Source organism: Schistocerca gregaria, chromosome 10 (assembly GCF_023897955.1).
Source record: "Schistocerca gregaria isolate iqSchGreg1 chromosome 10, iqSchGreg1.2, whole genome shotgun sequence".
Classification (NCBI taxonomy): Eukaryota; Metazoa; Arthropoda; class Insecta; order Orthoptera; family Acrididae; genus Schistocerca; species Schistocerca gregaria.
In genome coordinates, this window is record NC_064929.1 from 61,017,180 (window position 1) to 61,089,268 (window position 72,089).

The following is a 72,089-nucleotide window of genomic DNA, read 5'->3' on the forward strand; positions in this document are numbered from 1 at the left end:
TCAAAGTGTTGATGAAACACAGAAATTGCCTCGGGATTGAATACAACAGTCAGCATGCGCACTTTCCTCTATGGGAGTAATGTCTCAAACAGTCTACGCTTTGATCGTTCCCTGGAAGACCAGTAGTTGTTTCCGATGCACATCTGGTATCATTCTGTAATCTGTAGACTATCTGAGTGTTGATGAAACACAGAATTTGCATTGGGATTGAATACAACAGTCACCATGCGCACTTTCCTCCACGGGAGGTATGTCTCGAACAGTCTACGATTTGATCGTTCCCTGGAAGACCAGTAGTAGTTTGCGATGCACATCTGGTGGCATTCTGTAATCTGTGGACTATCAGAGTGTTGATGAAACACAGAAATTGCATCGGGATTGAATTCAACAGTCGCCATGCTCACTTTCCTCCAGGGAAGTAATGTCTCAAACAGTCTACGCTTTGATATTTCCCTGGAAGACCAGTAGTAGTTTCCGATGCACATCTGGAGGCATTCTGTAATCTGTGGACCTTCAAAGTGTTGATGAAACACAGAAATAGCATCGGGATAGAATACAACAGTTACCATGCGTACTTTCCTCAATGGGAGTAATTCTCACACACTCTACGCTTTGATCGTTCCCAGGAAGACCAGTAGTAGTTTCCAATGCACATCTGGAGGCAATCTGTAATCTGTGGACCTTCAAAGTGTTGATGAAACACAGAAATTGCATCGGGATTGAATACAACAGTCACCATCCGCACTTTCCTCCATGGGAGTAATGTCTGAAACAGTCCACGCTTTGATCGTTCCCTTGAAGACCAGTAGTAATTTCCGATGCACATCAGGTGGCATTCTGTAATCTGTGGACTATCAGAGAGTTGATGAAACGCAGAAATTGCATCGGGATTGAATACAACAGTCACCATGCGCACTTTCCTCCACGGGAGTAATGTCTCAAACAGTCTACGCTTTGATCATTACCTGGAAGACCAGTAGTAGTTTACGAAGCACATCTGGTGGCATTCTGTAATCTGTGGACTTAGCGAGTGTTGATGAAACACAGAAATTGCATCGGGATTGAATACAACAGTCACCATGTGCACTTTCCTCCACGGGAGTAATGTCTCAAACAGTCTACGCTTTGATCATTACCTGGAAGACCAGTAGTAGCTTCCAATGCACGTCTGGTGGCATTCTGTAATCTGTGGACTATCAGAGTGTTGATGAAACACAGAAATTGCATCGGAATTGAATACAACAATCACCATGTGCACTTTCCTCCATGGGAGTAATGTCTCAAACGGTCTACGCTTTGATCGTTCCCTGGAAGACCAGTAGTAGTTTCCGATGCACATCTGGTATCATTCTGTAATCTGTAGACTATCTGAGTGTTGATGAAACACAGAAATTGCATTGGGATTGAATACAACAGTCACCATGCGCACTTTCCTCCACGGGAGGTATGTCTCGAACAGTCTACGCTTTGATCGTGCCCTGGAAGACCAGTAGTAGTTTGCGATTCACATCTGGTGGCATTCTGTAATCTGTGGACTATCAGAGTGTTGATGAAACACAGAAATTGCATCGGGATTGTATTCAACAGTCGCCATGCGCACTTTCCTCCACGGGGGTAATGTCCCAAACAGTCTACGCTTTGATATTTCCCTGGAAGAGCAGTAGTAGTTTAAGATGCACATCTGGTGGCATTCTGTAATCTGTGGACCTTCAAAGTGTTGATGAAACACAGAAATTGCATCGGGATTGAATACAACAGTTACCATGCGTACTTTCCTCAATGGGAGTAATTCTCAAACACTCTACGTTTTGATCGTTCCCAGGAAGACCAGTAGTAGTTTCCAATGCACATCTGGAGACAATCTGTAATCTGTGGACCTTCAAAGTGTTGATGAAACACAGAAATTGCATCGGGATTGAATACAACAGTTACCATGCGGACTTTCCTCTATGGGTGTAATGTCTCAAACAGTCTACGCTTTGATCGTTCCCTGGAAGACCAGTAGTAGTTTCCGATGCACATCTGGTGGCATTCTGTAATCTGTGGACTTAGGGAGTGTTGATGAAACACAGAAATTGCATCGGAATTGAATACAACAGTCACCATCCGCACTTTCCTCCATGGGAGTAATGTCTGAAACAGTCTACGCTTTGATCGTTCCCTTGAAGACCAGTAGTAATTTCCGATGCACATCTGGTTGCATTCTGTAATCTGTGGACTATCAGAGTGTTTATGAAACACAGAAATTGCATCGGGATTGAATACAACAGTCACCATGCGCACTTTCCTCCATGGGAGTAATGTCTCAAACAGTCTACGCTTTGATATTTCCCTGGAAGACCAGTAGTAGTTTCCGATGCACATCTGGAGGCATTCTGTAATCTGTGGACCTTCAAAGTGTTGATGAAACACAGAAATAGCATCGGGATAGAATACAACAGTTACCATGCGTACTTTCCTCAATGGGAGTAATTCTCACACACTCTACGCTTTGATCGTTCCCAGGAAGACCAGTAGTAGTTTCCAATGCACATCTGGAGGCAATCTGTAATCTGTGGACCTTCAAAGTGTTGATGAAACACAGAAATTGCATCGGGATTGAATACAACAGTCACCATCCGCACTTTCCTCCATGGGAGTAATGTCTGAAACAGTCCACGCTTTGATCGTTCCCTTGAAGACCAGTAGTAATTTCCGATGCACATCAGGTGGCATTCTGTAATCTGTGGACTATCAGAGAGTTGATGAAACGCAGAAATTGCATCGGGATTGAATACAACAGTCACCATGCGCACTTTCCTCCACGGGAGTAATGTCTCAAACAGTCTACGCTTTGATCATTACCTGGAAGACCAGTAGTAGTTTACGAAGCACATCTGGTGGCATTCTGTAATCTGTGGACTTAGCGAGTGTTGATGAAACACAGAAATTGCATCGGGATTGAATACAACAGTCACCATGTGCACTTTCCTCCACGGGAGTAATGTCTCAAACAGTCTACGCTTTGATCATTACCTGGAAGACCAGTAGTAGCTTCCAATGCACGTCTGGTGGCATTCTGTAATCTGTGGACTATCAGAGTGTTGATGAAACACAGAAATTGCATCGGAATTGAATACAACAATCACCATGTGCACTTTCCTCCATGGGAGTAATGTCTCAAACGGTCTACGCTTTGATCGTTCCCTGGAAGACCAGTAGTAGTTTCCGATGCACATCTGGTATCATTCTGTAATCTGTAGACTATCTGAGTGTTGATGAAACACAGAAATTGCATTGGGATTGAATACAACAGTCACCATGCGCACTTTCCTCCACGGGAGGTATGTCTCGAACAGTCTACGCTTTGATCGTGCCCTGGAAGACCAGTAGTAGTTTGCGATTCACATCTGGTGGCATTCTGTAATCTGTGGACTATCAGAGTGTTGATGAAACACAGAAATTGCATCGGGATTGTATTCAACAGTCGCCATGCGCACTTTCCTCCACGGGGGTAATGTCCCAAACAGTCTACGCTTTGATATTTCCCTGGAAGAGCAGTAGTAGTTTAAGATGCACATCTGGTGGCATTCTGTAATCTGTGGACCTTCAAAGTGTTGATGAAACACAGAAATTGCATCGGGATTGAATACAACAGTTACCATGCGTACTTTCCTCAATGGGAGTAATTCTCAAACACTCTACGTTTTGATCGTTCCCAGGAAGACCAGTAGTAGTTTCCAATGCACATCTGGAGACAATCTGTAATCTGTGGACCTTCAAAGTGTTGATGAAACACAGAAATTGCATCGGGATTGAATACAACAGTCACCATGCGCACTTTCCTCCATGGGAGTAATGTCTCAAACAGTCTACGCTTTGATCGTTTCCTGGGAGACCAGTAGTATTTTCCGATTCACATCTGGTGGCATTCAGTAATCTGTGGACTATCAGAGTGTTGATGAAACACAGAAATTGCATCAGGATTGAATACAACAGTCACCATGCCCACTTTCCACTATGGGAGTAATTCTCAAACAGTCTACGCTTTGAATGTTCCCTTGAAGACCAATAGTAATTTCCGATGCACATCTGGTGGCATTCTGTAATCTGTGGACTATCAGAGTGTTTATGAAACACAGATATTGCATCGGGATTGAATACTACAGTCGCCATGCGCAATTTCCTCCACGGGAGTAATGTCTCAAACAGTCTACGCTTTGATCGCTAACTGGAAGACCAGAAGTAGTTTCTGATGCACATCAGGTGGCATTCTGTAATCTGTGTACCTTCAAAGTGTTGATGAAACACAGAAATTGCATCGGGATTGAATACAACAGTTACCATGCGTACTTTAGTCCATGGGAGTAATTCTCAAACAGACTACGTTTTGAACGTTCCCAGGAAGTCCAGTAGTAGTTTCCAATGCACATCTGGAGACAATCTGTAATCCGTGGACCTTCAAAGTGTTGATGAAACACAGAAATTGCATCGGGATTGAATACAACAGTTACCATGCGCACTTTCCTCTATGGGAGTAATGTCTCAAACAGTCTACGCTTTGATCGTTCCCTGGAAGACCAGTAGTAATTTCCGATGCCCATCTGATGGCAATCTGTAACCTGTGGACTATCGGAGTGTTGATGAAACACAGAAATTGCATCGGGATTGAATACAACAGTCACCATGAGTACTTTCCTCCACAGGATTAGTGTCTCAAACAGTCTACGCTTTGATCGTTACCTGGAAGACCAGTAGTAGTTTCCGATGCACATCTAAAGGCATTCTGTAATCTGTGGACTATCAGAGTCTTGATGAAACACAGAAAATGCATCGGGATTGAATACAACAGTCATCATCCGCACTTTCCTCCATGGGAGTAATGTCTGAAACAGTCTACGTTTATTCGTTCCCTTGAAGGCCAGTAGTAATTTCCGATGCACATCTGGTGGCATTCTGTAATCTGTGGACTATTAGAGTGTTGATGAAACACAGAAATTGCATCGAGATTGAATACAACAGTAGCCATGCGCACTTTCCTCCACGGGAGTAATGTCTCAAACAGTCTACGCTTTGATCGTTCCCTGGAAAACGAGTAGTAGTTTCCGATGCACATCTGGTGGCATTCTGTAACCTGTGGACTATCGGAGTGTTGATGAAACACAGAAATTGCATCGGGATTGAATACAACAGTCACCATGAGTACTTTCCTCAATGGGAGTAATTCTTAAACTCTCTACGTTTTGATCGTTCCCAGGAAGACCAGTGGTAGTTTCCGATGCACATCTGGAGACAATCTGTAATCTGTGGACCTTCAAAGTGTTGATGAAACACAGAAATAGCATCGGGGTTGAATACAACAGTTACCATGCGCACTTTCCTCTATGGGAGTAATGTCTCAAACAGTCTACGCTTTGATCGTTCCCTGGAAGACCAGTAGTAGTTTGCGATGCACATCTGGTGGCATTCTGTAATCTGTGGACTATCAGAGTGTTCATGAAACACAGACATTGCATCGGAATTGAATACAACAGTCACCATGTGCACTTTCCTCCATGGGAGTAATGTCTCAAACGGTCTACGCTTTGATCGTACCCTGGAAGACCAGTAGTAGTTTCCGATGCACATCTAAAGGCATTCTGTAATCTGTGGACTATCAGAGTCTTGATGAAACACAGAAAATGCATCGGGATTGAATACAACAGTCACCATGCGAACTGTCCTCCATGGGAGTAATGTCTCAAACAGTCTACGCTTTGATCGTTCCCTGGGAGACCAGTAGTAGTTTCCGATGCCCATCTGGAGGCATTCTGTAATCTGTGGACTATCAGAGTGTTGATGAAACACAGAAATTGCATCGGGATTGGATACAACAGTCACCATGCGCACTTTCCTAGACGGGAGGTATGTCTCAAACAGTCTACGCTTTGATCGTTCCCTGGAAGACCAGTAGTAGTTTCCGATGTACATCTGGTGGCATTCTGTAACCTGTGGACTATCGGAGTGTTGATGAAACACAGAAATTGCATCGGGATTGAATACAACAGTCACCATGAGTACTTTCCTCAATGGGAGTAATTCTTAAACTCTCTACGTTTTGATCGTTCCCAGGAAGACCAGTGGTAGTTTCCGATGCACATCTGGAGACAATCTGTAATCTGTGGACCTTCAAAGTGTTGATGAAACACAGAAATAGCATCGGGGTTGAATACAACAGTTACCATGCGCACTTTCCTCTATGGGAGTAATGTCTCAAACAGTCTACGCTTTGATCGTTCCCTGGAAGACCAGTAGTAGTTTGCGATGCACATCTGGTGGCATTCTGTAATCTGTGGACTATCAGAGTGTTCATGAAACACAGAAAATGCATCGGGATTGAATACAACAGTCACCATGCGAACTGTCCTCCATGGGAGTAATGTCTCAAACAGTCTACGCTTTGATCGTTCCCTGGGAGACCAGTAGTAGTTTCCGATGCCCATCTGGAGGCATTCTGTAATCTGTGGACTATCAGAGTGTTGATGAAACACAGAAATTGCATCGGGATTGGATACAACAGTCACCATGCGCACTTTCCTAGACGGGAGGTATGTCTCAAACAGTCTACGCTTTGATCGTTCCCTGGAAGACCAGAAGTAGTTTCCGATGCACATCTGGTGGCATTCTGTAATCTGTGGACCTTCAAAGTGTTGATGAAACGCAGAAATTGCCTCGGGATTGAATACAACAGACAGCATGCGCCCTTTCCTCTATGGGAATTATGTCTCAAACAGTCTACGCTTTGATCGTTCCCTGGAAGGCCAGTAGTAATTTCCGATGCACATCTGGTGGCATTCTGTAATCTGTGGACTATCAGAGTGTTGATGAAACACAGAAATTGCATCGGGATTGAATACAACAGTCATCATCCGCACTTTCCTCCATGGGAGTAATGTCTGAAACAGTCTACGTTTATTCGTTCCCTTGAAGGCCAGTAGTAATTTCCGATGCACATCTGGTGGCATTCTGTAATCTGTGGACTATTAGAGTGTTGATGAAACACAGAAATTGCATCGAGATTGAATACAACAGTAGCCATGCGCACTTTCCTCCACGGGAGTAATGTCTCAAACAGTCTACGCTTTGATCGTTCCCTGGAAAACGAGTAGTAGTTTCCGATGCACATCTGGTGGCATTCTGTAACCTGTGGACTATCGGAGTGTTGATGAAACACAGAAATTGCATCGGAATTGAATACAACAGTCACCATGTGCACTTTGATCCATGGGAGTAATGTCTCAAACAGTCTATGCTTTGATCGTTCCCTGGAAGACCAGTAGTAGTTTCCGATGCACATCTGGAAGCATTCTGTAATATGTGGACTATCAGAGTGATGATGAAACACAGATATTGCATCGGGATTGAGTACAACTGTCGCAATGCGCACTTTCCTCCACGGTAGTAATGTCTCAAACAGTCTACGCTTTGATCGTTCCCTGGAAGACCAGTAGTAGTTTGCGATGCACATCTGGTGGCATTCTGTAATCTGTGGACTATTAGAGTGTTGATGAAACACAGAAATTGCATCGGGATTGAATACAACAGTCACCATGAGTACTTTCCTCCACAGGATTAGTGTCTCAAACAGTCTACGCTTTGATCGTTACCTGGAAGACCAGTACTAGCTTCCGATGCACGTCTGGTGGCATTCGGTAACCTATGGACTATCAGAGTGTTGATGAAACACAGAAATTGCATCGGAATTGAATACAACAGTCACCATGTGCACTTTGCTCCATGGGAGTAATGTCTCAAACAGTCTATGCTTTGATCGTTCCCTGGAAGACCAGTAGTAGTTTCCGATGCACATCTGGAAGCATTCTGTAATATGTGGACTATCAGAGTGATGATGAAACACAGATATTGCATCGGGATTGAGTACAACTGTCGCAATGCGCACTTTCCTCCACGGTAGTAATGTCTCAAACAGTCTACGCTTTGATCGTTCCCTGGAAGACCAGTAATAGTTTCCGATGCACATCTGGTATCATTCTGTAACCTGTGGACTATCAGAGTGTTGATGAAACCCAGAAATTGGCTCGGGATTGAATACAACAGTCACCATGCGAACTTTCCACCACGGGAGTAATGTCTCAAACAGTCTACGCTTTGATCGTTACCTGGGAGACCAATAGTAGCTTCCGATGCACGTCTGGTGGCATTCTGTAATCTGTGGACTATCAGAGTGTTGATGAAACACAGAAAATGCATCGGGATTGAATACAACAGTCACCATGCGAACTCTCCTCCATGGGAGGTATGTCTCAAGCAGTCTTCGCTTTGATCGTTCCCTGGAAGACCAGTAGTAGTTTCCGGTGCACATCGGGAGGCATTCTGTAATCTGTGGACTATCAGAGTGTTGATGAAACACAGAAATTGCATCGGGATTGAGTACAACTTTCACCATGCGCACTTTCCTCCACTGGAGTAATTCCCAATGAGTCTACGCTTTGATCGTTCCCATGAAGACCAGTAGTAGTTTCCGATGCACATCTGGTGGCATTCTGTAATCTGTGGTCTACCAGAGTGTTGATGAAACACAGAAATTGCATCGGGATTGAATACAACAGTCACCATGCGCACTTTCCTCCACGGGAGGTATGTCTCAAACAGTCTACGCTTTGATCGTTCCCTGGAAGACCAGAAGTAGTTTCCGATGCACATCTGGTGGCATTCTGTAATCTGTGGACCTTCAAAGTGTTGATGAAACACAGAAATTGCATCGGGATTGAATACAACAATTAGCATGCGTACTTTCCTCCATTGGAGTAATTCTCAAACAGTTTACGTTTTGATCGTTCCCATTGAGACCAGTAGTAGTTACCGATGCACATCTGGAGCCAATCAGTAATCTGTGGACCTTCAAAGTGTTGATGAATCACAGAAATTGCCTCGGGATTGAATACAACAGTCAGAATGCGCACTTTCCTCAATGGGAGTAATGTCTCTAACTGTCCACGCTTTGTACGTTCCCTGGAAGACCACTAGTGGTTTCCGATGCACATCTGGTGGCGTTCTGTAATCTGTGGACTATCAGAGTGTTGATGAAACACAGAAATTGCAAAGGGATTGAATACAACAGACACCATGCGAACTTTCCTCCACGGGAGGTATGTCTCGAACAGTCTACGCTTTGATCGTTCCCTGGAAGACCATTAGTAGTTTGCGATGCACATCTGGTGGCATTCTGTAATCTGTGGACTATCAGAGTGTTGATGGAACACAGAAATGGCATCGGGATTGAATACAACAGTCACCATGTGCACTTTCCTCCATGGGAGTAATGTCTGAAACAGTCTACGCTTTGATCGTTCCCTTGAAGACCAGTAGTAATTTCCGATGCACATCTGGTGGCATTCTGTAATCTTTGGACTATCAGAGTGATGATGAAACACAGATATTGCATCGGGATTGAGTACAACTGTCGCAATGCGCACTTTCCTCCACGGTAGTAATGTCTCAAACAGTCTACGCTTTGATCATTACCTGCAAGACCAGTAGTAGCTTCCGATGCACGTCTGGTGGCATTCTGTAATCTGTGGACTATCAGAGTGTTGATGAAACACAGAAATTGCATCGGAATTGAATACAACAGTCATCATGTGCACTTTCCTCCATGGGAGTAATGTCTCAAAGAGTCTACGCTTTGATCGTTCCCTGGAAGACCAGTAGTAGTTTCCGTTGCACATCTGGTGGCGTTCTGTAATCTGTGGACTATCAGAGTGTTGATGAAACACAGAAATTGCATCGGGATTGAATACAACAGTCACCATGCGAACTTTCCTCCACGGGAGGTATGTCTCGAACAGTCTACGCTTTGATCGTTCCCTGGAAAACCAGTAGTAGTTTGCGATGCACATCTGGTGGCATTCTGTAACCTGTGGACTATCAGAGTGTTGATGAAACACAGAAATTGCATCGGGATTGAATACAACAGTCACCATGAGCAGTTTCCTCCACGGGAGTAATGTCTCAAACAGTCTACGATTTGATCGTTACCTGGGAGACCAATAGTAGCTTCCGATGCACGTCTGGTGGCATTCTGTAATCTGTGGACTATCAGAGTGTTGATGAAACACAGAAATTGCATCGGGATTGAATACAACAGTCGCCATGCGCACTTTCCTCCACGGGAGTAATGTCTCAAACAGTCTACGTTTTGATCGTTCCCTGGAAGACCAGTAGTAGTTTCTGATGCACATCTGGTGGCATTCAGTAACCTGTGGACTATCAGAGTGTTGATGAAACACAGAAATTGCATCGGGATTGAATACAACAGTCACCATGAGCACTTTCCTAAACGGGAGTAATGTCTCAAACAGTCTACGCTTTGATCATTACCAGGAAGACCAGTAGTCGCTTCCGATGCACGTCTGGAGGCATCCTGTAATCTGTGGACTATCACAGTGTTGATGAAACACAGAAAATGCATCGGGATTGAATACAACAGTCACCATGCGAACTTTCCTCCATGGGAGGTATGTCTCAAGCAGTCTTCGCTTTGATCGTTCCCTGGAAGACCAGTAGTAGTTTCCGGTGCACATCGGGAGGCATTCTGTAATCTGTGGACTATCAGAGTGTTGATGAAACACAGAAATTGCATCGGGATTGAGTACAACTATCACCATGCGCACTTTCCTCCACGGGAGTAATTCCCAATGAGTCTACGCTTTGATCGTTCCCATGAAGACCAGTAGTAGTTTCCGATGCACATCTGGTGGCATTCTGTAATCTGTGGACTACCAGAGTGTTGATGAAACACAGAAATTGCATCGGGATTGAATACAACAGTCACCATGCGCACTTTCCTCCACGGGAGGTATGTCTCAAACAGTCTACGCTTTGATCGTTCCCTGGAAGACCAGAAGTAGTTTCCGATGCACATCTGGTGGCATTCTGTAATCTGTGGACCTTCAAAGTGTTGATGAAACACAGAAATTGCATCGGGATTGAATACAACAATTAGCATGCGTACTTTCCTCCATTGGAGTAATTCTCAAACAGTTTACGTTTTGATCGTTACCATTGAGACCAGTAGTAGTTACCGATGCACATCTGGAGCCAATCAGTAATCTGTGGACCTTCAAAGTGTTGATGAATCACAGAAATTGCCTCGGGATTGAATACAACAGTCAGAATGCGCACTTTCCTCAATGGGAGTAATGTCTCTAACTGTCCACGCTTTGTACGTTCCCTGGAAGACCACTAGTGGTTTCCGATGCACATCTGGTGGCGTTCTGTAATCTGTGGACTATCAGAGTGTTGATGAAACACAGAAATTGCAAAGGGATTGAATACAACAGACACCATGCGAACTTTCCTCCACGGGAGGTATGTCTCGAACAGTCTACGCTTTGATCGTTCCCTGGAAGACCATTAGTAGTTTGCGATGCACATCTGGTGGCATTCTGTAATCTGTGGACTATCAGAGTGTTGATGGAACACAGAAATGGCATCGGGATTGAATACAACAGTCACCATGTGCACTTTCCTCCATGGGAGTAATGTCTGAAACAGTCTACGCTTTGATCGTTCCCTTGAAGACCAGTAGTAATTTCCGATGCACATCTGGTGGCATTCTGTAATCTTTGGACTATCAGAGTGATGATGAAACACAGATATTGCATCGGGATTGAGTACAACTGTCGCAATGCGCACTTTCCTCCACGGTAGTAATGTCTCAAACAGTCTACGCTTTGATCATTACCTGCAAGACCAGTAGTAGCTTCCGATGCACGTCTGGTGGCATTCTGTAATCTGTGGACTATCAGAGTGTTGATGAAACACAGAAATTGCATCGGAATTGAATACAACAGTCATCATGTGCACTTTCCTCCATGGGAGTAATGTCTCAAAGAGTCTACGCTTTGATCGTTCCCTGGAAGACCAGTAGTAGTTTCCGTTGCACATCTGGTGGCGTTCTGTAATCTGTGGACTATCAGAGTGTTGATGAAACACAGAAATTGCATCGGGATTGAATACAACAGTCACCATGCGAACTTTCCTCCACGGGAGGTATGTCTCGAACAGTCTACGCTTTGATCGTTCCCTGGAAAACCAGTAGTAGTTTGCGATGCACATCTGGTGGCATTCTGTAACCTGTGGACTATCAGAGTGTTGATGAAACACAGAAATTGCATCGGGATTGAATACAACAGTCACCATGAGCAGTTTCCTCCACGGGAGTAATGTCTCAAACAGTCTACGATTTGATCGTTACCTGGGAGACCAATAGTAGCTTCCGATGCACGTCTGGTGGCATTCTGTAATCTGTGGACTATCAGAGTGTTGATGAAACACAGAAATTGCATCGGGATTGAATACAACAGTCGCCATGCGCACTTTCCTCCACGGGAGTAATGTCTCAAACAGTCTACGCTTTGATCGTTCCCTGGAAGACCAGTAGTAGTTTCTGATGCACATCTGGTGGCATTCAGTAATCTGTGGACCTTCAAAGTGTTGATGAAACACAGAAATTGCATCGGAATTGAATACAACAGTCACCATGTGCACTTTGCTCCATGGGAGTAATGTCTCAAACAGTCTATGCTTTGATCGTTCCCTGGAAGACCAGTAGTAGTTTCCGATGCACATCTGGAAGCATTCTGTAATATGTGGACTATCAGAGTGATGATGAAACACAGATATTGCATCGGGATTGAGTACAACTGTCGCAATGCGCACTTTCCTCCACGGTAGTAATGTCTCAAACAGTCTACGCTTTGATCGTTCCCTGGAAGACCAGTAATAGTTTCCGATGCACATCTGGTATCATTCTGTAACCTGTGGACTATCAGAGTGTTGATGAAACCCAGAAATTGGCTCGGGATTGAATACAACAGTCACCATGCGAACTTTCCACCACGGGAGTAATGTCTCAAACAGTCTACGCTTTGATCGTTACCTGGGAGACCAATAGTAGCTTCCGATGCACGTCTGGTGGCATTCTGTAATCTGTGGACTATCAGAGTGTTGATGAAACACAGAAAATGCATCGGGATTGAATACAACAGTCACCATGCGAACTCTCCTCCATGGGAGGTATGTCTCAAGCAGTCTTCGCTTTGATCGTTCCCTGGAAGACCAGTAGTAGTTTCCGGTGCACATCGGGAGGCATTCTGTAATCTGTGGACTATCAGAGTGTTGATGAAACACAGAAATTGCATCGGGATTGAGTACAACTTTCACCATGCGCACTTTCCTCCACTGGAGTAATTCCCAATGAGTCTACGCTTTGATCGTTCCCATGAAGACCAGTAGTAGTTTCCGATGCACATCTGGTGGCATTCTGTAATCTGTGGTCTACCAGAGTGTTGATGAAACACAGAAATTGCATCGGGATTGAATACAACAGTCACCATGCGCACTTTCCTCCACGGGAGGTATGTCTCAAACAGTCTACGCTTTGATCGTTCCCTGGAAGACCAGAAGTAGTTTCCGATGCACATCTGGTGGCATTCTGTAATCTGTGGACCTTCAAAGTGTTGATGAAACACAGAAATTGCATCGGGATTGAATACAACAATTAGCATGCGTACTTTCCTCCATTGGAGTAATTCTCAAACAGTTTACGTTTTGATCGTTCCCATTGAGACCAGTAGTAGTTACCGATGCACATCTGGAGCCAATCAGTAATCTGTGGACCTTCAAAGTGTTGATGAATCACAGAAATTGCCTCGGGATTGAATACAACAGTCAGAATGCGCACTTTCCTCAATGGGAGTAATGTCTCTAACTGTCCACGCTTTGTACGTTCCCTGGAAGACCACTAGTGGTTTCCGATGCACATCTGGTGGCGTTCTGTAATCTGTGGACTATCAGAGTGTTGATGAAACACAGAAATTGCAAAGGGATTGAATACAACAGACACCATGCGAACTTTCCTCCACGGGAGGTATGTCTCGAACAGTCTACGCTTTGATCGTTCCCTGGAAGACCATTAGTAGTTTGCGATGCACATCTGGTGGCATTCTGTAATCTGTGGACTATCAGAGTGTTGATGGAACACAGAAATGGCATCGGGATTGAATACAACAGTCACCATGTGCACTTTCCTCCATGGGAGTAATGTCTGAAACAGTCTACGCTTTGATCGTTCCCTTGAAGACCAGTAGTAATTTCCGATGCACATCTGGTGGCATTCTGTAATCTTTGGACTATCAGAGTGATGATGAAACACAGATATTGCATCGGGATTGAGTACAACTGTCGCAATGCGCACTTTCCTCCACGGTAGTAATGTCTCAAACAGTCTACGCTTTGATCATTACCTGCAAGACCAGTAGTAGCTTCCGATGCACGTCTGGTGGCATTCTGTAATCTGTGGACTATCAGAGTGTTGATGAAACACAGAAATTGCATCGGAATTGAATACAACAGTCATCATGTGCACTTTCCTCCATGGGAGTAATGTCTCAAAGAGTCTACGCTTTGATCGTTCCCTGGAAGACCAGTAGTAGTTTCCGTTGCACATCTGGTGGCGTTCTGTAATCTGTGGACTATCAGAGTGTTGATGAAACACAGAAATTGCATCGGGATTGAATACAACAGTCACCATGCGAACTTTCCTCCACGGGAGGTATGTCTCGAACAGTCTACGCTTTGATCGTTCCCTGGAAAACCAGTAGTAGTTTGCGATGCACATCTGGTGGCATTCTGTAACCTGTGGACTATCAGAGTGTTGATGAAACACAGAAATTGCATCGGGATTGAATACAACAGTCACCATGAGCAGTTTCCTCCACGGGAGTAATGTCTCAAACAGTCTACGATTTGATCGTTACCTGGGAGACCAATAGTAGCTTCCGATGCACGTCTGGTGGCATTCTGTAATCTGTGGACTATCAGAGTGTTGATGAAACACAGAAATTGCATCGGGATTGAATACAACAGTCGCCATGCGCACTTTCCTCCACGGGAGTAATGTCTCAAACAGTCTACGCTTTGATCGTTCCCTGGAAGACCAGTAGTAGTTTCTGATGCACATCTGGTGGCATTCAGTAACCTGTGGACTATCAGAGTGTTGATGAAACACAGAAATTGCATCGGGATTGAATACAACAGTCACCATGAGCACTTTCCTAAACGGGAGTAATGTCTCAAACAGTCTACGCTTTGATCATTACCAGGAAGACCAGTAGTCGCTTCCGATGCACGTCTGGAGGCATCCTGTAATCTGTGGACTATCACAGTGTTCATGAAACACAGAAAATGCATCGGGATTGAATACAACAGTCACCATGCGAACTTTCCTCCATGGGAGGTATGTCTCAAGCAGTCTTCGCTTTGATCGTTCCCTGGAAGACCAGTAGTAGTTTCCGGTGCACATCGGGAGGCATTCTGTAATCTGTGGACTATCAGAGTGTTGATGAAACACAGAAATTGCATCGGGATTGAGTACAACTATCACCATGCGCACTTTCCTCCACGGGAGTAATTCCCAATGAGTCTACGCTTTGATCGTTCCCATGAAGACCAGTAGTAGTTTCCGATGCACATCTGGTGGCATTCTGTAATCTGTGGACTACCAGAGTGTTGATGAAACACAGAAATTGCATCGGGATTGAATACAACAGTCACCATGCGCACTTTCCTCCACGGGAGGTATGTCTCAAACAGTCTACGCTTTGATCGTTCCCTGGAAGACCAGAAGTAGTTTCCGATGCACATCTGGTGGCATTCTGTAATCTGTGGACCTTCAAAGTGTTGATGAAACACAGAAATTGCATCGGGATTGAATACAACAATTAGCATGCGTACTTTCCTCCATTGGAGTAATTCTCAAACAGTTTACGTTTTGATCGTTACCATTGAGACCAGTAGTAGTTACCGATGCACATCTGGAGCCAATCAGTAATCTGTGGACCTTCAAAGTGTTGATGAATCACAGAAATTGCCTCGGGATTGAATACAACAGTCAGAATGCGCACTTTCCTCAATGGGAGTAATGTCTCTAACTGTCCACGCTTTGTACGTTCCCTGGAAGACCACTAGTAGTTTCCGATGCACATCTGGTGGCGTTCTGTAATCTGTGGACTATCAGAGTGTTGATGAAACACAGAAATTGCAAAGGGATTGAATACAACAGTCACCATGCGAACTTTCCTCCACGGGAGGTATGTCTCGAACAGTCTACGCTTTGATCGTTCCCTGGAAGACCATTAGTAGTTTGCGATGCACATCTGGTGGCATTCTGTAATCTGTGGACTATCAGAGTGTTGATGAAACACAGAAATGGCATCGGGATTGAATACAACAGTCACCATGTGCACTTTCCTCCATGGGAGTAATGTCTGAAACAGTCTACGCTTTGATCGTTCCCTTGAAGACCAGTAGTAATTTCCGATGCACATCTGGTGGCATTCTGTAATATTTGGACTATCAGAGTGTTGATGAAACACAGAAATTGCATCGGGATTGAATACAACAGTCGCCATGAGCACTTTCCTCCACGGGAGTAATGTCTCAAACAGTCTACGCTTTGATCGTTGCCTGGAAGACCAGTAGTAGTTCCCGATGCACATCTGGTGGCATTCTGTAACCAGTGGACTATCGGAGTGTTGATGAAACACAGAAATTGCATCGCCATTGAATACAACAGTCACCATGAGCACTTTCCTCCACGGGATTAATGTCTCAAACAGTCTACGCTTTGATCATTACCTGCAAGACCAGTAGTAGCTTCCGATGCACGTCTGGTGGCATTGTGTAATCTGTGGACTATCAGAGTGTTGATGAAACACAGAAATTGCATCGGAATTGAATACAACAGTCATCATGTGCACTTTCCTCCATGGGAGTAATGTCTCAAAGAGTCTACGCTTTGATCGTTCCCTGGAAGACCAGTAGTAGTTTCCGGTGCACATCTGGTGGCGTTCTGTAATCTGTGGACTATCAGAGTGTTGATGAAACACAGAAATTGCATCGGGATTGAATACAACAGTCACCATGCGAACTTTCCTCCACGGGAGGTATGTCTCGAACAGTCTACGCTTTGATCGTTCCCTGGAAGACCAGTAGTAGTTTGCGATGCACATCTGGTGGCATTCTGTAACCTGTGGACTATCAGAGTGTTGATGAAACACAGAAATTGCATCGGGATTGTAATGTCTGAAACAGTTTACGTTTATTCGTTCCCTTGAAGGCCAGTAGTAATTTCCGATGCACATCTGGTGGCATTCTGTAATCTGTGGACTATTGGAGTGTTGATGATACACAGAAATTGCATCGAGATTGAATACAACAGTAGCCATGCGCACTTTCCTCCACGGGAGTAATGTCTCAAACAGTCTACGCTTTGATCGTTCCCTGGAAAACGAGTAGTAGTTTCCGATGCACATCTGGTGGCATTCTGTAACCTGTGGACTATCGGAGTGTTGATGAAACACAGAAATTGCATCGGGATTGAATACAACAGTCACCATGAGTACTTTCCTCCACAGGATTAGTGTCTCAAACAGTCTACGCTTTGATCGTTACCTGGAAGACCAGTACTAGCTTCCGATGCAAGTCTGGTGGCATTCGGTAACCTATGGACTATCAGAGTGTTGATGAAACACAGAAATTGCATCGGAATTGAATACAACAGTCACCATGTGCACTTTGCTCCATGGGAGTAATGTCTCAAACAGTCTATGCTTTGATCGTTCCCTGGAAGACCAGTAGTAGTTTCCGATGCACATCTGGAAGCATTCTGTAATATGTGGACTATCAGAGTGATGATGAAACACAGATATTGCATCGGGATTGAGTACAACTGTCGCAATGCGCACTTTCCTCCACGGTAGTAATGTCTCAAACAGTCTACGCTTTGATCGTTCCCTGGAAGACCAGTAATAGTTTCCGATGCACATCTGGTATCATTCTGTAACCTGTGGACTATCAGAGTGTTGATGAAACCCAGAAATTGCCTCGGGATTGAATACAACAGTCACCATGCGAACTTTCCACCACGGGAGTAATGTCTCAAACAGTCTACGCTTTGATCGTTACCTGGGAGACCAATAGTAGCTTCCGATGCACGTCTGGTGGCATTCTGTAATCTGTGGACTATCAGAGTGTTGATGAAACACAGAAAATGCATCGGGATTGAATACAACAGTCACCATGCGAACTTTCCTCCATGGGAGGTATGTCTCAAGCAGTCTTCGCTTTGATCGTTCCCTGGAAGACCAGTAGTAGTTTCCGGTGCACATCGGGAGGCATTCTGTAATCTGTGGACTATCAGAGTGTTGATGAAACACAGAAATTGCATCGGGATTGAGTACAACTTTCACCATGCGCACCTTCCTCCACGGGAGTAATTCCCAATGAGTCTACGCTTTGATCGTTCCCATGAAGACCAGTAGTAGTTTCCGATGCACATCTGGTGGCATTCTGTAATCTGTGGTCTACCAGAGTGTTGATGAAACACAGAAATTGCATCGGGATTGAATACAACAGTCACCATGCGCACTTTCCTCCACGGGAGGTATGTCTCAAACAGTCTACGCTTTGATCGTTCCCTGGAAGACCAGAAGTAGTTTCCGATGCACATCTGGTGGCATTCTGTAATCTGTGGACCTTCAAAGTGTTGATGAAACACAGAAATTGCATCGGGATTGAATACAACAATTAGCATGCGTACTTTCCTCCATTGGAGTAATTCTCAAACAGTTTACGTTTTGATCGTTCCCATTGAGACCAGTAGTAGTTACCGATGCACATCTGGAGCCAATCAGTAATCTGTGGACCTTCAAAGTGTTGATGAATCACAGAAATTGCCTCGGGATTGAATACAACAGTCAGAATGCGCACTTTCCTCAATGGGAGTAATGTCTCTAACTGTCCACGCTTTGTACGTTCCCTGGAAGACCACTAGTAGTTTCCGATGCACATCTGGTGGCGTTCTGTAATCTGTGGACTATCAGAGTGTTGATGAAACACAGAAATTGCAAAGGGATTGAATACAACAGTCACCATGCGAACTTTGCTCCACGGGAGGTATGTCTCAAACAGTCTACGCTTTGATCGTTGCCTGGAAGACCAGTAGTAGTTCCCGATGCACATCTGGTGGCATTCTGTAACCAGTGGACTATCGGAGTGTTGATAAAACACAGAAATTGCATCGGCATTGAATACAACAGTCACCATGAGCACTTTCCTCCACGGGATTAATGTCTCAAACAGTCTACGCTTTGATCATTACCTGCAAGACCAGTAGTAGCTTCCGATGCACGTCTGGTGGCATTGTGTAATCTGTGGACTATCAGAGTGTTGATGAAACACAGAAATTGCATCGGAATTGAATACAACAGTCATCATGTGCACTTTCCTCCATGGGAGTAATGTCTCAAAGAGTCTACGCTTTGATCGTTCCCTGGAAGACCAGTAGTAGTTTCCGGTGCACATCTGGTGGCGTTCTGTAATCTGTGGACTATCAGAGTGTTGATGAAACACAGAAATTGCATCGGGATTGAATACAACAGTCACCATGCGAACTTTCCTCCACGGGAGGTATGTCTCGAACAGTCTACGCTTTGATCGTTCCCTGGAAGACCAGTAGTAGTTTGCGATGCACATCTGGTGGCATTCTGTAACCTGTGGACTATCAGAGTGTTGATGAAACACAGAAATTGCATCGGGATTGAATACAACAGTCACCATGAGCACTTTGCTCCACGGGAGTAATGTCTCAAACAGTCTACGCTTTGATCGTTACCTGGGAGACCAATAGTAGCTTCCGATGCACGTCTGGTGGCATTCTGTAATCTGTGGACTATCAGAGTGTTGATGAAACACAGAAATTGCATCGGGATTGAATACAACAGTCGCCATGCGCACTTTCCTCCACGGGAGTAATGTCTCAAACAGTCTACGCTTTGATCGTTCCCTGGAAGACCAGTAGTAGTTTCTGATGCACATCTGGTGGCATTCAGTAACCTGTGGACTATCAGAGTGTTGATGAAACACAGAAATTGCATCGGGATTGAATACAACAGTCACCATGAGCACTTTCCTAAACGGGAGTAATGTCTCAAACAGTCTACGCTTTGATCATTACCAGGAAGACCAGTAGTCGCTTCCGATGCACGTCTGGAGGCATTCTGTAATCTGTGGACTATCAGAGTGTTGATGAAACACAGAAAATGCATCGGGATTGAATACAACAGTCACCATGCGAACTTTCCTCCATGGGAGGTATGTCTCAAGCAGTCTTCGCTTTGATCGTTCCCTGGAAGACCAGTAGTAGTTTCCGGTGCACATCGGGAGGCATTCTGTAATCTGTGGACTATCAGAGTGTTGATGAAACACAGAAATTGCATCGGGATTGAGTACAACTATCACCATGCGCACTTTCCTCCACGGGAGTAATTCCCAATGAGTCTACGCTTTGATCGTTCCCATGAAGACCAGTAGTAGTTTCCGATGCACATCTGGTGGCATTCTGTAATCTGTGGACTACCAGAGTGTTGATGAAACACAGAAATTGCATCGGGATTGAATACAACAGTCACCATGCGCACTTTCCTCCACGGGAGGTATGTCTCAAACAGTCTACGCTTTGATCGTTCCCTGGAAGACCAGAAGTAGTTTCCGATGCACATCTGGTGGCATTCTGTAATCTGTGGACCTTCAAAGTGTTGATGAAACACAGAAATTGCATCGGGATTGAATACAACAATTAGCATGCGTACTTTCCTCCATTGGAGTAATTCTCAAACAGTTTACGTTTTGATCGTTTCCATTGAGACCAGTAGTAGTTACCGATGCACATCTGGAGCCAATCAGTAATCTGTGGACCTTCAAAGTGTTGATGAATCACAGAAATTGCCTCGGGATTGAATACAACAGTCAGAATGCGCACTTTCCTCAATGGGAGTAATGTCTCTAACTGTCCACGCTTTGTACGTTCCCTGGAAGACCACTAGTAGTTTCCGATGCACATCTGGTGGCGTTCTGTAATCTGTGGACTATCAGAGTGTTGATGAAACACAGAAATTGCAAAGGGATTGAATACAACAATCACCATGCGAACTTTCCTCCACGGGAGGTATGTCTCGAACAGTCTACGCTTTGATCGTTCCCTGGAAGACCATTAGTAGTTTGCGATGCACATCTGGTGGCATTCTGTAATCTGTGGACTATCAGAGTGTTGATGAAACACAGAAATGGCATCGGGATTGAATACAACAGTCACCATGTGCACTTTCCTCCATGGGAGTAATGTCTGAAACAGTCTACGCTTTGATCGTTCCCTTGAAGACCAGTTGTAATTTCCGATGCACATCTGGTGGCATTCTGTAATCTTTGGACTATCAGAGTGTTGATGAAACACAGAAATTGCATCGGGATTGAATACAAAAGTCGCCATGAGCACTTTCCTCCACGGGAGTAATGTCTCAAACAGTCTACGCTTTGATCGTTGCCTGGAAGACCAGTAGTAGTTCCCGATGCACATCTGGTGGCATTCTGTAACCAGTGGACTATCGGAGTGTTGATGAAACACAGAAATTGCATCGCCATTGAATACAACAGTCACCATGAGCACTTTCCTCCACGGGATTAATGTCTCAAACAGTCTACGCTTTGATCATTACCTGCAAGACCAGTAGTAGCTTCCGATGCACGTCTGGTGGCATTCTGTAATCTGTGGACTATCAGAGTGTTGATGAAACACAGAAATTGCATCGGAATTGAATACAACAGTCATCATGTGCACTTTCCTCCATGGGAGTAATGTCTCAAAGAGTCTACGCTTTGATCGTTCCCTGGAAGACCAGTAGTAGTTTCCGGTGCACATCTGGTGGCGTTCTGTAATCTGTGGACTATCAGAGTGTTGATGAAACACAGAAATTGCATCGGGATTGAATACAGCAGTCACCATGCGAACTTTCCTCCACGGGAGGTATGTCTCGAACAGTCTACGCTTTGATCGTTCCCTGGAAGACCAGTAGTAGTTTGCGATGCACATCTGGTGGCATTCTGTAACCTGTGGACTATCAGAGTGTTGATGAAACACAGAAATTGCATCGGGATTGAATACAACAGTCACCATGAGCACTTTCCTCCACGGGAGTAATGTCTCAAACAGTCTACGATTTGATCGTTACCTGGGAGACCAATAGTAGCTTCCGATGCACGTCTGGTGGCATTCTGTAATCTGTGGACTATCAGAGTGTTGATGAAACACAGAAAATGCATCGGGATTGAATACAACAGTCGCCATGCGCACTTTCCTCCACGGGAGTAATGTCTCAAACAGTCTACGCTTTGATCGTTCCCTGGAAGACCAGTAGTAGTTTCTGATGCACATCTGGTGGCATTCAGTAACCTGTGGACTATCAGAGTGTTGATGAAACACAGAAATTGCATCGGGATTGAATACAACAGTCACCATGAGAACTTTCCTAAACGGGAGTAATGTCTCAAACAGTCTACGCTTTGATCATTACCAGGAAGACCAGTAGTCGCTTCCGATGCACGTCTGGAGGCATTCTGTAATCTGTGGACTATCACAGTGTTGATGAAACACAAAATGCATCGGGATTGAATACAACAGTCACCATGCGAACTTTCCTCCACGGGAGGTATGTCTCGAACAGTCTACGCTTTGATCGTTCCCTGGAAGACCATTAGTAGTTTGCGATGCACATCTGGTGGCATTCTGTAATCTGTGGACTATCAGAGTGTTGATGAAACACAGAAATGGCATCGGGATTGAATACAACAGTCACCATGTGCACTTTCCTCCATGGGAGTAATGTCTGAAACAGTCTACGCTTTGATCGTTCCCTTGAAGACCAGTAGTAATTTCCGATGCACATCTGGTGGCATTCTGTAATCTTTGGACTATCAGAGTGTTGATGAAACACAGAAATTGCATCGGGATTGAATACAACAGTCGCCATGAGCACTTTCCTCCACGGGAGTAATGTCTCAAACAGTCTACGCTTTGATCGTTGCCTGGAAGACCAGTAGTAGTTCCCGATGCACATCTGGTGGCATTCTGTAACCAGTGGACTATCGGAGTGTTGATGAAACACAGAAATTGCATCGGCATTGAATACAACAGTCATCATGAGCACTTTCCTCCACGGGATTAATGTCTCAAACAGTCTACGCTTTGATCATTACCTGCAAGACCAGTAGTAGCTTCCGATGCACGTCTGGTGGCATTCTGTAATCTGTGGACTATCAGAGTGTTGATGAAACACAGAAATTGCATCGGAATTGAATACAACAGTCATCATGTGCACTTTCCTCCATGGGAGTAATGTCTCAAAGAGTCTACGCTTTGATCGTTCCCTGGAAGACCAGTAGTAGATTCCAGTGCACATCTGGTGGCGTTCTGTAATCTGTGGACTATCAGAGTGTTGATGAAACACAGAAATTGCATCGGGATTGAATACAACAGTCACCATGCGAACTTTCCTCCACGGGAGGTATGTCTCGAACAGTCTACGCTTTGATCGTTCCCTGGAAGACCAGTAGTAGTTTGCGATGCACATCTGGTGGCATTCTGTAATCTGTGGACTATCAGAGTGTTGATGAAACACAGAAATTGCATCGGGATTGAATACAACAGTCACCATGAGCACTTTCCTCCACGGGAGTAATGTCTCAAACAGTCTACGATTTGATCGTTACCTGGGAGACCAATAGTAGCTTCCGATGCACGTCTGGTGGCATTCTGTAATCTGTGGACTATCAGAGTGTTGATGAAACACAGAAATTGCATCGGGATTGAATACAACAGTCGCCATGCGCACTTTCCTTCACGGGAGTAATGTCTCAAACAGTCTACGCTTTCATCGTTCCCTGGAAGACCAGTAGTAGTTTCTGATGCACATCTGGTGGCATTCAGTAACCTGTGGACTATCAGAGTGTTGATGAAACACAGAAATTGCATCGGGATTGAATACAACAGTCACCATGAGCACTTTCCTAAACGGGAGTAATGTCTCAAACAGTCTACGCTTTGATCATTACCAGGAAGACCAGTAGTCGCTTCCGATGCACGTCTGGAGGCATTCTGTAATCTGTGGACTATCACAGTGTTGATGAAACACAGAAAATGCATCGGGATTGAATACAACAGTCACCATGCGAACTTTCCTCCATGGGAGGTATGTCTCAAGCAGTCTTCGCTTTGATCGTTCCCTGGAAGACCAGTAGTAGTTTCCGGTGCACATCGGGAGGCATTCTGTAATCTGTGGACTATCAGAGTGTTGATGAAACACAGAAATTGCATCGGGATTGGGTACAACATTCACCATGCGCACTTTCCTCCACGGGAGTAATTCCCAATGAGTCTACGCTTTGATCGTTCCCATGAAGACCAGTAGTAGTTTCCGATGCACATCTGGTGGCATTCTGTAATCTGTGGACTACCAGAGTGTTGATGAAACACAGAAATTGCATCGGGATTGAATACAACAGTCACCATGCGCACTTTCCTCCACGGGAGGTATGTCTCAAACAGTCTACGCTTTGATCGTTCCCTGGAAGACCAGTAGTTGTGTCCGATGCACATCTGGTGGCATTCTGTAATCTGTGGACCTTCAAAGTGTTGATGAAACACAGAAATTGCATCGGGATTGAATACAACAGTTAGCATGCGTACTTTCCTCCATTGGAGTAATTCTCAAACAGTTTACGTTTTGATCGATCCTATTGAGACCAGTAGTAGTTACCGATGCTCATCTGGAGCCAATCAGTAATCTGTGGACCTTCAAAGTGTTGAAGAATCACAGAAATTGCCTCGGGATTGAATACAACAGTCAGAATGCGCACTTTCCTCAATGGGAGTAATGTCTTAAACTGTCCACGCTTTGTACGTTCCCTGGAAGACCAGTAGTAGTTTCCGATGCACATCTGGTGGCGTTCTGTAATCTGTGGACTATCAGAGTGTTGATGAAACACAGAAATTGCATCGGGATTGAATACAACAGTCACCATGCGAACTTTCCTCCACGGGAGGTTTGTCTCGAACAGTCTACGCTTTGATCGTTCCCTGGAAGACCATTAGTAGTTTGCGATGCACATCTGGTGGCATTCTGTAATCTGTGGACTATCAGAGTGTTGATGAAACACAGAAATGGCATCGGGATTGAATACAACAGTCACCATGTGCACTTTCCTCCATGGGAGTAATGTCTGAAACAGTCTACGCTTTGATCGTTCCCTTGAAGACCAGTAGTAATTTCCGATGCACATCTGGTGGCATTCTGTAATCTTTGGACTATCAGAGTGTTGATGAAACACAGAAATTGCATCGGGATTGAATACAACAGTCGCCATGAGCACTTTCCTCCACGGGAGTAATGTCTCAAACAGTCTACGCTCTGATCGTTGCCTGGAAGACCAGTAGTAGTTCCCGATGCACATCTGGTGGCATTCTGTAACCAGTGGACTATCGGAGTGTTGATGAAACACAGAAATTGCATCGCCATTGAATACAACAGTCACCATGAGCACTTTCCTCCACGGGATTAATGTCTCAAACAGTCTACGCTTTGATCATTACCTGCAAGACCAGTAGTAGCTTCCGATGCACGTCTGGTGGCATTCTGTAATCTGTGGACTATCAGAGTGTTGATGAAACACAGAAATTGCATCGGAATTGATTACAACAGTCATCATGTGCACTTTCCTCCATGGGAGTAATGTCTCAAACAGTCTACGCTTTGATCGTTCCCTGGAAGACCAGTAGTAGTTTCCGGTGCACATCTGGTGGCGTTCTGTAATCTGTGGACTATCAGAGTGTTGATGAAACACAGAAATTGCATCGGGATTGAATACAACAGTCACCATGCGAACTTTCCTCCACGGGAGGTATGTCTCGAACAGTCTACGCTTTGATCGTTCCCTGGAAGACCAGTAGTAGTTTGCGATGCACATCTGGTGGCATTCTGTAACCTGTGGACTATCAGAGTGTTGATGAAACACAGAAATAGCATCGGGATTGAATACAACAGTCACCATGAGCACTTTGCTCCACGGGAGTAATGTCTCAAACAGTCTACGCTTTGATCGTTACCTGGGAGACCAATAGTAGCTTCCGATGCACGTCTGGTGGCATTCTGTAATCTGTGGACTATCAGAGTGTTGATGAAACACAGAAATTGCATCGGGATTGAATACAACAGTCGCCATGCGCACTTTCCTCCACGGGAGTAATGTCTCAAACAGTCTACGCTTTGATCGTTCCCTGGAAGACCAGTAGTAGTTTCTGATGCACATCTGGTGGCATTCAGTAACCTGTGGACTATCAGAGTGTTGATGAAACACAGAAATTGCATCGGGATTGAATACAACAGTCACCATGAGCACTTTCCTAAACGGGAGTAATGTCTCAAACAGTCTACGCTTTGATCATTACCAGGAAGACCAGTAGTCGCTTCCGATGCACGTCTGGAGGCATTCTGTAATCTGTGGACTATCAGAGTGTTGATGAAACACAGAAAATGCATCGGGATTGAATACAACAGTCACCATGCGAACTTTCCTCCATGGGAGGTATGTCTCAAGCAGTCTTCGCTTTGATCGTTCCCTGGAAGACCAGTACTAGTTTCCGGTGCACATCGGGAGGCGTTCTGTAATCTGTGGACTATCAGAGTGTTGATGAAACACAGATATTGCATCGGGATTGGGTACAACATTCACCATGCGCACTTTCCTCCACGGGAGTAATTCCCAATGAGTCTACGCTTTGATCGTTCCCATGAAGACCAGTAGTAGTTTCCGATGCACATCTGGTGGCATTCTGTAATCTGTGGACTACCAGAGTGTTGATGAAACACAGAAATTGCATCGGGATTGAATACAACAGTCACCATGCGCACTTTCCTCCACGGGAGGTATGTCTCAAACAGTCTACGCTTTGATCGTTCCCTGGAAGACCAGTAGTTGTGTCCGATGCACATCTGGTGGCATTCTGTAATCTGTGGACCTTCAAAGTGTTGATGAAACACAGAAATTGCATCGGGATTGAATACAACAGTTAGCATGCGTACTTTCCTCCATTGGAGTAATTCTCAAACAGTTTACGTTTTGATCGATCCTATTGAGACCAGTAGTAGTTACCGATGCACATCTGGAGCCAATCAGTAATCTGTGGACCTTCAAAGTGTTGAAGAATCACAGAAATTGCCTCGGGATTGAATACAACAGTCAGAATACGCACTTTCCTCAATGGGAGTAATGTCTTAAACTGTCCACGCTTTGTACGTTCCCTGGAAGACCAGTAGTAGTTTCCGATGCACATCTGGTGGCGTTCTGTAATCTGTGGACTATCAGAGTGTTGATGAAACACAGAAATTGCATCGGGATTGAATACAACAGTCACCATGCGAACTTTCCTCCACGGGAGGTATGTCTCGAACAGTCTACGCTTTGATCGTTCCCTGGAAGACCATTAGTAGTTTGCGATGCACATCTGGTGGCATTCTGTAATCTGTGGACTATCAGGGTGTTGATGAAACACAGAAATGGCATCGGGATTGAATACAACAGTCACCATGTGCACTTTCCTCCATGGGAGTAGTGTCTGAAACAGTCTACGGTTTGATCGTCCCCTTGAAGACCAGTAGTCATTTCCGATGCACATCTGGTGGCATTCTGTAATCTTTGGACTATCAGAGTGTTGATGAAACACAGAAATTGCATCGGGATTGAATACAACAGTCGCCATGAGCACTTTCCTCCACGGGAGTAATGTCTCAAACAGTCTACGCTTTGATCGTTGCCTGGAAGACCAGTAGTAGTTCCCGATGCACATCTGGTGGCATTCTGTAACCAGTGGACTATCGGAGTGTTGATGAAACACAGAAATTGCAACGGCATTGAATACAGCAGTCACCATGAGCACTTTCCTCCACGGGATTAATGTCTCAAACAGTCTACGCTTTGATCATTACCTGCAAGACCAGTAGTAGCTTCCGATGCACGTCTGGTGGCATTCTGTAATCTGTGGACTATCAGAGTGTTGATGAAACACAGAAATTGCATCGGAATTGAATACAACAGTCATCATGTGCACTTTCCTCCATGGGAGTAATGTCTCAAACAGTCTACGCTTTGATCGTTCCCTGGAAGACCAGTAGTAGTTTCCGGTGCACATCTGGTGGCGTTCTGTAATCTGTGGACTATCAGAGTGTTGATGAAACACAGAAATTGCATCGGGATTGAATACAACAGTCACCATGCGAACTTTCCTCCACGGGAGGTATGTCTCGAACAGTCTACGCTTTGATCGTTCCCTGGAAGACCAGTAGTAGTTTGCGATGCACATCTGGTGGCATTCTGTAATCTGTGGACTATCAGAGTGTTGATGAAACACAGAAATGGCATCGGGATTGAATACAACAGTCACCATGTGCACTTTCCTCCATGGGAGTAATGTCTGAAACAGTCTACGCTTTGATCGTTCCCTTGAAGACCAGTAGTAATTTCCGATGCACATCTGGTGGCATTCTGTAATCTATGGACTATCAGAGTGTTCATAAAACACAGATATTGCATCGGGATTGAGTACAACTGTCGCCATGCGCACTTTCCTCCACGGGAGTAATGTCTCAAACAGTCTACGCTTTGATCGTTCCTTGGAAGACCAGTAATAGTTTCCGATGCACATCTGGTATCATTCTGTAACCTGTGGACTATCAGAGTGTTGATGAAACCCAGAAATTGCCTCGGGATTGAATACAACAGTCACCATGCGAACTTTCCTTTACGGGAGTAATGTCTCAAACAGTCTACGTTTTGATCGTTACCTGGGAGACCAATAGTAGCTTCCGATGCACGTCTGGTGGCATTCTGTAATCTGTGGACTATCAGAGTGTTGATGAAACACAGAAATTGCATCATGATTGAATACAACAGTCGCCATGCGCACTTTCCTCCACGGGAGTAATGTCTCAAACAGTCTACGCTTTGATCGTTCCCTGGAAGACCAGTAGTAGTTTCTGATGCACATCTGGTGGCATTCTTTAACCTGTGGACTATCAGAGTGTTGATGAAACACAGAAATTGCATCGGGATTGAATACAACTGTCACCATGCGCACTTTCCTAAATGGGAGTAATGTCTTAAACAGTGTACGCTTTGATCATTACCAGGAAGACCAGTAGTCGCTTCCGATGCACGTCTGGAGGCATTCTGTAATCTGTGGACTATCAGAGTGTTGATGATACACGGAAAATGCATCGGGATTGAATACAACAGTCACCATGCGAACTTTCCTCCATGGGATTTATGTCTCAAGCAGTCTTCGCTTTGATCGTTCCCTGGAAGACCAGTAGTAGTTTCCGGTGCACATCTGGAGGCATTCTGTAATCTGTGGACTATCAGAGTGTTGATGAAACACAGAAATTGCATCGGGATTGAATACAACATTCACCATGCGCACTTTCCTCCACGGGAGTAATTCCCAAAGAGTCTACGCTTTGATCGTTACCCTGGAAGACCAGTAGTAGTTTCCGATGCACATCTGGTGGCATTCTGTAATCTGTGGACTATCAGAGTGTTAATGAAACACAGAAATTGCATCGGGATTGAATACAACAGTCACCATGCGCACTTTCCTCCACGGGAGGTATGTCTCAAAGAGTCTACGCTTTGATCGTTCCCTGGAAGACCAGAAGTAGTTTCCGATGCACATCTGGTGGCATTCTGTAATCTGTGGACCTTCAAAGTGTTGATGAAACACAGAAATTGCATCGGGATTGAATACAACAGTTAGCATGCGTACTTTCCTCCATTGGAGTAATTCTCAAACAGTTTACGTTTTGATCGTTCCCATTGAGACCAGTAGTAGTTTCCGATGCACATTTGGAGACAATCAGTAATCTGTGGACCTTCAAAGTGTTGATGAAACACAGAAATTGCCTCGGGATTGAATACAACAGTCAGCATGCGCACTTTCCTCAATGGGAGTAATGTCTCTAACTGTCCACGCTTTGTGCGTTCCCTCGAAGACCAGTAGTAGTTTCCGATGCACATCTGGTGGCGTTCTGTAATCTGTGGACTATCAGAGTGTTGATGAAACACAGAAATTGCATCGGGATTGCATACAACATTCACCATGCGCACTTTCCTCCACGGGAGTAATTCCCAAAGAGTCTACGCTTTGATCGTTCCCTGGAAGACCAGTAGTAGTTTCCGATGCACATCTGGTGGCATTCTGTAATCTGTGGACTATCAGAGTGTTGATGAAACACAGAAATTGCATCGGGATTGAATACAACAGTCACCATGCGCACTTTCCTCCACGGGAAGTATGTCTCAAACAGTCTACGCTTTGATCGTTTCCTGGATGACTAGTAGTAGATTCCGATGCACATCTGGTGGCATTCTGTAATCTTTGGACTATCGGAGTGTTGATGAAACACAGTAATTGTATCGGGATTGAATATAACAGTCGCCATGAGCACTTTCCTCCACGGGAGTAATGTCTCAAACAGTCTACGCTTTGATCGTTGCCTGGAAGACCAGTAGTAGTTCCCGATGCACATCTGGTGGCATTCTGTAACCAGTGGACTATCGGAGTGTTGATGAAACACAGAAATTGCATCGGGATTGAATAAAACAGTCACCATGAGCACTTTCCTCCACGGGATTAATGTCTCAAACAGTCTACGCTTTGATCATTAAATGCAAGACCAGTAGTAGCTTCCGATGCTCGTCTGGTGGCATTCTGTAATCTGTGGACTATCAGAGTGTTGATGACACACAGAAATTGCATCGGGATTGAATACAACAGTCACCATGCCCACTTTCCTCAGTGGGAGTAATTCTCAATCAGTCTACCCTTTGATCATTCCCTGGAAGACCAGTAGTAGCTTCCGATGCACATCTGGACTCATTATGTAATCTGTGGACTATCAGAGTGTTGATTAAACTCAGAAATTGCATTGGGATTGAATTCAACAGTCACCATGTGCACTTTCCTCCATGGGAGAAATGTCTGAAACACTCTACGCTATGATCGTTCCCTTGAAGACAAGTAGTAATTTCCGATGCACATCTGGTTTCATTCTGTAATCTTTGGACAATCAGAGTGTTGATGAAACACAGAAATTGCTTCGGGATTGAATACAAAGGTGGCCATGAGCACTTTCCTCCACGGGAGTAATGTCTCAAACAGTCTGCGCTTTGATCGTTGCCTGGAAGACCAGTAGTGGTTTCCGATGCACATCTGGTTGCATTCTGTAACCTGTGGACTATCGGAGTGTTGATGAAACACAGAATTTACATCGGGATTGAATACAACAGTCACCATGAGCACTTTCCTCCACGGGATTAATGTCTCAAACAGTCTACACTTTGATCGTTACCTGGAAGACCAGTAGTAGCTTCCAATTCACGTCTGGTGGCATTCTGTAATCTGTGGACTATCAGAAGCTTGATGAAACACAGATATTGCATCGGGATTGAGTACAACAGTCGCCATGCGCACTTTCCTCCACTGGATTAATGTCTCGAACAGTCTACGCTTTGATCGTTCCCTGGAAGACCAGTAGTAGTTTACAGTGCACATCTGGAGGCATTCTGTAACCTGTGGACTATCAGAGTGTTGATGAAACACAGAAATTGCATCGGGATTGAATACAACAGTCACCATGCGCACTTTCATCCACGGGAGTAATGTCTCAAACAGTCTACGCCTTGATCGTTACCTGGGAGACCAGTAGTAGCTTCCGATTCACGTCTGCTGGCATTCTGTTATCTGTGGACTATCAGAGTGTTTATGAAACACAGAAATTGCATCGGGATTGAATACAACAGACACCATTCCCACTTTCCTCCATGGGAGTAATTCTCAAACAGTCTACCCTTTGATCATTCTATGGAAGACCAGTAGTAGTTTCCGATGCACATCTGGTGGCATTCTGTAACCTGTGGACTATCAGAGTGTTGATGAAACACAGAACTTGCCTCGGGATTGAATTTAACAGTCACCATGCGAACCTTCCTCCACGGGAGTAATGTCTCAAACAGTCTGCGCTTTGATTGTTACCTGGGAGACCAGTAGTAGCTTCCGATGCACGTCTGGTGGCATTCTGTAATCTGTGGACTATCAGAGTGTTGATGAAACACAGAAATTGCATCGGGATTGAATACAACAGTCACCATGTGCACTTTCCTCCATGGGAGTAATGTCTCAAACAGTCTATGCTTTGATCGTTCCCTGGAAGACCAGTACTAGCTTCCGATGCACGTCTGGTGGCATTCTGTAACCTGTGGACTATCAGAGTGTTGATGAAACACAGAAATTGCATCGGAATTGAATACAACAGTTACCATGTGCACTTTCCTCCATGGGAGTAATGTCTCAAACAGTCTATGCTTTGATCGTTCCCTGGAAGACCAGTAGTAGTTTCCGATGCACATCTGGAGGCATTCTGTAATCTGTGGACTCTCTGAGTGTTGATGAAACACAGAAATTGCCTCGGGATTGAATACAACAGTCACCATGCGAACTTTCCTCCACGGGAGTAATGTCTCAAACAGTCTACGCTTTGATCAATCCCTGGAAGACCAGTAGTAGTTTACGATGCCCATCTGGACTCATTATGCAATCTGTGGACTATCAGAGTGTTGATGAAACACAGAAATTGCATCGGGATTGAATACAACACTCACCATCCGCACTTTCCTCCACGGGAGTAATGTCTCGAACAGACTACGCTTTGATCGTTCCCTAGAAGACCTGTAGTAGTTTGCGATGCACATCTGGTGGCATTCTGTAATCTGTGGACTATCAGAGTGTTGATGGAACACAGAAATAGCATCGTGATTGAATACAACAGTCACCATGCGCACTTGCCTCCATGGGAGTAATGTCTGAAACAGTCTACGCTTGGATCGTTCCCTTGACGACCAGTAGTAATTTCCGAAGCGCATCTGGTGGCATTCTGTAATCTGTGGACTATCAGAGTGTTGATGAAACACAGAAATTGCATCGGGATGGAATACAACAGTCGCCATGCGCACTTTCCTCCACGGGAGTAATGTCTCAAACAGTCTACGCTTTGATCGTTACCTGGAAGACCAGTAGTAGTTTCTGATGCACATCTGGTGGCATTCTGTAACCTGTGGACTATCAGAGTGTTGATGAAACACAAAAATTGCATCGGGATTGAATACAACAGTAACCATGCGCACTTTCCTAAACGGGAGTAATGTCTCAAACAGTCTACGCTTTGATCATTACCAGGAAGACCTGTAGTAGCTTCCGATGCACGTCTGGTGGCATTCTGTAACCTGTGGACTATCAGAGTGTTGTTGAAACACAGAAATTGCATCGGAATTGAATACAACAGTTACCATGTGCACTTTCCTCCATGGGAGTAATGTCTCAAACGGTCTACGCTTTGATCGTTCCCTGGAAGACCAGTAGTAGTTTCCGATGCACATCTAAAGGCATTCTGTAATCTGTGGACTATCAGAGTGTTGATGAAACACAGAAAATGCATCGGGATTGAATACAACAGTCACCATGCGAACTTTCCTCTATGGGAGTAATGTCTCAAACAGTCTACGCTTTGATCGATCCCTGGAAGACCAGTAGTAGTTTCCGATGCACATCTGGAGGCATTCTGTAATCTGTGGACTATCAGAGTGTTGATGAAACACAGAAATTGCATCGGGATTGAATACAACATTCACCATGCGCACTTTCCTCCACGGGAGTAATTCCCAAACAGTCTACGCTTTGATCGTTTCCTGGAAGACCAGTAGTAATTTCCGATGCACATCTGGAGGCATTCTGTAATCTGTGGACTATCAGAGTGTTGATGAAACACAGAAATTGCATCGGGATTGAATACAACATTCACCATGCGCACTTTCCTCCACGGGAGTAATTCCCAAACAGTCTACGCTTTGATCGTTTCCTGGAAGACCAGTAGTAGTTTCCGATGCACGTCTGGTGGCATTCTGTAATCTGTGGACTATAAGGGTGTTGATGAAACACAGATATTGCATCGGGATTGAGTACAACTGTCGCCATGCGCACTTTCCTCCATGGGAGTAATGTCTCAAAAATTCTACGCTTTGATCGTTCACTGGAAAGCCAGTATTAGTTTCCGATGCACATCTGGTGGCATTCTGTAACCTGTGGACTATCAGAGTGTTGATGAAACACAGAAATTGCCTCGGGATTGAATACAACAGTCACCATGCGAACTTTCCTCCACGGGAGTAATGTCTCAAACAGTCTACGCTTTGATCGTTACCTGGGAGACCAGTAGTAACTTCAGATGCACGTCTGGTGGCATTCTGTAATCTGTGGACTATCAGAGTGTTGATGAAACACAGAAATTGCATCGGGATTGAATACAACAGTCACCATGCCCACTTTCCTACATGGGAGTAATTCTCAAACAGTCTACGCTTTGATCAATCACTGGAAGACCAGTAGTAGTTTACGATGCCCATCTGGACTCATTATGTAATCTGTGGACTATCAGAGTGTTGATGAAACACAGAAATTGCATCGGGATTGAATACAACAGTCACCATCCGCACTTTCCTCCACGGGAGTAATGTCTCGAACAGTCTACGCTTTGATCGTTCCCTAGAAGACCTGTAGTAGTTTGCGATGCACATCTGGTGGCATTCTGTAATCTGTGGACTATCAGAGTGTTGATGAAACACAGAAATTGCATCGGGATTGAATACAACAGTCACCATCCGCACTTTCCTCCACGGGAGTAATGTCTCGAACAGTCTACGCTTTGATCGTTCCCTAGAAGCCCTGTAGTAGTTTGCGATGCACATCTGGTGGCATTCTGTAATCTGTGGACTATCAGAGTGTTGATGAAACACAGAAATAGCATCGTGATTGAATACAACAGTCACCATGCGCACTTGCCTCCATGGGAGTAATGTCTGAAACAGTCTACGCTTGGATCGTTCCCTTGACGACCAGTAGTAATTTCCGAAGCGCATATGGTGGCATTCTGTAATCTGTGGACTATCAGAGTGTTGATGAAACACAGAAATTGCATCGGGATGGAATACAACAGTCGCCATGCGCACTTTCCTCCACGGGACTAATGTCTCAAACAGTCTACGCTTTGATCGTTACCTGGAAGACCAGTAGTAGTTTCTGATGCACATCTGGTGGCATTCTGTAACCTGTGGACTATCAGAGTGTTGATGAAGCACAGAAATTGCATCGGGATGGAATACAACAGTCGCCATGCGCACTTTCCTCCATGGGAGTAATGTCTCAAACAGTCTATGCTTTGATCGTTCCCTGGAAGACCAGTACTAGCTTCCGATGCACGTCTGGTGGCATTCTGTAACCTGTGGACTATCAGAGTGTTGATGAAACACAGAAATTGCGTCGGAATTGAATACAACAGTCACCATGTGCACTTTCCTCCATGGGAGTAATGTCTCAAACAGTCTATGCTTTGATCGTTCCCTGGAAGACCAGTAGTAGTTTCCGATGCACATCTGGAGGCATTCTGTAATCTGTGGACTCTCTGAGTGTTGATGAAACACAGAAATTGCCTCGGGATTGAATACAACAGTCACCATGCGAACTTTCCTCCACGGGAGTAATGTCTCAAACAGTCTACGGTTTGATCAATCCCTGGAAGACCAGTAGTAGTTTACGATGCCCATCTGGACTCATTATGTAATCTGTGGTCTATCAGAGTGTTGATGAAACACAGAAATTGCATCGGGATTGAATACAACAGTCACCATCCGCACTTTCCTCCACGGGAGTAATGTCTCGAACAGTCTACGCTTTGATCGTTCCCTAGAAGCCCTGTAGTAGTTTGCGATGCACATCTGGTGGCATTCTGTAATCTGTGGACTATCAGAGTGTTGATGAAACACAGAAATTGCATCGGGATGGAATACAACAGTCGCCATGCGCACTTTCCTCCACGGGACTAATGTCTCAAACAGTCTACGCTTTGATCGTTACCTGGAAGACCAGTAGTAGTTTCTGATGCACATCTGGTGGCATTCTGTAACCTGTGGACTATCAGAGTGTTGATGAAGCACAGAAATTGCATCGGGATTGAATACAACAGTCACCATGCGCACTTTCCTAAACGGGAGTAATGTCTCAAACAGTCTACGCTTTGATCATTACCAGGAAGACCAGTAGTAGCTTCCGATGCACGTCTGGTGGCATTCTGTAACCTGTGGACTATCAGAGTGTTGTTGAAACACAGAAATTGCATCGGAATTGAATACAACAGATACCATGTGCACTTTCCTCCATGGGAGTAATGTCTCAAACGGTCTACGCTTTGATCGTTCCCTGGAAGACCAGTAGTAGTTTCCGATGCACATCTAAAGGCATTCTGTAATCTGTGGACTATCAGAGTGTTGATGAAACACAGAAAATGCATCGGGATTGAATACAACAGTCACCATGCGAACTTTCCTCTATGGGAGTAATGTCTCAAACAGTCTACGCTTTGATCGATCCCTGGAAGACCAGTAGTAGTTTCCGATGCACATCTGGAGGCACTCTGTAATCTGTGGACTATCAGAGTGTTGATGAAACACAGAAATTGCATCGGGATTGAATACAACATTCACCATGCGCACTTTCCTCCACGGGAGTAATTCCCAAACAGTCTACGCTTTGATCGTTTCCTGGAAGACCAGTAGTAGTTTCCGATGCACGTCTGGTGGCATTCTGTAATCTGTGGACTATCAGAGTGTTGATGAAACACAGAAATTGCATCGGGATTGAATACAACAGTCGCCATGCGCACTTTCCTCCACCGGAGGTATGTCTCAAACAGTCTACGCTTTGATCGTTCCCTGGAAGACAAATAGTAGTTTGCGATGCACATCTGGTGGCATTCTGTAATCTGTGGACTATCAGAGTGTTGATGAAACACAGAAATTGCATCTGGATTGAATACAACAGTCACCATGCGCACTTTCCTCCATGAGGGTAATGTCTCAAGCTGTCTACGCTTTGATCGTTCCCTTGAAGACCAGTAGTAATTTCCGATGCACATCTGGAGGCATTCTGTAATCTGTGGACTATCAGAGTGTTGATGAAACACAGAAATTGCATCGGGATTGAATACAACATTCACCATGCGCACTTTCCTCCACGGGAGTAATTCCCAAACAGTCTACGCTTTGATCGTTTCCTGGAAGACCAGTAGTAGTTTCCGATGCACGTCTGGTGGCATTCTGTAATCTGTGGACTATAAGGGTGTTGATGAAACACAGATATTGCATCGGGATTGAGTACAACTGTCGCCATGCGCACTTTCCTCCATGGGAGTAATGTCTCAAAAATTCTACGCTTTGATCGTTCACTGGAAGGCCAGTATTAGTTTCCGATGCACATCTGGTGGCATTCTGTAACCTGTGGACTATCAGAGTGTTGATGAAACACAGAAATTGCCTCGGGATTGAATACAACAGTCACCATGCGAACTTTCCTCCACGGGAGTAATGTCTCAAACAGTCTACGCTTTGATCGTTACCTGGGAGACCAGTAGTAACTTCCGATGCACGTCTGGTGGCATTCTGTAATCTGTGGACTATCAGAGTGTTGATGAAACACAGAAATTGCATCGGGATTGAATACAACAGTCACCATGCCCACTTTCCTACATGGGAGTAATTCTCAAACAGTCTACGCTTTGATCAATCCCTGGAAGACCAGTAGTAGTTTACGATGCCCATCTGGACTCATTATGTAATCTGTGGACTATCTGAGTGTTGATGAAACACAGAAATTGCATCGGGATTGAATACAACAGTCACCATCCGCACTTTCCTCCACGGGAGTAATGTCTCGAACAGTCTACGCTTTGATCGTTCCCTAGAAGACCTGTAGTAGTTTGCGATGCACATCTGGTGGCATTCTGTAATCTGTGGACTATCAGAGTGTTGATGAAACACAGAAATAGCATCGTGATTGAATACAACAGTCACCATGCGCACTTGCCTCCATGGGAGTAATGTCTGAAACAGTCTACGCTTGGATCGTTCCCTTGACGACCAGTAGTAATTTCCGAAGCGCATCTGGTGGCATTCTGTAATCTGTGGACTATCAGAGTGTTGATGAAACACAGAAATTGCATCGGGATGGAATACAACAGTCGCCATGCGCACTTTCCTCCACGGGAGTAATGTCTCAAACAGTCTACGCTTTGATCGTTACCTGGAAGACCAGTAGTAGTTTCTGATGCACATCTGGTGGCATTCTGTAACCTGTGGACTATCAGAGAGTTGATGAAGCACAGAAATTGCATCGGGATTGAATACAACAGTCACCATGCGCACTTTCCTAAACGGGAGTAATGTCTTAAACAGTCTACGCTTTGATCATTACCAGGAAGACCAGTAGTAGCTTCCGATGCACGTCTGGTGGCATTCTGTAACCTGTGGACTATCAGAGTGTTGTTGAAACACAGAAATTGCATCGGAATTGAATACAACAGTTACCATGTGCACTTTCCTCCATGGGAGTAATGTCTCAAACGGTCTACGCTTTGATCGTTCCCTGGAAGACCAGTAGTAGTTTCCGATGCACATCTAAAGGCATTCTGTAATCTGTGGACTATCAGAGTGTTGATGAAACACAGAAAATGCATCGGGATTGAATACAACAGTCACCATGCGAACTTTCCTCTATGGGAGTAATGTCTCAAACAGTCTACGCTTTGATCGATCCCTGGAAGACCAGTAGTAGTTTCCGATGCACATCTGGAGGCATTCTGTAATCTGTGGACTATCAGAGTGTTGATGAAACACAGAAATTGCATCGGGATTGAATACAACATTCACCATGCGCACTTTCCTCCACGGGAGTAATTCCCAAACAGTCTACGCTTTGATCGTTTCCTGGAAGACCAGTAGTAGTTTCCGATGCACGTCTGGTGGCATTCTGTAATCTGTGGACTATCAGAGTGTTGATGAAACACAGATATTGCATCGGGATTGAATACAACAGTCGCCATGCGCACTTTCCTCCACCGGAGGTATGTCTCAAACAGTCTACGCTTTGATCGTTCCCTGGAAGACCAATAGTAGTTTGCGATGCACATCTGGTGGCATTCTGTAATCTGTGGACTATCAGAGTGTTGATGAAACACAGAAATTGCATCTGGATTGAATACAACAGTCACCATGTGCACTTTCCTCCATGGGAGTAATGTCTGAAACAGTCTACGCTTTGATCGTTCCCTTGAAGACCAGTAGTAATTTCCGATGCACATCTAGTGGAATTCTATAATCTTTGGACTATCAGGGTGTTGATGAAACACAGAAATTGCATCGGGATTGAATACAACAGTCGCCATGAGCACTTTCCTTCACGGGAGTAATGTCTCAAACAGTCTACGCTTTGATCGTTGCCTGGAAGACCAGTAGTAGTTTCCGATGCACATCTGGTGGCATTCTGTAACCAGTGGACTATCGGCGTGTTGATAAAACACAGAAATTGCATCGGAATTGAATACAACAGACATCATGTGCACTTTCCTCCATGGGAGTAATGTCTCAAACAGTCTACGCTTTGATCGTTCCCTGGAAATCCAGTAGTAGTTTCCGATGCACATCTGGAGGCATTCTGTAATCTGTAGACTATCAGAGTGTTGATGAAACACAGATATTGCATCGGGATTGAGTACAACTGTCGCCATGCGCACTTTCCTCCACGGGAGTAATGTCTCAAACAGTCTACGCTTTGATCGTTCCCTGGAAGACCAGTAGTAGTTTCCGGTGCACATCTGGTGGCATTCTGTAACCTGTGGACTATCAGAGTGTTGATGAAACACAGAAATTGCATCGGGATTGAATACAACAGTCACCATGCCCACTTTCCTCCATGGGAGTAATTCTCAAACAGTCTACCATTTGATCATTCCCTGGAAGACCAGTAGTAGTTTACGATACACATCTGGACTCATTATGTAATCTGTGTACTATCAGAGTGTTGATGAAACACAGAAATTGCATCGGGAATGAATACAACAGTCACCATGTGCACTTTCCTCCATGGGAGTAATGTCTGAAACAGTCTACGCTTTGATCGTTCCCTTGAAGACCAGTAGTAATTTCCGATGCACATCTGGTTTCATTCTGTAATCTTTGGACTATCAGAGTGTTGATGAAACACAGAAATTGCATTGGGATTGAATACAACAGTCGCCATGAGCACCTTCCTCCACAGGAGTAATGTCTCAAACAGTCTACGCTTTGATCGTTGCCTGGAAGACCAGTAGTAGTTTCCGATGCACAACTGGTGGCATTCTGTAACCTGTGGACTATCGGAGTGTTGATGAAACACAGAAATTGCATTGGGATTGAATACAACAGTCACCATGCCCACTTTCCTTCATGGGAGTAATTCTCAAACAGTCTACGCTTTGATCATTCCCTGGAAGACCAGTAGTAGTTTACGATGCCCATCTGGACTCATTATGTAATCTGTGGACTATCAGAGTGTTGATGAAACACAGAAATTGCATCGGGATTGAATACAACAGTCACCATGCGCACTTTCCTCAACGGGAGTAATGTCTCGAACAGTCTACGCTTTGATCGTTCCCTGGAAGACCAGTAGTAGTTTGCGATGCACATCTGGTGGCATTCTGTAATCTGTGGACTATCAGAGTGTTGATGAAACACAGAAATAGCATCGTGATTGAATACAACAGTCACCATGCGCACTTTCCTCCATGGGATTAATGTCTCAAACAGTCTACGCTTTGATCGTTACCTGAACAGTAGTAGTTTCTGATGCACATCTGGTGGCATTCTATAACCTGTGGACTATTAGAGTGTTGATGAAGCACAGAAATTGCATCGGGATTGAATACAACAGTCACCATGCGCACTTTCCTAAACGGGAGTAATGTCTCAAACAGTCTACGCTTTGATCATTACCAGGAAGACCAGTAGTAGCTTCCGATGCACGTCTGGTGGCATTCTGTAATCTGTGGACTATCAGAGTGTTGATGAAACACAGAAATTGCATCAGAATTGAATACAAAAGTTACCATGTGCACTTTCCTCCATGGGAGTAATGTCTCAAACGGTCTACGCTTTGATCGTTCCCTGGAAGACAAGTAGTAGTTTCCGATGCACATCTAAAGGCATTCTGTAATCTGTGGACTATCAGAGTGTTGATGAAACACAGAAAATCCATCGGGATTGAATACAACATTCACCATGCGCACTTTCCTCCACGGGAGTAATTCCCAAACAGTCTACGCTTTGATCGTTTCCTGGAAGACCAGTAGTAGTTTCCGATGCACGTCTGGTGGCATTCTGTAATCTGTGGACTATCAGAGTGTTGATGAAACACAGAAATTGCATCGGGATTGAATACAACAGTCGCCATGCGCACTTTCCTCCACCGGAGGTATGTCTCAAACAGTCTACGCTTTGATCGTTCCCTGGAAGACCAATAGTAGTTTGCGATGCACATCTGGTGGCATTCTGTAATCTGTGGACTATCAGAGTGTTGATGAAACACAGAAATTGCATCTGGATTGAATACAACAGTCACCATGTGCACTTTCCTCCATGGGAGTAATGTCTGAAACAGTCTACGCTTTGATCGTTCCCTTGAAGACCAGTTGTAATTTCCGATGCACATCTAGTGGCTTTCTGTAATCTTTGGACTATCAGGGTGTTGATGAAACACAGAAATTGCATCGGGATTGAATACAACAGTCGCCATGAGCACTTTCCTTCACGGGAGTAATGTCTCAAGCAGTCTACGCTTTGATCGTTGCCTGGAAGACCAGTAGTAGTTTCCGATGCACATCTGGTGGCATTCTGTAACCAGTGAACTATCGGAGTGTTGATGAAACACAGAAATTGCATCGGAATTGAATACAACAGTCATCATGTGCACTTTCCTCCATGGGAGTAATGTCTCAAACAGTCTACGCTTTGATCGTTCCCTGGAAATCCAGTAGTAGTTTCCGATGCACATCTGGAGGCATTCTGTAATCTGTAGACTATCAGAGTGTTGATGAAACACAGATATTGCATCGGAATTGAGTACAACTGTCGCCATGCGCACTTTCCTCCAAGGGAGTAATGTTTTAAACAGTCTACGCTTTGATCGTTCCCTGGAAGACCAGTAGTAGTTTCCGGTGCACATCTGGTGGCATTCTGTAACCTGTGGACTATCAGAGTGTTGATGAAACACAGAAATTGCATCGGGATTGAATACAACAGTCACCATGCCCACTTTCCTCCATGGGAGTAATTCTTAAACAGTCTACCATTTGATCATTCTCTGGAAGACCAGTAGTAGTTTACGATGCACATCTGGACTCATTATGTAATCTGTGTACTTTCAGAGTGTTGATGAAACACAGAAATTGCATCGGGATTGAATACAACAGTCACCATGTGCACTTTCCTCCATGGGAGTAATTTCTGAAACAGTCTACGCTTTGATCGTTCCCTTGAAGACCAGTAGTAATTTCCGATGCACATCTGGTTTCATTCTGTAATCTTTGGACTATCAGATTGTTGATGAAACACAGAAATTGCATCGGGATTGAATACATCAGTCGCCATGAGCACTTTCCTCCACGGGAGTAATGGCTCGAACAGTCTACGCTTTGATCGTTCCCTGGAAGACCAGTAGTAGTTTCCGATGCACATCTGGTTTCATTCTGCAATCAGTGGACTATCAGAGTGTTGATGAAACACAGAAATTGCAACGTGGTTAAATACAACAGTCACCATGCGCACATTCCTCCATGGGAGTAATGTCTCAAACAGTCTTCTCTTTTATCGTTCCCAGGAAGACCAGTAGCAGTTACCGATGCACATCTAAAGGCATTCTGTAATCTGTGGACTATCAGAGTGTTGATGAAACACAGAAAATCCATCGGGATTGAATACAACATTCACCATGCGCACTTTCCTCTGTGGGAAAAATGTCTCATACAGTCTAAGCTTTGATCGTTCCCTGGAAGACCAGAAGTAATTTCTGATGCACATCTGGAGGCATTCTGAAATCTGTGGACTAACTGAGTGTTGATGAAACACAGAAATAGCATCGGGATTGAATACAACAGTCACCATGCGCACTTTCCTCCATGGGAGTAATGTCTCAAACAGTGTACGCTTTGATCGTTCCCTGGAAGACCAGTAGTAGTTGCCGATTCACATCTAGAGGCATTCTGTAATCTGTGGACTAAGAGAGTGTTGATGAAACACAGAAATTGCATCGGGATTGAATACAACAGTCACCATGCGCAATTTCCTTCATGGGAGTAATTCTCAAACAGTCTACGCTTTGATCGTTCCCTCGAAGACCAGTAGTAGTTTCCGTTGCACATCTGGTGGCATTCTGTAATCTGGGGACTATCAGATTGTTGATGAAACACATAAATTGCTTGGGGACTGAATACAACAGTCGCCATGCGCTCTTTCCTCCACGGGAGTAATGTCTCAAACAGTCTACGCTTTGATCGTTCCCTGGAAGACCAGTATTAGTTTACGATGCACATCTGGTGGCATTCTGTAATCTGTGGACTATCAGAGTGTTGATGAAACACAGAAATTGCAACGGGGTTGAATACAACAGTCACCATGCGCACTTTCCTCCATGGGAGTAATGTCTGAAACAGTCTACGCTTTGATCGTTCCCTGGAAGACCAGTAGTAATTTCCGATGCACATTTGGTGGCATTCTGTAATCTGTGGACTATCAGAGTGTTGATGAAACACAGAAATTGCATCGGGATTGAATACAACAGTCGCCATGCGCTCTTTCCTACACGGGAGTAATGTCTCAAACAGTCTACGCTTTGATCGTTCCCTGGAAGACCAGTAGTAGTTTCCGATGCACATCTGGTTTCATTCTGCAATCAGTGGACTATCAGAGTGTTGATGAAACACAAAAAATTGCAACGTGGTTAAATACAACAGTCACCATGCGCACATTCCTCCATGGGAGTAATGTCTCAAACAGTCTTCTCTTTTATCGTTCCCAGGAAGACCAGTAGCAGTTACCGATGCACATCTAAAGGCATTCTGTAATCTGCGGAATATCAGAGTGATGATGAAACACAGAAAATGCATCGGGATTGAATACAACAGTCACCATGCGCACTTTCCTACATGCGAGTAATGTCTCAAAGAGTCTACGCTTTGATCGTTCCCTGGAAGACCTGTAGTAGTTTCCGATGCACATCTGGAGGCATTCTGTAGTGTGTGGACTATCAGAGTGTTAATGAAACACAGATATTGCATCGGGATTGAATACAACAATCACCATGCGCACTTCCCTCCAAGGGAGTAATTCTCAAACAGTCTACGCTTTGATCGTTCCCTGGAAGACCAGTAGTAGTTTCCGATGCACATCTGGTGGCATTCTGTAATCTGTGGACTATCAGAGTGTTGATGAAACACAGAAATTGCATCGGGATTGAATACAACAGTCACCATGCGCACTTTCCTCTATGGACGTAATGTCTCAAACAGTCTACGCTTTGATCGTTCCCTGGAAGACCAGTAGTAGTTTCCGATGCACATCTGGTGGCATTCTGTAATCTGTGGACTATCAGAGTGTAGATGAAACACAGAAATTGCATCGGGATTGAATACAACAGTCACCGTGCGCACATTCCTCCACGGGAGGTATGTCTCGAACAGTCTACGCTTTGATCGTTCCCTGGAAGACAAGTAGTAGTTTGCGATGCACATCTGGTGGCATTCTGTAATCTGTGGACTATCAAAGTGTTGATGAAACACAGAAATTGCATCGGGATTGATTACAACAGTCACCATCCGCACTTCCCTCCATGGGAGTAATGTCTGAAACAGTCTACGGTTTGATCGTTCCCTTGAAGACCAGTAGTAATTTCCGATGCACATCTGGTGGCATTCTGCAATCTGTGGACTACCAGAGTGTTGATGAAACACAGAAATTGCATCGGAATTGAATACAACAGTCATCATGTGCACTTTCCTCCATGGGAGTAATTCTCAAACAGTCTACCATTTGATCAATCCCTTGAAGACCAGTAGTAGTTTACGATGCACATCTGGACTCATTATGTAATCTGTGTACTATCAGAGTGTTGATGAAACACAGAAATTGCATCGGGATTGAATACAACAGTCACCATGTGCACTTTCCTCCATGGGAGTAATGTCTGAAACAGTCTACGCTTTGATCGTTCCCTTGAAGACCAGTAGTGATTTCCGATGCACATCTGGTTTCATTCTGTAATCTTTGGACTATCAGAGTGTTGATGAAACACAGATATTGCATCGGGATTGAGTACAACTGTCGCCATGCGCACTTTCCTCCACGGGAGTAATGTCTCAAACAGTCTACGCTTTGATCGTTCCCTGGAAGACCAGTAGTAGCTTCCGGTGCACATCTGGAGGCATTCTGTAACCTGTGGACTATCAGAGTGTTGATGAAACACAGAAATTGCATCGGGATTGAATACAACAGTCACCATGCGCACTTTCCTCCACGGGATTAATGTCTCAAACAGTCTACGCTTTAATCGTTACCTGGAAGACCAGTAGTAGCTTCCTATGCACGTCTGGTGGCATTCTGTAATATGTGGACTATCAGAGAGTTGATGAAACACAGAAATTGCATCGGAATTGAATACAACACTCATCATGTGCACTTCCCTCCATGGGAGTAATGTCTCAAACAGTCTACGCTTTGATCGTTCCCTGGAAGACCAGTAGTAGTTTCCGATGCACATCTGGAGTCATTCTGTAATCTGTGGACTATCAGAGTGTTGATGAAACACAGATATTGCATCGGGATTGAGTACAACTGTCGCCATGCGCACTTTCCTCCACGGGAGTAATGTCTCAAACAGTCTACGCTTTGATCGTTCCCTGGAAGACCAGTAGTAGCTTCCGGTGCACATCTGGAGGCATTCTGTAACCTGTGGACTATCAGAGTGTTGATGAAACACAGAAATTGCATCGGGATTGAATACAACAGTCACCATGCGCACTTTCCTCCACGTTAGTAATGTCTCAAACAGTCTACGCCTTGATCGTTACCTGGGAGACCAGTGGTAGCTTCCGATGCACGTCTGCTAGCATTCTGTTATCTGTGGACTATCAGAGTGTTGATGAAACACAGAAATTTCATCGGGATTGAATACAACAGTCACCTTGGGCACTTTCTTCCACGGGAGGTATGTCTCAAACCGTCTACGCTTTGATCGTTACCTGGGAGACCAGTGGTAGCTTCCGATGCACGTCTGGAGGCATTCTGTAATCTATGGAGTATCAGACTGTTGATGGAACACAGAAATTGCATCGGGAGTGAATACAACAGTCACCAGCCGCACTTTCCTGAATGGGAGTAATTCTCAAACAGTCTACGCTTTGAACGTTCCCAGGAAGACCAGTAGTAGTTTCCGATGCACAACTGGAAACAATCTGTAATCTGTGGACCTTCAAAGTGTTGATGAATCACAGAAATTGCCTCGGGATTGACTACAACAGTCACCAAATGCACTTTCCTAAATGGGAGTAATGTCTCAAACAGTCTACGCTTTGATCGTTCCCTGGAAGACCAGTAGTAGTTTCCGATGCACTTCTGGTGGCATTCTGTAAAATGTGGACTATCAGAGTGTTGATGAAACACAGAAATTGCAACGGGGTTGAATACAACAGTCACCATGCGCACTTTCCTCCATGGGAGTAATGTCTGAAACAGTCTACGCTTTGATCGTTCCCTGGAAGACCAGTAGTAATTTCCGATGCACATTTGGTGGCATTCTGTAATCTGTGGACTATCAGAGTGTTGATGAAACACAGAAATTGCAACGTGGTTAAATACAACAGTCACCATGCGCACATTCCTCCATTTGAGTAATGTCTCAAACAGTCTTCTCTTTTATCGCTCCCAGGAAGACCAGTAGCAGTTACCGATGCACATCTAAAGGCATTCTGTAATCTGCGGACTATCAGAGTGATGATGGAACACAGAAATTGCACCGGGATTGAATACAACAGTCACCATGCGCACGTTCCTACATGCGAGTAATGTCTCAAACAGTCTACGCTTTGATCGTTCCCTGGAAGACCAGTAGTAGTTTCCGATGCTCATCTGGAGGCATTCTGTAGTCTGTGGACTATCAGAGTGTTAATGAAACACAGATATTGCATCGGGATTGAATACAACAATCACCATGCGCACTTCCCTCCATGGGAGTAATTCTCAAACAGTCTACGCTTTGATCGTTCCCTGGAAGACCAGTAGTAGTTTCCGATGTACATCTGGTGGCATTCTGTAATCTGTGGACTATCAGAGTGTTGATGAAACACAGAAATTGCATCGGGATTGAATACAACAGTCACCATGCGCACTTTCCTCTATGGAAGTAATGTCTCAAACAGTCTACGCTTTGATCGTTCCCTTGAAGACCAGTAGTAATTTCCGATGCACATCTGGTGGCATTCTGCAATCTGTGGACTATCAGAGTGTTGATGAAACACAGAAAATGCATCGGGATTGAATACAACAGTCACCATGCGCACTTTCCTCTATGGGAGTAATGTCTCAAACAGTCTGCGCTTTGATCGTTCCCTGGAAGACCAGCAGTAGTTTGCGATGCACATCTGGTGGCATTCTGTAATCTGGGGACTATCAGAGTGTTGATGAAACACAGAAATTGCATCGGGATTGAATACAACAGGCACAATGCGCACTTTTCTCCATGGGAGTAATGTCTCAAAGAGTGTACGCTTTGATCGTTCCCTGGAAGACCAGTAGTAGTTACCGATGCACGTCTGGAGGCATTCTGTAATCTGTGGAGTATCAGACTGTTGATGGAACACAGAAATTGCATCGGGAGTGAATACAACAGTCACCATCCGCACTTTCCTGAATGGGCGTAATTCTCAAACAGTCTACGCTTTGAACGTTCCCAGGAAGACCAGTAGTAGTTTCCGATGCACAACTGGAAACAATCTGTAATCTGTGGACCTTCAAAGTGTTGATGAAACACAGAAATTGCCTCGGGATTGACTACAACAGTCACCAAATGCACTTTCCTCCATGGGAGTAATGTCACAAACTGTCTACTATTTGATCGTTCCCAGGAAGACCAGTAGTAGTTTCCGATGCACATCTGGTGGCATTCTGTAATCTGTGGACTATTAGAGTGTTGATGAAACACAGAAAATGCATCGGGATTGAATACAACATTCACCATGCGCACTTTCCTCTGTGGGAAAAATGTCTCATACAGTCTAAGCTTTGATCGTTCAATGGAAGACCAGAAGTAATTTCTGATGCACATCTGGTGGCATTCTGAAATCTGTGGACTAACTGAGTGTTGATGAAACACAGAAATTGCATCGGGATTGAATACAACAGTCACCATGCGCACTTTCCTCCATGGGAGTAAAGTCTCAAACAGTGTACGCTTTGATCGTTCCCTGGAAGACCAGTAGTAGTTGCCGATGCACATCTAGAGGCATTCTGTAATCTGTGGACTAAGAGAGTGTTGATGAAACACAGAAATTGCATCGGGATTGAATACGACAGTCACCATGCGCAATTTCCTTCATGGGAGTAATTCTCAAACAGTCTACGCTTTGATCGTTCCCTCGAAGACCAGTAGTAGTTTCCGTTGCACATCTGGTGGCATTCTGTAATCTGGGGACTATCAGAGTGTTGATGAAACACATAAATTGCTTGGGGACTGAATACAATAGTCGCCATGCGCTCTTTCCTCCACGGGAGTAATGTCTCAAACAGTCTATGCTTTGATCGTTCCCTGGAAGACCAGTAGTAGTTTCCGATGCACATCTGGTGGCATTCTGTAATCTGTGGACTATCAGAGTGTTGATGAAACACAGAAATTGCAACGGGGTTGAATACAACAGTCACCATGCGCACTTTCCTCCATGGGAGTAATGTCTTAAACAGTCTACGCTTTGATCGTTCCCTGGAAGACCAGTCGTAATTTCCGATGCACATTTGGTGGCATTCTGTAATCTTTAGACTATCAGAGTGTTGATGAAACACAGAAATTGCATCGGGATTGAATACAACAGTCGCCATGCGCTCTTTCCTCCACAGGAGTAATGTCTTAAACAGTCTACGCTTTGATCGTTCCCTGGAAGACCAGTAGTAGTTTCCGATGCACATCTGGTTTCATTCTGCAATCAGTGGACTATCAGAGTGTTGATGAAACACAGAAATTGCATCGGAATTGAATACAACAGTCTTCATGTGCACTTTCCTCCATGGGAGTAATTCTCAAACAGTCTACCATTTGATCAATCCCTTGAAGACCAGTAGTAGTTTACGATGCACATCTGGACTCATTATGTAATCTGTGTACTATCAGAGTGTTGATGAAACACAGAAATTGCATCGGGATTGAATAAAACAGTCACCATATGCACTTTCCTCCATGGGAGTAATGTCTGAAACAGTCTACGCTTTGATCGTTCCCTTGAAGACCAGTAGTGATTTCCGATGCACATCTGGTTTCATTCTGTAATCTTTGGACTATCAGAGTGTTGATGAAACACAGAAATTGCACCGGGATTGAATACAACAGTCACCATGAGCACTTTCCTCCACGGGAGTAATGTCTCAAAAAGTCTACGCTTTGATCGTTGCCTGGAAGACCAGTAGTAGTTTCCGATGCACATCTGGTGGCATTCTGTAACCTGTGGACTATCGGAGTGTTGATGAAACACAGAAATTGCATCGGGATTGAATACAACAGTCACCATGAGCACTTTCCTCCACGGGATTAATGTCTCAAACAGTCTACGCTTTAATCGTTACCTGGAAGACCAGTAGTAGCTTCCTATGCACGTCTGGTGGCATTCTGTAATATGTGGACTATCAGAGAGTTGATGAAACACAGAAATTGCATCGGAATTGAATACAACAGTCATCATGTGCACTTCCCTCCATGGGAGTAATGTCTCAAACAGTCTACGCTTTGATCGTTCCCTGGAAGACCAGTAGTAGTTTCCGATGCACATCTGGAGTCATTCTGTAATCTGTGGACTATCAGAGTGTTGATGAAACACAGATATTGCATCGGGATTGAGTACAACTGTCGCCATGCGCACTTTCCTCCACGGGAGTAATGTCTCAAACAGTCTACGCTTTGATCGTTCCCTGGAAGACCAGTAGTAGCTTCCGGTGCACATCTGGAGGCATTCTGTAACCTGTGGACTATCAGAGTGTTGATGAAACACAGAAATTGCATCGGGATTGAATACAACAGTCACCATGCGCACTTTCCTCCACGCTAGTAATGTCTCAAACAGTCTACGCCTTGATCGTTACCTGGGAGACCAGTGGTAGCTTCCGATGCACGTCTGCTAGCATTCTATTATCTGTGGACTATCAGAGTGTTGATGAAACACAGAAATTTCATCGGGATTGAATACAACAGTCACCATGCCCACTTTCCTGCATGGGAGTAATTCTCAAACAGTCTACCCTTTGATCATTCCCTGGAAGACCAGTAGTAGTTTACGATGCACATCTGGACTCATTATGTAACCTGTGGACTATCAGAGTGTTGATGAAACACAGAAATTGCATCGGGATTGAATACAACAGTCACCTTGGGCACTTTCTTCCACGGGAGGTATGTCTCAAACCGTCTACGCTTTGACCGTTACCTGGGAGACCAGTGGTAGCTTCCGATGCACGTCTGGAGGCATTCTGTAATCTATGGAGTATCAGACTGTTGATGGAACACAGAAATTGCATCGGGAGTGAATACAACAGTCACCAGCCGCACTTTCCTGAATGGGAGTAATTCTCAAACAGTCTACGCTTTGAACGTTCCCAGGAAGACCAGTAGTAGTTTCCGATGCACAACTGGAAACAATCTGTAATCTGTGGACCTTCAAAGTGTTGATGAATCACAGAAATTGCCTCGGGATTGACTACAACAGTCACCAAATGCACTTTCCTAAATGGGAGTAATGTCTCAAAGAGTCTACGCTTTGATCGTTCCCTGGAAGACCAGTAGTAGTTTCCGATGCACTTCTGGTGGCATTCTGTAAAATGTGGACTATCAGAGTGTTGATGAAACACAGAAATTGCAACGGGGTTGAATACAACAGTCACCATGCGCACTTTCCTCCATGGGAGTAATGTCTGAAACAGTCTACGCTTTGATCGTTCCCTGGAAGACCAGTAGTAATTTCCGATGCACATTTGGTGGCATTCTGTAATCTGTGGACTATCAGAGTGTTGATGAAACACAGAAATTGCATCGGGATTGAATACAACAGTCGCCATGCGCTCTTTCCTCCACGGGAGTAATGTCTCAAACAGTCTACGCTTTGATCGTTCCCTGGAAGACCAGTAGTAGTTTCCGATGCACATCTGGTTTCATTCTGTAATCAGTGGACTATCAGAGTGTTGATGAAACACAGAAATTGCAACGTGGTTAAATACAACAGTCACCATGCGCACATTCCTCCATTTGAGTAATGTCTCAAACAGTCTTCTCTTTTATCGCTCCCAGGAAGACCAGTAGCAGTTACCGATGCACTTCTAAAGGCATTCTGTAATCTGCGGACTATCAGAGTGATGATGGAACACAGAAATTGCACCGGGATTGAATACAACAGTCACCATGCGCACGTTCCTACATGCGAGTAATGTCTCAAACAGTCTACGCTTTGATCGTTCCCTGGAAGACCAGTAGTAGTTTCCGATGCTCATCTGGAGGCATTCTGTAGTCTGTGGACTATCAGAGTGTTAATGAAACACAGATATTGCATCGGGATTGAATACAACAATCACCATGCGCACTTCCCTCCATGGGAGTAATTCTCAAACAGTCTACGCTTTGATCGTTCCCTGGAAGACCAGTAGTAGTTTCCGATGTACATCTGGTGGCATTCTGTAATCTGTGGACTATCAGAGTGTTGATGAAACACAGAAATTGCATCGGGATTGAATACAACAGTCACCATGCGCACTTTCCTCTATGGAAGTAATGTCTCAAACAGTCTACGCTTTGATCGTTCCCTGGAAGACCAGTAGTAGTTTCCGATGCACATCTGGTGGCATTCTGTAATCTGTGGACTATCAGAGTGTTGATGAAACACAGAAATTGCATCGGGATTGAGTACAACAGTCACCGTGCGCACATTCCACCACGGGAGGTATGTCTCGAACAGTCTACGCTTTGATCGCTCCCTGGAAGACAAGTAGTAGTTTGCGATGCACATCTGGTGGCATTCTGTAATCTGTGGACTATCAAAGTGTTGATGAAACACAGAAATTGCATCGGGATAGATTACAACAGTCACCATCCGCACTTCCCTCCATGGGAGTAATGTCTGAAACAGTCTACGGTTTGATCGTTCCCTTGAAGACCAGTAGTAATTTCCGATGCACATCTGGTGGCATTCTGCAATCTGTGGACTACCAGAGTGTTGATGAAACACAGAAAATGCATCGGGATTGAATACAACAGTCACCATGCGCACTTTCCTCTATGGGAGTAATGTCTCAAACAGTCTGCGCTTTGATCGTTCCCTGGAAGACCAGCAGTAGTTTGCGATGCACATCTGGTGGCATTCTGTAATCTGTGGACTATCAGAGTGTTGATGAAACACAGAAATTGCATCGGGATTGAATACAACTGGCACAATGCGCACTTTTCTCCATGGGAGTAATGTCTCAAAGAGTGTACGCTTTGATCGTTCCCTGGAAGACCAGTAGTAGTTTCCGATGCACGTCTGGAGGCATTCTGTAATCTGTGGAGTATCAGACTGTTGATGGAACACAGAAATTGCATCGGGAGTGAATACAACAGTCACCATCCGCACTTTCCTGAATGGGCGTAATTCTCAAACAGTCTACGCTTTGAACGTTCCCAGGAAGACCAGTAGTAGTTTCCGATGCACAACTGGAAACAATCTGTAATCTGTGGACCTTCAAAGTGTTGATGAAACACAGAAATTGCCTCGGGATTGACTACAACAGTCACCAAATGCACTTTCCTCCATGGGAGTAATGTCACAAACTGTCTACTATTTGATCGTTCCCAGGAAGACCAGTAGTAGTTTCCGATGCACATCTGGTGACATTCTGTAATCTGTGGACTATTAGAGTGTTGATGAAACACAGAAAATGCATCGGGATTGAATACAACATTCACCATGCGCACTTTCCTCTGTGGGAAAAATGTCTCATACAGTCTAAGCTTTGATCGTTCCCTGGAAGACCAGAAGTAATTTCTGATGCACATCTGGAGGCATTCTGAAATCTGTGGACTAACTGAGTGTTGATGAAACACAGAAATTGCATCGGGATTGAATACAACAGTCACCATGCGCACTTTCCTCCATGGGAGTAAAGTCTCAAACAGTGTACGCTTTGATCGTTCCCTGGAAGACCAGTAGTAGTTGCCGATGCACATCTAGAGGCATTCTGTAATCTGTGGACTAAGAGAGTGTTGATGAAACACAGAAATTGCATCGGGATTGAATACAACAGTCACCATGCGCAATTTCCTTCATGGGAGTAATTCTCAAACAGTCTACGCTTTGATCGTTCCCTCGAAGACCAGTAGTAGTTTCCGTTGCACATCTGGTGGCATTCTGTAATCTGGGGACTATCAGAGTGTTGATGAAACACATAAATTGCTTGGGGACTGAATACAACAGTCGCCATGCGCTCTTTCCTCCACGGGAGTAATGTCTCAAACAGTCTATGCTTTGATCGTTCCCTGGAAGACCAGTAGTAGTTTCCGATGCACATCTGGTGGCATTCTGTAATCTGTGGACTATCAGAGTGTTGATGAAACACAGAAATTGCAACGGGGTTGAATACAACAGTCACCATGCGCACTTTCCTCCATGGGAGTAATGTCTGAAACAGTCTACGCTTTGATCGTTCCCTGGAAGACCAGTCGTAATTTCCGATGCACATTTGGTGGCATTCTGTAATCTTTGGACTATCAGAGTGTTGATGAAACACAGAAATTGCATCGGGATTGAATACAACAGTCGCCATGCGCTCTTTCCTCCACGGGAGTAATGTCTTAAACAGTCTACGCTTTGATCGTTCCCTGGAAGACCAGTAGTAGTTTCCGATGCACATCTGGTTTCATTCTGCAATCAGTGGACTATCAGAGTGTTGATGAAACACAGAAATTGCATCGGAATTGAATACAACAGTCATCATGTGCACTTTCCTCCATGGGAGTAATTCTCAAACAGTCTACCATTTGATCAATCCCTTGAAGACCAGTAGTAGTTTACGATGCACATCTGGACTCATTATGTAATCTGTGTACTATCAGAGTGTTGATGAAACACAGAAATTGCATCGGGATTGAATACAACAGTCACCATGTGCACTTTCCTCCATGGGAGTAATGTCTGAAACAGTCTACGCTTTGATCGTTCCCTTGAAGACCAGTAGTGATTTCCGATGCACATCTGGTTTCATTCTGTAATCTTTGGAATATCAGAGTGTTGATGAAACACAGAAATTGCACCGGGATTGAATACAACAGTCACCATGAGCACTTTCCTCCACGGGAGTAATGTCTCAAAAAGTCTACGCTTTGATCGTTGCCTGGAAGACCAGTAGTAGTTTCCGATGCACATCTGGTGGCATTCTGTAACCTGTGGACTATCGGAGTGTTGATGAAACACAGAAATTGCATCGGGATTGAATACAACAGACACCATGAGCACTTTCCTCCACGGGATTAATGTCTCAAACAGTCTACGCTTTAATCGTTACCTGGAAGACCAGTAGTAGCTTCCTATGCACGTCTGGTGGCATTCTGTAATATGTGGACTATCAGAGAGTTGATGAAACACAGAAATTGCATCGGAATTGAATACAACACTCATCATGTGCACTTCCCTCCATGGGAGTAATGTCTCAAACAGTCTACGCTTTGATCGTTCCCTGGAAGACCAGTAGTAGTTTCCGATGCACATCTGGAGTCATTCTGTAATCTGTGGACTATCAGAGTGTTGATGAAACACAGATATTGCATCGGGATTGAGTACAACTGTCGCCATGCGCACTTTCCTCCACGGGAGTAATGTCTCAAACAGTCTACGCTTTGATCGTTCCCTGGAAGACCAGTAGTAGCTTCCGGTGCACATCTGGAGGCATTCTGTAACCTGTGGACTATCAGAGTGTTGATGAAACACAGAAATTGCATCGGGATTGAATACAACAGTCACCATGCGCACTTTCCTCCACGTTGGTAATGTCTCAAACAGTCTACGCCTTGATCGTTACCTGGGAGACCAGTGGTAGCTTCCGATGCACGTCTGCTAGCATTCTGTTATCTGTGGACTATCAGAGTGTTGATGAAACACAGAAATTTCATCGGGATTGAATACAACAGTCACCTTGGGCACTTTCTTCCACGGGAGGTATGTCTCAAACCGTCTACGCTTTGATCGTTACCTGGGAGACCAGTGGTAGCTTCCGATGCACGTCTGGAGGCATTCTGTAATCTATGGAGTATCAGACTGTTGATGGAACACAGAAATTGCATCGGGAGTGAATACAACAGTCACCAGCCGCACTTTCCTGAATGGGAGTAATTCTCAAACAGTCTACGCTTTGAACGTTCCCAGGAAGACCAGTAGTAGTTTCCGATGCACAACTGGAAACAATCTGTAATCTGTGGACCTTCAAAGTGTTGATGAATCACAGAAATTGCCTCGGGATTGACTACAACAGTCACCAAATGCACTTTCCTAAATGGGAGTAATGTCTCAAACAGTCTACGCTTTGATCGTTCCCTGGAAGACCAGTAGTAGTTTCCGATGCACTTCTGGTGGCATTCTGTAAAATGTGGACTATCAGAGTGTTGATGAAACACAGAAATTGCAACGGGGTTGAATACAACAGTCACCATGCGCACTTTCCTCCATGGGAGTAATGTCTGAAACAGTCTACGCTTTGATCGTTCCCTGGAAGACCAGTAGTAATTTCCGATGCACATTTGGTGGCATTCTGTAATCTGTGGACTATCAGAGTGTTGATGAAACACAGAAATTGCAACGTGGTTAAATACAACAGTCACCATGCGCACATTCCTCCATTTGAGTAATGTCTCAAACAGTCTTCTCTTTTATCGCTCCCAGGAAGACCAGTAGCAGTTACCGATGCACATCTAAAGGCATTCTGTAATCTGCGGACTATCAGAGTGATGATGGAACACAGAAATTGCACCGGGATTGAATACAACAGTCACCATGCGCACGTTCCTACATGCGAGTAATGTCTCAAACAGTCTACGCTTTGATCGTTCCCTGGAAGACCAGTAGTAGTTTCCGATGCTCATCTGGAGGCATTCTGTAGTCTGTGGACTATCAGAGTGTTAATGAAACACAGATATTGCATCGGGATTGAATACAACAATCACCATGCGCACTTCCCTCCATGGGAGTAATTCTCAAACAGTCTACGCTTTGATCGTTCCCTGGAAGACCAGTAGTAGTTTCCGATGTACATCTGGTGGCATTCTGTAATCTGTGGACTATCAGAGTGTTGATGAAACACAGAAATTGCATCGGGATTGAATACAACAGTCACCATGCGCACTTTCCTCTATGGAAGTAATGTCTCAAACAGTCTACGCTTTGATCGTTCCCTGGAAGACCAGTAGTAGTTTCCGATGCACATCTGGTGGCATTCTGTAATCTGTGGACTATCAGAGTGTTGATGAAACACAGAAATTGCATCGGGATTGAGTACAACAGTCACCGTGCGCACATTCCACCACGGGAGGTATGTCTCGAACAGTCTACGCTTTGATCGTTCCCTGGAAGACAAGTAGTAGTTTGCGATGCACATCTGGTGGCATTCTGTAATCTGTGGACTATCAAAGTGTTGATGAAACACAGAAATTGCATCGGGATTGATTACAACAGTCACCATCCGCACTTCCCTCCATGGGAGTAATGTCTGAAACAGTCTACGGTTTGATCGTTCCCTTGAAGACCAGTAGTAATTTCCGATGCACATCTGGTGGCATTCTGCAATCTGTGGACTATCAGAGTGTTGATGAAACACAGAAAATGCATCGGGATTGAATACAACAGTCACCATGCGCACTTTCCTCTATGGGAGTAATGTCTCAAACAGTCTGCGCTTTGATCGTTCCCTGGAAGACCAGCAGTAGTTTGCGATGCACATCTGGTGGCATTCTGTAATCTGTGGACTATCAGAGTGTTGATGAAACACAGAAATTGCATCGGGATTGAATACAACAGGCACAATGCGCACTTTTCTCCATGGGAGTAATGTCTCAAAGAGTGTACGCTTTGATCGTTCCCTGGAAGACCAGTAGTAGTTACCGATGCACGTCTGGAGGCATTCTGTAATCTGTGGAGTATCAGACTGTTGATGGAACACAGAAATTGCATCGGGAGTGAATACAACAGTCACCATCCGCACTTTCCTGAATGGGCGTAATTCTCAAACAGTCTACGCTTTGAACGATCCCAGGAAGACCAGTAGTAGTTTCCGATGCACAACTGGAAACAATCTGTAATCTGTGGACCTTCAAAGTGTTGATGAAACACAGAAATTGCCTCGGGATTGACTACAACAGTCACCAAATGCACTTTCCTCCATGGGAGTAATGTCACAAACTGTCTACTATTTGATCGTTCCCAGGAAGACCAGTAGTAGTTTCCGATGCACATCTGGTGACATTCTGTAATCTGTGGACTATTAGAGTGTTGATGAAACACAGAAAATGCATCGGGATTGAATACAACATTCACCATGCGCACTTTCCTCTGTGGGAAAAATGTCTCATACAGTCTAAGCTTTGATCGTTCAATGGAAGACCAGAAGTAATTTCTGATGCACATCTGGAGGCATTCTGAAATCTGTGGACTAACTGAGTGTTGATGAAACACAGAAATTGCATCGGGATTGAATACAACAGTCACCATGCGCACTTTCCTCCATGGGAGTAAAGTCTCAAACAGTGTACGCTTTGATCGTTCCCTGGAAGACCAGTAGTAGTTGCCGATGCACATCTAGAGGCATTCTGTAATCTGTGGACTAAGAGAGTGTTGATGAAACACAGAAATTGCATCGGGATTGAATACGACAGTCACCATGCGCAATTTCCTTCATGGGAGTAATTCTCAAACAGTCTACGCTTTGATCGTTCCCTCGAAGACCAGTAGTAGTTTCCGTTGCACATCTGGTGGCATTCTGTAATCTGGGGACTATCAGAGTGTTGATGAAACACATAAATTGCTTGGGGACTGAATACAATAGTCGCCATGCGCTCTTTCCTCCACGGGAGTAATGTCTCAAACAGTCTATGCTTTGATCGTTCCCTGGAAGACCAGTAGTAGTTTCCGATGCACATCTGGTGGCATTCTGTAATCTGTGGACTATCAGAGTGTTGATGAAACACAGAAATTGCAACGGGGTTGAATACAACAGTCACCATGCGCACTTTCCTCCATGGGAGTAATGTCTGAAACAGTCTACGCTTTGATCGTTCCCTGGAAGACCAGTCGTAATTTCCGATGCACATTTGGTGGCATTCTGTAATCTTTAGACTATCAGAGTGTTGATGAAACACAGAAATTGCATCGGGATTGAATACAACAGTCGCCATGCGCTCTTTCCTCCACAGGAGTAATGTCTTAAACAGTCTACGCTTTGATCGTTCCCTGGAAGACCAGTAGTAGTTTCCGATGCACATCTGGTTTCATTCTGCAATCAGTGGACTATCAGAGTGTTGATGAAACACAGAAATTGCATCGGAATTGAATACAACAGTCTTCATGTGCACTTTCCTCCATGGGAGTAATTCTCAAACAGTCTACCATTTGATCAATCCCTTGAAGACCAGTAGTAGTTTACGATGCACATCTGGACTCATTATGTAATCTGTGTACTATCAGAGTGTTGATGAAACACAGAAATTGCATCGGGATTGAATAAAACAGTCACCATGTGCACTTTCCTCCATGGGAGTAATGTCTGAAACAGTCTACGCTTTGATCGTTCCCTTGAAGACCAGTAGTGATTTCCGATGCACATCTGGTTTCATTCTGTAATCTTTGGACTATCAGAGTGTTGATGAAACACAGAAATTGCACCGGGATTGAATACAACAGTCACCATGAGCACTTTCCTCCACGGGAGTAATGTCTCAAAAAGTCTACGCTTTGATCGTTGCCTGGAAGACCAGTAGTAGTTTCCGATGCACATCTGGTGGCATTCTGTAACCTGTGGACTATCGGAGTGTTGATGAAACACAGAAATTGCATCGGGATTGAATACAACAGTCACCATGAGCACTTTCCTCCACGGGATTAATGTCTCAAACAGTCTACGCTTTAATCGTTACCTGGAAGACCAGTAGTAGCTTCCTATGCACGTCTGGTGGCATTCTGTAATATGTGGACTATCAGAGAGTTGATGAAACACAGAAATTGCATCGGAATTGAATACAACAGTCATCATGTGCACTTCCCTCCATGGGAGTAATGTCTCAAACAGTCTACGCTTTGATCGTTCCCTGGAAGACCAGTAGTAGTTTCCGATGCACATCTGGAGTCATTCTGTAATCTGTGGACTATCAGAGTGTTGATGAAACACAGATATTGCATCGGGATTGAGTACAACTGTCGCCATGCGCACTTTCCTCCACGGGAGTAATGTCTCAAACAGTCTACGCTTTGATCGTTCCCTGGAAGACCAGTAGTAGCTTCCGGTGCACATCTGGAGGCATTCTGTAACCTGTGGACTATCAGAGTGTTGATGAAACACAGAAATTGCATCGGGATTGAATACAACAGTCACCATGCGCACTTTCCTCCACGCTAGTAATGTCTCAAACAGTCTACGCCTTGATCGTTACCTGGGAGACCAGTGGTAGCTTCCGATGCACGTCTGCTAGCATTCTGTTATCTGTGGACTATCAGAGTGTTGATGAAACACAGAAATTTCATCGGGATTGAATACAACAGTCACCATGCCCACTTTCCTGCATGGGAGTAATTCTCAAACAGTCTACCCTTTGATCATTCCCTGGAAGACCAGTAGTAGTTTACGATGCACATCTGGACTCATTATGTAACCTGTGGACTATCAGAGTGTTGATGAAACACAGAAATTGCATCGGGATTGAATACAACAGTCACCTTGGGCACTTTCTTCCACGGGAGGTATGTCTCAAACCGTCTACGCTTTGACCGTTACCTGGGAGACCAGTGGTAGCTTCCGATGCACGTCTGGAGGCATTCTGTAATCTATGGAGTATCAGACTGTTGATGGAACACAGAAATTGCATCGGGAGTGAATACAACAGTCACCAGCCGCACTTTCCTGAATGGGAGTAATTCTCAAACAGTCTACGCTTTGAACGTTCCCAGGAAGACCAGTAGTAGTTTCCGATGCACAACTGGAAACAATCTGTAACCTGTGGACCTTCAAAGTGTTGATGAATCACAGAAATTGCCTCGGGATTGACTACAACAGTCACCAAATGCACTTTCCTAAATGGGAGTAATGTCTCAAAGAGTCTACGCTTTGATCGTTCCCTGGAAGACCAGTAGTAGTTTCCGATGCACTTCTGGTGGCATTCTGTAAAATGTGGACTATCAGAGTGTTGATGAAACACAGAAATTGCAACGGGGTTGAATACAACAGTCACCATGCGCACTTTCCTCCATGGGAGTAATGTCTGAAACAGTCTACGCTTTGATCGTTCCCTGGAAGACCAGTAGTAATTTCCGATGCACATTTGGTGGCATTCTGTAATCTGTGGACTATCAGAGTGTTGATGAAACACAGAAATTGCATCGGGATTGAATACAACAGTCGCCATGCGCTCTTTCCTCCACGGGAGTAATGTCTCAAACAGTCTACGCTTTGATCGTTCCCTGGAAGACCAGTAGTAGTTTCCGATGCACATCTGGTTTCATTCTGTAATCAGTGGACTATCAGAGTGTTGATGAAACACAGAAATTGCAACGTGGTTAAATACAACAGTCACCATGCGCACATTCCTCCATTTGAGTAATGTCTCAAACAGTCTTCTCTTTTATCGCTCCCAGGAAGACCAGTAGCAGTTACCGATGCACTTCTAAAGGCATTCTGTAATCTGCGGACTATCAGAGTGATGATGGAACACAGAAATTGCACCGGGATTGAATACAACAGTCACCATGCGCACGTTCCTACATGCGAGTAATGTCTCAAACAGTCTACGCTTTGATCGTTCCCTGGAAGACCAGTAGTAGTTTCCGATGCTCATCTGGAGGCATTCTGTAGTCTGTGGACTATCAGAGTGTTAATGAAACACAGATATTGCATCGGGATTGAATACAACAATCACCATGCGCACTTCCCTCCATGGGAGTAATTCTCAAACAGTCTACGCTTTGATCGTTCCCTGGAAGACCAGTAGTAGTTTCCGATGTACATCTGGTGGCATTCTGTAATCTGTGGACTATCAGAGTGTTGATGAAACACAGAAATTGCATCGGGATTGAATACAACAGTCACCATGCGCACTTTCCTCTATGGAAGTAATGTCTCAAACAGTCTACGCTTTGATCGTTCCCTGGAAGACCAGTAGTAGTTTCCGATGCACATCTGGTGGCATTCTGTAATCTGTGGACTATCAGAGTGTTGATGAAACACAGAAATTGCATCGGGATTGAGTACAACAGTCACCGTGCGCACATTCCACCACGGGAGGTATGTCTCGAACAGTCTACGCTTTGATCGCTCCCTGGAAGACAAGTAGTAGTTTGCGATGCACATCTGGTGGCATTCTGTAATCTGTGGACTATCAAAGTGTTGATGAAACACAGAAATTGCATCGGGATAGATTACAACAGTCACCATCCGCACTTCCCTCCATGGGAGTAATGTCTGAAACAGTCTACGGTTTGATCGTTCCCTTGAAGACCAGTAGTAATTTCCGATGCACATCTGGTGGCATTCTGCAATCTGTGGACTATCAGAGTGTTGATGAAACACAGAAAATGCATCGGGATTGAATACAACAGTCACCATGCGCACTTTCCTCTATGGGAGTAATGTCTCAAACAGTCTGCGCTTTGATCGTTCCCTGGAAGACCAGCAGTAGTTTGCGATGCACATCTGGTGGCATTCTGTAATCTGTGGACTATCAGAGTGTTGATGAAACACAGAAATTGCATCGGGATTGAATACAACAGGCACAATGCGCACTTTTCTCCATGGGAGTAATGTCTCAAAGAGTGTACGCTTTGATCGTTCCCTGGAAGACCAGTAGTAGTTTCCGATGCACGTCTGGAGGCATTCTGTAATCTGTGGAGTATCAGACTGTTGATGGAACACAGAAATTGCATCGGGAGTGAATACAACAGTCACCATCCGCACTTTCCTGAATGGGCGTAATTCTCAAACAGTCTACGCTTTGAACGTTCCCAGGAAGACCAGTAGTAGTTTCCGATGCACAACTGGAAACAATCTGTAATCTGTGGACCTTCAAAGTGTTGATGAAACACAGAAATTGCCTCGGGATTGACTACAACAGTCACCATGCGCACTTTCCTCTGTGGGAAATATGTCTCATACAGTCTAAGCTTTGATCGTTCCCTGGAAGACCAGAAGTAATTTCTGATGCACATCTGGAGGCATTCTGAAATCTGTGGACTAACTGAGTGTTGATGAAACACAGAAATTGCATCGGGATTGAATACAACAGTCACCATGCGCACTTTCCTCCATGGGAGTAAAGTCTCAAACAGTGTACGCTTTGATCGTTCCCTGGAAGACCAGTAGTAGTTGCCGATGCACATCTAGAGGCATTCTGTAATCTGTGGACTAAGAGAGTGTTGATGAAACACAGAAATTGCATCGGGATTGAATACAACAGTCACCATGCGCAATTTCCTTCATGGGAGTAATTCACAAACAGTCTACGCTTTGATCGTTCCCTCGAAGACCAGTAGTAGTTTCCGTTGCACATCTGGTGGCATTCTGTAATCTGGGGACTATCAGAGTGTTGATGAAACACATAAATTGCTTGGGGACTGAATACAACAGTCGCCATGCGCTCTTTCCTCCACGGGAGTAATGTCTCAAACAGTCTATGCTTTGATCGTTCCCTGGAAGACCAGTAGTAGTTTCCGATGCACATCTGGTGGCATTCTGTAATCTGTGGACTATCAGAGTGTTGATGAAACACAGAAATTGCAACGGGGTTGAATACAACAGTCACCATGCGCACTTTCCTCCATGGGAGTAATGTCTGAAACAGTCTACGCTTTGATCGTTCCCTGGAAGACCAGTCGTAATTTCCGATGCACATTTGGTGGCATTCTGTAATCTTTGGACTATCAGAGTGTTGATGAAACACAGAAATTGCATCGGGATTGAATACAACAGTCGCCATGCGCTCTTTCCTCCACGGGAGTAATGTCTTAAACAGTCTACGCTTTGATCGTTCCCTGGAAGACCAGTAGTAGTTTCCGATGCACATCTGGTTTCATTCTGCAATCAGTGGACTATCAGAGTGTTGATGAAACACAGAAATTGCATCGGAATTGAATACAACAGTCATCATGTGCAAATTCCTCCATGGGAGTAATTCTCAAACAGTCTACCATTTGATCAATCCCTTGAAGACCAGTAGTAGTTTACGATGCACATCTGGACTCATTATGTAATCTGTGTACTATCAGAGTGTTGATGAAACACAGAAATTGCATCGGGATTGAATACAACAGTCACCATGTGCACTTTCCTCCATGGGAGTAATGTCTGAAACAGTCTACGCTTTGATCGTTCCCTTGAAGACCAGTAGTGATTTCCGATGCACATCTGGTTTCATTCTGTAATCTTTGGACTATCAGAGTGTTGATGAAACACAGAAATTGCACCGGGATTGAATACAACAGTCACCATGAGCACTTTCCTCCACGGGAGTAATGTCTCAAAAAGTCTACGCTTTGATCGTTGCCTGGAAGACCAGTAGTAGTTTCCGATGCACATCTGGTGGCATTCTGTAACCTGTGGACTATCGGAGTGTTGATGAAACACAGAAATTGCATCGGGATTGAATACAACAGTCACCATGAGCACTTTCCTCCACGGGATTAATGTCTCAAACAGTCTACGCTTTAATCGTTACCTGGAAGACCAGTAGTAGCTTCCTATGCACGTCTGGTGGCATTCTGTAATATGTGGACTATCAGAGAGTTGATGAAACACAGAAATTGCATCGGAATTGAATACAACAGTCATCATGTGCACTTCCCTCCATGGGAGTAATGTCTCAAACAGTCTACGCTTTGATCGTTCCCTGGAAGACCAGTAGTAGTTTCCGATGCACATCTGGAGTCATTCTGTAATCTGTGGACTATCAGAGTGTTGATGAAACACAGATATTGCATCGGGATTGAGTACAACTGTCGCCATGCGCACTTTCCTCCACGGGAGTAATGTCTCAAACAGTCTACGCTTTGATCGTACCCTGGAAGACCAGTAGTAGCTTCCGGTGCACATCTGGAGGCATTCTGTAACCTGTGGACTATCAGAGTGTTGATGAAACACAGAAATTGCATCGGGATTGAATACAACAGTCACCATGCGCACTTTCCTCCACGCTAGTAATGTCTCAAACAGTCTACGCCTTGATCGTTACCTGGGAGACCAGTGGTAGCTTCCGATGCACGTCTGCTAGCATTCTGTTATCTGTGGACTATCAGAGTGTTGATGAAACACAGAAATTTCATCGGGATTGAATACAACAGTCACCATGCCCACTTTCCTGCATGGGAGTAATTCTCAAACAGTCTACCCTTTGATCATTCCCTGGAAGACCAGTAGTAGTTTACGATGCACATCTGGACTCATTATGTAACCTGTGGACTATCAGAGTGTTGATGAAACACAGAAATTGCATCGGGATTGAATACAACAGTCACCTTGGGCACTTTCTTCCACGGGAGGTATGTCTCAAACCGTCTACGCTTTGATCGTTACCTGGGAGACCAGTGGTAGCTTCCGATGCACGTCTGGAGGCATTCTGTAATCTATGGAGTATCAGACTGTTGATGGAACACAGAAATTGCATCGGGAGTGAATACAACAGTCACCAGCCGCACTTTCCTGAATGGGAGTAATTCTCAAACAGTCTACGCTTTGAACGTTCCCAGGAAGACCAGTAGTAGTTTCCGATGCACAACTGGAAACAATCTGTAATCTGTGGACCTTCAAAGTGTTGATGAATCACAGAAATTGCCTCGGGATTGACTACAACAGTCACCAAATGCACTTTCCTAAATGGGAGTAATGTCTCAAACAGTCTACGTTTTGATCGTTCCCTGGAAGACCAGTAGTAGTTTCCGATGCACTTCTGGTGGCATTCTGTAAAATGTGGACTATCAGAGTGTTGATGAAACACAGAAATTGCAACGGGGTTGAATACAACAGTCACCATGCGCACTTTCCTCCATGGGAGTAATGTCTGAAACAGTCTACGCTTTGATCGTTCCCTGGAAGACCAGTAGTAATTTCCGATGCACATTTGGTGGCATTCTGTAATCTGTGGACTATCAGAGTGTTGATGAAACACAGAAATTGCATCGGGAATGAATACAACAGTCGCCATGCGCTCTTTCCTCCACGGGAGTAATGTCTCAAACAGTCTACGCTTTGATCGTTCCCTGGAAGACCAGTAGTAGTTTCCGATGCACATCTGGTTCCATTCTGTAATCAGTGGACTATCAGAGTGTTGATGAAACACAGAAATTGCAACGTGGTTAAATACAACAGTCACCATGCGCACATTCCTCCATTTGAGTAATGTCTCAAACAGTCTTCTCTTTTATCGCTCCCAGGAAGACCAGTAGCAGTTACCGATGCACATCTAAAGGCATTCTGTAATCTGCGGACTATCAGAGTGATGATGGAACACAGAAATTGCACCGGGATTGAATACAACAGTCACCATGCGCACGTTCCTACATGCGAGTAATGTCTCAAACAGTCTACGCTTTGATCGTTCCCTGGAAGACCAGTAGTAGTTTCCGATGCTCATCTGGAGGCATTCTGTAGTCTGTGGACTATCAGAGTGTTAATGAAACACAGATATTGCATCGGGATTGAATACAACAATCACCATGCGCACTTCCCTCCATGGGAGTAATTCTCAAACAGTCTACGCTTTGATCGTTCCCTGGAAGACCAGTAGTAGTTTCCGATGTACATCTGGTGGCATTCTGTAATCTGTGGACTATCAGAGTGTTGATGAAACACAGAAATTGCATCGGGATTGAATACAACAGTCACCATGCGCACTTTCCTCTATGGAAGTAATGTCTCAAACAGTCTACGCTTTGATCGTTCCCTGGAAGACCAGTAGTAGTTTCCGATGCACATCTGGTGGCATTCTGTAATCTGTGGACTATCAGAGTGTTGATGAAACACAGAAATTGCATCGGGATTGAGTACAACAGTCACCGTGCGCACATTCCACCACGGGAGGTATGTCTCGAACAGTCTACGCTTTGATCGTTCCCTGGAAGACAAGTAGTAGTTTGCGATGCACATCTGGTGGCATTCTGTAATCTGTGGACTATCAGAGTGTTGATGAAACACAGGAATTGCATCGGGATTGAATACAACAGTCACCATCCGTACTTTCCTCCATGGGAGTAATGTCTGAAACAGTCTACGGTTTGATCGTTCCCTTGAAGACCAGTAGTAATTTCCGATGCACATCTGGTGGCATTCTGTAATCTGTGGACTATCAGAGTGTTGATGAAACACAGATAATGCATCGGGATTGAATACAACGGTCACCATGCGCACTTTCCTCCATGGGAGTAATGTCTCAAACAGTCTACGCTTTGATCGTTCCCTGGAAGAACAGTAGTAGTTTGCGATGCACATCTGGTGGCATTCTGTAATCTGTGGACTATCAGAGTGTTGGTGAAACACAGAAATTGCATCGGGATTGAATACAACAGGCACAATGCGCACTTTTCTCCATGGGAGTAATGTCTCAAAGAGTGTACGCTTTGATCGTTCCCTGGAAGACCAGTAGTAGTTTCCGATGCACGTCTGGAGGCATTCTGTAATCTGTGGAGTATCAGACTGTTGATGGAACACAGAAATTGCATCGGGAGTGAATACAACAGTCACCATCCGCACTTTCCTGAATGGGCGTAATTCTCAAACAGTCTACGCTTTGAACGTTCCCAGGAAGACCAGTAGTAGTTTCCGATGCACAACTGGAAACAATCTGTAATCTGTGGACCTTCAAAGTGTTGATGAAACACAGAAATTGCCTCGGGATTGACTACAACAGTCACCAAATGCACTTTCCTCCATGGGAGGAATGTCACAACTGTCTACTATTTGATCGTTCCCAGGAAGACCAGTAGTAGTTTCCGATGCACATCTGGTGACATTCTGTAATCTGTGGACTATTAGAGTGTTGATGAAACACAGAAAATGCATCGGGATTGAATACAACATTCACCATGCGCACTTTCCTCTGTGGGAAAAATGTCTCATACAGTCTAAGCTTTGATCGTTCCCTGGAAGACCAGAAGTAATTTCTGATGCACATCTGGAGGCATTCTGAAATCTGTGGACTAACTGAGTGTTGATGAAACACAGAAATTGCATCGGGATTGAATACAACAGTCACCATGCGCACTTTCCTCCATGGGAGTAAAGTCTCAAACAGTGTACGCTTTGATCGTTCCCTGGAAGACCAGTAGTAGTTGCCGATGCACATCTAGAGGCATTCTGTAATCTGTGGACTAAGAGAGTGTTGATGAAACACAGAAATTGCATCGGGATTGAATACAACAGTCACCATGCGCAATTTCCTTCATGGGAGTAATTCTCAAACAGTCTACGCTTTGATCGTTCCCTCGAAGACCAGTAGTAGTTTCCGTTGCACATCTGGTGGCATTCTGTAATCTGGGGACTATCAGAGTGTTGATGAAACACATAAATTGCTTGGGGACTGAATACAACAGTCGCCATGCGCTCTTTCCTCCACGGGAGTAATGTCTCAAACAGTCTATGCTTTGATCGTTCCCTGGAAGACCAGTAGTAGTTTCCGATGCACATCTGGTGGCATTCTGTAATCTGTGGAATATCAGAGTGTTGATGAAACACATAAATTGCAACGGGGTTGAATACAACAGTCACCATGCGCACTTTCCTCCATGGGAGTAATGTCTGAAACAGTCTACGCTTTGATCGTTCCCTGGAAGACCAGTCGTAATTTCCGATGCACATTTGGTGGCATTCTGTAATCTTTGGACTATCAGAGTGTTGATGAAACACAGAAATTGCATCGGGATTGAATACAACAGTCGCCATGCGCTCTTTCCTCCACGGGAGTAATGTCTTAAACAGTCTACGCTTTGATCGTACCCCTGGAAGACCAGTAGTAGTTTCCGATGCACATCTGGTTTCATTCTGCAATCAGTGGACTATCAGAGTGTTGATGAAACACAGAAATTGCATCGGAATTGAATACAACAGTCATCATGTGCACTTTCCTCCATGGGAGTAATTCTCAAACAGTCTACCATTTGATCAATCCCTTGAAGACCAGTAGTAGTTTACGATGCACATCTGGACTCATTATGTAATCTGTGTACTATCAGAGTGTTGATGAAACACAGAAATTGCTTCGGGATTGAATACAACAGTCACCATGTGCACTTTCCTCCATGGGAGTAATGTCTGAAACAGTCTACGCTTTGATCGTTCCCTTGAAGACCAGCAGTGATTTCCGATGCACATCTGGTTTCATTCTGTAATCTTTGGACTATCAGAGTGTTGATGAAACACAGAAATTGCACCGGGATTGAATACAACAGTCACCATGAGCACTTTCCTCCACGGGAGTAATGTCTCAAAAAGTCTACGCTTTGATCGTTGCCTGGAAGACCAGTAGTAGTTTCCGATGCACATCTGGTGGCATTCTGTAACCTGTGGACTATCGGAGTGTTGATGAAACACAGAAATTGCATCGGGATTGAATACAACAGTCACCATGAGCACTTTCCTCCACGGGATTAATGTCTCAAACAGTCTACGCTTTAATCGTTACCTGGAAGACCAGTAGTAGCTTCCTATGCACGTCTGGTGGCATTCTGTAATATGTGGACTATCAGAGAGTTGATGAAACACAGAAATTGCATCGGAATTGAATACAACAGTCATCATGTGCACTTCCCTCCATGGGAGTAATGTCTCAAACAGTCTACGCTTTGATCGTTCCCTGGAAGACCAGTAGTAGTTTCCGATGCACATCTGGAGTCATTCTGTAATCTGTGGACTATCAGAGTGTTGATGAAACACAGATATTGCATCGGGATTGAGTACAACTGTCGCCATGCGCACTTTCCTCCACGGGAGTAATGTCTCAAACAGTCTACGCTTTGATCGTTCCCTGGAAGACCAGTAGTAGCTTCCGGTGCACATCTGGAGGCATTCTGTAACCTGTGGCCTATCAGAGTGTTGATGAAACACAGAAATTACATCGGGATTGAATACAACAGTCACCATGCGCACTTTCCTCCACGCTAGTAATGTCTCAAACAGTCTACGCCTTGATCGTTACCTGGGAGACCAGTGGTAGCTTCCGATGCACGTCTGCTAGCATTCTGTTATCTGTGGACTATCAGAGTGTTGATGAAACACAGAAATTTCATCGGGATTGAATACAACAGTCACCATGCCCACTTTCCTGCATGGGAGTAATTCTCAAACAGTCTACCCTTTGATCATTCCCTGGAAGACCAGTAGTAGTTTACGATGCACATCTGGACTCATTATGTAACCTGTGGACTATCAGAGTGTTGATGAAACACAGAAATTGCATCGGGATTGAATACAACAGTCACCTTGGGCACTTTCTTCCACGGGAGGTATGTCTCAAACCGTCTACGCTTTGATCGTTACCTGGGAGACCAGTGGTAGCTTCCGATGCACGTCTGGAGGCATTCTGTAATCTATGGAGTATCAGACTGTTGATGGAACACAGAAATTGCATCGGGAGTGAATACAACAGTCACCAGCCGCACTTTCCTGAATCGGAGTAATTCTCAAACAGTCTACGCTTTGAACGTTCCCAGGAAGACCAGTAGTAGTTTCCGATGCACAACTGGAAACAATCTGTAATCTGTGGACCTTCAAAGTGTTGATGAATCACAGAAATTGCCTCGGGATTGACTACAACAGTCACCAAATGCACTTTCCTAAATGGGAGTAATGTCTCAAACAGTCTACGCTTTGATCGTTCCCTGGAAGACCAGTAGTAGTTTCCGATGCACTTCTGGTGGCATTCTGTAAAATGTGGACTATCAGAGTGTTGATGAAACACAGAAATTGCATCGGGATTGATTAAAACAGTCACCATCCGCACTTCCCTCCATGGGAGTAATGTCTGAAACAGTCTACGGTTTGATCGTTCCCTTGAAGACCAGTAGTAATTTCCGATGCACATCTGGTGGCATTCTGCAATCTGTGGACTATCAGAGTGTTGATGAAACACAGAAATTGCATCGGGATTGAATACAACAGTCGCCATGCGCTCTTTCCTCCACGGGAGTAATGTCTCAAACAGTCTACGCTTTGATCGTTCCCTGGAAGACCAGTAGTAGTTTCCGATGCACATCTGGTTTCATTCTGTAATCAGTGGACTATCAGAGTGTTGATGAAACACAGAAATTGCAACGTGGTTAAATACAACAGTCACCATGCGCACATTCCTCCATGGGAGTAATGTCTCAAACAGTCTTCTCTTTTATCGCTCCCAGGAAGACCAGTAGCAGTTACCGATGCACATCTAAAGGCATTCTGTAATCTGCGGACTATCAGAGTGATGATGGAACACAGAAATTGCACCGGGATTGAATACAACAGTCACCATGCGCACGTTCCTACATGCGAGTAATGTCTCAAACAGTCTACGCTTTGATCGTTCCCTGGAAGACCAGTAGTAGTTTCCGATGCTCATCTGGAGGCATTCTGTAGTCTGTGGACTATCAGAGTGTTAATGAAACACAGATATTGCATCGGGATTGAATACAACAATCACCATGCGCACTTCCCTCCATGGGAGTAATTCTCAAACAGTCTACGCTTTGATCGTTCCCTGGAAGACCAGTAGTAGTTTCCGATGTACATCTGGTGGCATTCTGTAATCTGTGGACTATCAGAGTGTTGATGAAACACAGAAATTGCATCGGGATTGAATACAACAGTCACCATGCGCACTTTCCTCTATGGAAGTAATGTCTCAAACAGTCTACGCTTTGATCGTTCCCTGGAAGACCAGTAGTAGTTTCCGATGCACATCTGGTGGCATTCTGTAATCTGTGGACTATCAGAGTGTTGATGAAACACAGAAATTGCATCGGGATTGAGTACAACAGTCACCGTGTGCACATTCCACCACGGGAGGTATGTCTCGAACAGTCTACGCTTTGATCGTTCCCTGGAAGACAAGTAGTAGTTTGCGATGCACATCTGGTGGCATTCTGTAATCTGTGGACTATCAGAGTGTTGATGAAACACAGGAATTGCATCGGGATTGAATACAACAGTCACCATCCGTACTTTCCTCCATGGGAGTAATGTCTGAAACAGTCTACGGTTTGATCGTTCCCTTGAAGACCAGTAGTAATTTCCGATGCACATCTGGTGGCATTCTGTAATCTGTGGACTATCAGAGTGTTGATGAAACACAGATAATGCATCGGGATTGAATACAACGGTCACCATGCGCACTTTCCTCCATGGGAGTAATGTCTCAAACAGTCTACGCTTTGATCGTTCCCTGGAAGAACAGTAGTAGTTTGCGATGCACATCTGGTGGCATTCTGTAATCTGTGGACTATCAGAGTGTTGATGAAACACAGAAATTGCTTCGGGATTGAATAAAACAGTCAACATGCGCACATTCCACAACGGGAGGTATGTCTCGAACAGTCTACGCTTTGATCGTTCCCTGGAAGACCAGTCGTAATTTCCGATGCACATTTGGTGGCATTCTGTAATCTTTGGACTATCAGAGTGTTGATGAAACACAGAAATTGCATCGGGATTGAATACAA